The sequence below is a fragment of the Urocitellus parryii genome, chromosome X, assembly GCF_045843805.1.
Source record: "Urocitellus parryii isolate mUroPar1 chromosome X, mUroPar1.hap1, whole genome shotgun sequence".
Lineage (NCBI taxonomy): Eukaryota > Metazoa > Chordata > Mammalia > Rodentia > Sciuridae > Urocitellus > Urocitellus parryii.
In genome coordinates this window covers 85,806,807-85,878,895 of record NC_135547.1, presented here as the reverse complement: position 1 = coordinate 85,878,895, position 72,089 = coordinate 85,806,807, and the positions used below count along the sequence as shown (strand labels likewise).

The 72,089-nt window shown below is 37.4% G+C and overlaps 3 pseudogenes across 1 annotated transcript; all 3 read left to right on the top strand.

Moving 5' to 3' along the window:
- The first annotated feature begins 21,736 nt into the window (after nucleotides 1-21,736).
- Nucleotides 21,737-22,937, top strand: LOC144250796 (vasculin pseudogene; annotated as a pseudogene). The gene is made up of 2 exons (XR_013342568.1): nucleotides 21,737-21,820; nucleotides 21,882-22,937. The product of XR_013342568.1 is annotated as a vasculin pseudogene (transcript).
- A 21,695-nt stretch (nucleotides 22,938-44,632) lies between these two features.
- Nucleotides 44,633-52,988, top strand: LOC113177276 (ubiquitin carboxyl-terminal hydrolase 27-like; annotated as a pseudogene).
- A 298-nt stretch (nucleotides 52,989-53,286) lies between these two features.
- On the top strand, nucleotides 53,287-53,756 carry LOC144250693 (ubiquitin carboxyl-terminal hydrolase 27-like; annotated as a pseudogene).
- The last annotated feature ends 18,333 nt before the right edge of the window (nucleotides 53,757-72,089 follow it).

Here is a 72,089-nt window from a genome sequence, read left to right as displayed (position 1 = left end):
TGTGCCTTTTAGGTGGGTTTTATAAAGTGATTAAATTTGCCTTGTTATGGTTAGAATTCAAATCTAAAGATTAAATAGTCTAACATCATGAAAAAGAAATTATTTCTTCCAGATATAACATTTTGAGGCAAAACCTTTACACATTTCAGGTCATGGTTATTTTAGGAATTCACTGGTTTTATGAATTTTAGGAATTCACCGGTTTTCTAGAATACCACTGACCTCAATGCCCACTAATTTATTTTCATCTCACTTTCCTTGGTCTATGAGACATTAATTTTATTTATCATACTATGTGTTTGTACACAAGATTTCTTTTTTTAAAGAGAGAGAGAGAGAGAGAGAGAGAGAGAGAGAGAGAGAGAGAGAGAGAGATCTTTTTTTTTTGTAGATGGACACAACACAATGCCTTTTTAAATTTTTTTTTTAAATGTGGTGCTGAGAATCGAACCTGGGTCCCGCCCGTGCTAGGTGAGCGCTTTACCGTTGAGCCACAATCCCAGCCCACAATATTTCTTTTCCTCTTGTTGCTGCCAGGATTTTTTCCATATTTTTATTGGTGCATTATAATTATACATAATAGTGGGATTTGTTGTAACATATCCATACATGCACACAAGATAACATAATTCAGTCTATATCAATCCTCCCCTTTCCCTCCCTTCTTACCTCTTCTGGATCCCCTTCCTCTATTCTGCTGATCTCCCTTCTATTTTCGTGATATCTCTTGCCTATTTTTCCTTTTTTCTATCTAGAATCCATATATAAGAGAAAACATATAACCCTTAACTTTGTTAGTTTGGCTTATTTCACTTAACATAATGCTCTCAATATTCCACCATTTTCCCAGCAGATGACATAATTTTATTCTTCTTCATGGCTGAATAAAATTCCATCCTGTATATATATATATATATATATATATATATATATATATATATATATTCCATCCTGTATATATATAAATTGTGATATATATATATATCACAATTTCTTTATTCACTCAACTGTTAATGGATGCCTAGGCTGGTTCCACAATTGGGCCATTGTGAATTGTGATGTTATAAACGTGGGTAAACATGTATCTCTAAAGTATGTTGACTCTAAATCTTTAGGACAAATATCGAGTAATATATTTGGGTCATATGGTGGTTCCATTCATAGTCTTTTGAGAAACCTTCATATTGACTTCCATAGTGATTGCACTAAGTTGCAATCCCACCAACAATGCATGAGTGTACTTTTCCCCCATACCCTCACCAGCACTTATTGTTATTCATATTCTTGATGAGTGTCACCCTAACTATAGTTATTTTCATTTCATAAATATAATATTTTAATAACCATAATAATATTTTCATAGTTTTGTGTTTAACCCTTTTACTAGAGTCATAATTGATTTACACATCACTATTTGAATTTGGCCATATATTTATTATTACCAGAGAGTTTTACCCTTCCATATATTTTTATGTTATTAATTATTTTCCTTTTATTTAAGGTTGAATAATTCCCTTTAGTATTTCTTGTAGGTTAGGTCTACTGGTAACGACCTCCTTCAGCTTTTGATTATCTAAAATAGTCTTTCTTTCTACCACATTTATGAATTAAGATTTTCTGGGTAAAGTATTCTTGGTTGATAGGGGTTTTTTTCTTTCTGTACTTTAAATATATTATCCCCCTGTCTCCTAGTCTGCAAGATTTCTTCTTAGAAATCAAATAGTAGCCTTATTGGTGTTCCATTTTCTGTAATATATTTCATTTCTCTTGTTGCTTTAAAAATTCTCTTTGTCTTTGATTTTTACATTCTTTTTTCTCTCCTCTTATTTGATGATTGTAAAATGGTCTGTCTTTGAATTCACTTATTCTTCCTTCTGTGTACTATAGTGTGCTGTTGAAACTCTTATTTCATTCCTTATTTGTCACTGTATTCTTCAGTCTTTCAGTCCTTCACTCCTACCAACAAGTGTACCTTTCCCCCCTCATTCTCACCAGTTTATTTTGTTTGTAGAGATGTTTTCTTGGGGTTGACTGAGTAGAGTTCTTTAAGATTCATATATCTGAATGTTCATATCTTTCTCATGACTTGGGGAGTTCTCATCCATCATTTCTTTAAATAAGTTTTTTTTGTTTTTTTTTCCTCTCTTTTAGTTTATTCACCTATAAATTAAATGTTAGTTCTTTTTATGGTGTTCTAAAAGAGCTGTAGTTTTTCTTTATTCCTTTACATTTTTTTTCTTTTTTACATTCTTTGATCTGTCTTTGAATTCACTTATTCTTCTTTCTGTTTGAAGAAAAAATATTCTTTCTTACAGAATGATACTGAAACTCTATTTCATTCTTTAGTTGTCACTCTATTCTTCAACTCCAAAATCTCTGTTTGTTTGTTTTGTATTTTCTATTTCTTTATTGAGCATCTAATTTTGTTTCTGTATAATTTTCCTGGTTTTCTAACATTGCATGCTTGTGTTTTCTTGTAGCTCGCTGAACTTCTTTAAGACAATTTTTTCCTCTTATTTAGTGCATTATAGTTATGCATAATATTGGGGTTCATTTTAACATAATTATACAAGTGTGGAATACAATTTGCTTCAGTTCATTCCCCAGTACTTCCCCTTTCCCTCTCTTCCTCTCTCCTGCATTCCCTTTCCTATACTCTACAGGTCTTCCTTCTATTTATTTGTAGCTTTTTTTAGTTAATGCTTTATAGATACACATAAAGGTGAAGTTCACTGTGGCATATTCATATATGTACGTAGAATAGTTTGGTCAATTTCATTCCACCATTCCTTTCTTTTTCCATTCCTTCTGTCTTCCACTCCACTAGTCCACTGGTCTCTCTTCTATTTTCACGGAATTCTCCTCTGCTCTTTTTTTCCTATTTTGGTCTAGCTTCTGCATATGAGAGAAAATATTTGACCCTCGACATTCTGAGTCTGGCTTATTTCATTTGGTATGATGTTCTCCAGTTCCATCTATTTACCAGTAAATGCCATAACTTCACTCTTCTTTATGGTTAAAACCCCATTACACCCCATTACACACACACACACACACACACACACACACACACACACACATATATATATATATATATATATATATATATATATATATATATATATAACATTTTCTTTTGGCTGGTGTTTGAGTTGGTTCCATAACTTGGCTATTCTGAATTACTGCCATAAACATTGATATGACTGTGTCACTATAGTATGCTGATTTTAGGTCTTTTCGATAAATACTAAGGAATGGAATAGTTGGATCATATAGTGGTTCCATTCCTTCTTTTTTGAGGAACTCCATACTGCTTTGCAGAGTGAATATACTAATTTTCAGTCCTACCAACAAATGTACATTTCTCCCCTCATTCTCACCAGCATTTATTGTTATTATTTGTATTATTGATAATTGTCATTATGACTGGAGTGAGATGAAATTTCAATGTAGTTTTGATTAGCATTTCCTTGATTGCTAGAAATGTTGAAAATTTTTGTATGTTTGATGGCCATTTATATTTCTTCTGTTAAAAAGTGTCTATTTAATTCTTTTGCCCATTTTAAGTGGAGTTATTTGATTTTTTCTTGTAAGTTTTTTTTTTAGTTCTATATATATTCTGGTTTTAATCCCCTGTGTGAGAATCAGGTGGCAAAAATCTACCATTTTAAAGGCTCTCTCTTCACACTCTTGTTTCCTGTGCTATGCAGAAGCATTTTAATTTGAAGTCATTCTACTCATTGATTCTTGGTGTTATTTTTGTGCTTTAGGAGTATTGTTAAAGAAGTCAGTGTGTATGGTAATATGTTAGAGTGTTGAGCCAACATTTTCTTCTAGAAGTTTCAGTTTTCAATTTAATTCATCAATTTTTGATCCACTTTGATTTGACTTTTCTGCAGGGTGAGAGGTAGGAACCTAGATTCATTCTTCTGCATAGGAATATTCAGTTTTCTCAGCATTATTTGTTTAAAAGTATATCTTTTGTCCAATGTATGTTTTTGGTGCCATTGTTGAGTATCAATTGACTATCTATATGGATTTTTCTCTGTGCCTTTTATTCTGTTCCATTGGTCTTCATGTCTGTTTTGGTGCCAATTCAATGCTGTTTTTATTACTATATATAGCTCTGAACTATAATTTGAGGTTTGGTATTGTAATACCTTCATCATTGCTGTTCTTGCTCAGGATTTTGTTGGCTATTCTGGGTATCTTATTCTTCCAAATGAATTTTAAAAGGCTTTTTTCTAGTTGCGTGAAGAATGTCACTGGTATTTTGATAGGGATTGCAGTATGTATAATGCTTTTGGTAGTATCGCCTTTTGAATGACATTAAATCTGCCTATCCAAGGACATAGGATTTCTTTCCATATTCTAACATCTTCTTCAATTTTTTTCTTCAGTGTGGTATAGATTTTATTATAGAGGCTTTTTACCTCTTCGGTTAGATTTATTTCCAAGTACTTCTTGAGGACATAGTAAATGGAATAAGTTTTCCTGATATTTTTTCCAGTAGATTCATTATTGTAGTGTAGGAAATGATTTATGTATGTTGATCTTGTATCCTGATACATTGAAGAAATTTTTCATCAGCTCTAGAAGTCTTCTGGTGAAGTTTTTGGGTCTTTTAAATATATGATTATGTCATCAACAAATAAAAACTATTCATGTTTTTTTTTCTTTTCCTATTTGTCTCTCTTTAATTTCCTTCTCTTTCTTGTTTGCTATGAATAAGTTTCAAGGACTATGTTGAATAGGAGTGGGAAAAGTGGACATCCTTTTCTTGTTTCTGATTTAAGAGGAAATGCTTTCAATTTTTTTTTCCTGTACAGTGTGATACTGGCCTTGGTTTGCCATATACAGTCTTTACTATGATGAGGTAACTTCCTTCTATCCCTAGTTTCTCTAGCGTTTTAAACATGAATAAGTGCTGGACTTTGTCAAATGATTTTCTGCATCTAGTGATAAAATATGTTATTTTCATCCTTAATTATATTTATCTGGTGAATTACATTTATTGATTTGTGTATGTTTAACCAACCTTCATCCCTGGAATGAAACCCACTTGATCATGGTGTACTATCTTCTTAATGGAAGTTTTCCCTTTTTTAAATTTGTTCCTCTTAATTGTACATGGTGGTAAAGTCTATTTTGGCACATTTATATAATCATGGAGTATATCTCATTCTAATTAGGATCCCACTACTGTGGATGTACACAATGCTGAGATTCACTCTGATGTACTCATATATGTACATAGGAAAGTTAGGTCAGATTCATTTCAGGGTCTTTCCTCTTCCTATCTCCCCTCCCTTCACTTCATTCCTCTTTGGATGATTGGAATTTTAGTGTCTCCTGCCATGTAACTCATACTGTAGCTCTCATGATTTTTTTCTTTTTCTATTGTTTACAAATATTTTCTCTCAGTCTGTGGCTTGTCTGCTCATTTTCTTGAAGTTATAAATTTTAATTAAATCTAGCTTATCAATTATTCCTTTCTTGAATCATAACTTTGGTGTTGTGCCTATAAACTCAATATCAAGCCCAAGATCATGTAGATTTTCTCCTATGCTATTTGTTTGGAGTTTCATAATTTGCAGTTTTACATTTAGGTCTATGATCCATTTTAAATTAACTTTTTAAAAATGTGTAAAATAACCCACGATAAGGAATGAAGGGAAGAATAGAAATTAAGTAGATTAGCCAAAGGGGAATGAAGAGAATGAGGAGGGACAGGAATAGGAAAGGCAATGGAGTGAATCTGACATAAATTTCCTATGTACATATATGAACAAACCACAGTGAATTCCACCATCATGTACATCCGTAAGAATGGAGTCCTAATTAGAATAAGATATATTCCTTGCTTGTATAATTATATCAAAATGGATTCTACTGTGATGTATACCTAAAAAGAACCAATAAAAATATGTAAGATCTTTCTCTCTTCTGTTCTTGTCTCTTTCCCTCTCTTTCTCTCATCTGTTCCCATGATGTTCTGCTTTGCCTCAAGCCCAAAGCAATAGAACCAGTCAGCCATAGACTGATACTCTAAAAGCAAAAATAAACTTTTCCTCTTTTTCAAATGATTCTTTCAGATATTTTGTCACAGCAGCGAAAAACTAACACAATATTCTTTGCCAGGCTGAGGAAGTTCATCTCTACTACTAGTTAGCTGAAAGGTTCTCATTAAACAATTTTTCTGAATGTATTGATGTTATCAAGTGATTTTCTTCTTGAGGTTGTTGATGTAGTAGATTACATTAACTGATTTTCAAATGTTGAACTGGCCTTGTATGTCTGGGAAATTAAATTTTAATCTATGTATTAGCTATTTTGATACCTTCTTTTTTGAAGTGTCTTATTTACTGTTTAACAACTTTTAAATTTATTGCTCTGTTAATTTGGTCAACCAGTTGCTTTTGTCTTTGTTGTTTATTTTATAATTCAATTTCTATTCACTATGCCATTTATTTGTTGGGTTAAGATCTCCTCCCATTCTGTGGTTCAGACTTTCACTGTCTGTATAATATCCTTTAGTGGGTAGAAATTCTTCTTTTTAATATGTTCTAATTAGTTATTACTTTTCTTCCTGATTAGTGCATTTCACACTTTGTTTAAGAAGTATTTCCTTACCTGGGAGATTTGAATACAATCTTTTATATTGTCTTCTTAATTTTAGGAGGTACCATTGAAGAATATAGTTCTTCATTTCACACTCAAGTCCAAAAGCCTATTTTAATTGATTTTAGTGTTTTGTGGGAGGTAAAGATTCAGTTTCGTTTCTTTTGTTTTGTTTTTAATAGAGCTTTATGGTTATACATAGTAGTTGGGTTCATCTTGACATACTTACACATGCATAGAAATCTATTTCATTCATGATCCCCACTTTCCCCTTCCATTCTCTCTTCCTCCCTCTGCTTATCCTTCCTCTAGTATACTAGAATTCCTTTCAAATAATCAATTTCTTATTCTTTTATATGAGCAACACATTTTCCTAGCATTTTTATTATAAAACAGTCCTTTGTCCACTGGATTCAGTTACCATCTTTATCACAAATCAAGTGTCCACATATTGTGAATCTTTTTTTTTTCTGACAAATCTGTGGAAACCAATGATTTTTTTTTCATTTTTCTACTAATGTTACACTGTCTTAATTATTTTAGCTTTATGATGATCTTACTATCTGGCAGAACAAGTTCCTCTCAATTTATTTTTTTTTAATTTTGGCTACATGTAGCTGAATTTCCATATAAATGTCAATATCAGTTTGTCAATTTCCAGGAAAAAGTTTGAATTTTTATTGGGATTATATTGAATCTACATATAATTTTGAGGAGAACTGACATAACATCAAATCTTCTAATTCACTAAGAAAATTTTAAAATTTATCATCCTCATAGTTTGAACTCATGCTTCATAAATCTACCTATATACTTTTGATCTTTGTTAATTATGCCTTCTTTTTTTTCTGTCTTACTAGAGGTTTATCTACTTTATTGGCCTTATAAAACAATCAATTTCGGATTTTGGAGGTGTACCGAGGATTGAACTCAGGAGCACTCGACCCCTGAGCCATATCTCCAGCCCTAGTTTGTATTTTATTTAGAGACTGGGTCTCACTGAGTTGCTTAGTGCCTCTCTTTTGCTGAGGCTGGCTTTGAACTCATGATCTTCCTGCTTAACCTCCCAAGCTGCTGGGATTACAGGTGTGCACCACCACACCCAGTTCAATTTTGAATTTTAAAAATTAGTTTTTCTGATGTTGACTTTAAAATTTCATCAACATATGCTTTTAACTTTAAAAGTTTCATTCATTCTACTAATCCTTGGCTTTATGTTCTTTTTCTAATTTTATTAATGAATGCTTAACTCACTTTTACAGCCTTTCTTCTGCAGTATTTGCATTTTAACAATATCATGTTTTCTTCTAACTGTATTTCATAAGTCTTGTAATAAAATATTTTTATCTTGTCCTAAAAATGCATTATAGTTTTTATTTGATTCTTTGGTTAATTCAGATATTTGCTTCCTAATTTCCTACATGTTGATATTTGACATAATGTCTTTGAGGCCAAAAAAATTCTCTATGATATCCAACTTTTGAAAATTTTTGTACATGTCCCATTTGTGCCATGAAAGAATGTTTGTCTGTAATTATTATATGCAGCATTCTATATGTGTCCTTTAGGTCAATTTGTTAATGCTATTTTAAATTCTTCTATGACATTAAATTTGTATCTTTTTTATTGAAAACTGAGATTTTTAATACCTTTATTTAATTAATTTATTTATATATTTCTAAGTCATGCTGAGGATTGAACCCAGTCCCTCACATGGGCCAGGCAAGAGCTCTACCACTGAGCTACAACCTCAGCTCCTGAATACTGAGATATTTAAAAAAGCTTCAAATACAATTATTAATTTGTTTATTGCTTATATTTGTTGATTTTTGCTTCATATTATCCAAGGAAAGATTATAAGGTGTGTGAAAATTTATTTTATCTTGTTGGAAAAGTGAGGCTCAGACTATTATGAAATTATTTTCTTTATCTCTACTAATTCTTTTTGCTATAATCTCTTTCATTTTACATCAATATAGATATGCAACCTTCTTTTGAATGATCTTTTCATTATAGCTTTCCACCTCTTACTTTCAAACCTAGATGTGTTTTGAGTCAGATTTTTTGAATACTGTTTGATGATCTTTGACTTAATTAGAACACTCATTGAATTTTATTCTAATTTAATTACTGATAAATTTGAGTATACATCTACCATATAAATTTGTGGGTTTTGCTTTGTTTTACCAGGTGTAAGAAAGTAATTGCAATTCAGCAGAGGTTACATTCCTTGAGTATTCTCTGTAACTATTAAATACATTCAAAAGAGGGAGATTCAGATTACACAAGTCTAGCAGCTTTCTCTTTCTTGGCCTCTCTTTTGTCTCTTTCCCCTAATTCTTTGGTCCACAATGGAGGCCTTTTCTCTGTTAATATCTTTCCCTCTTTCTTTTTAATATCATGGCTAAGCTTTAATGGCAGACAGGGTGTTTTCTCTATGTAACTGGAGAAATTCTATAATTCAGCCTGTCAAAGCTGGTTTTCAAGCCTATTGTTTTATTAAACCCTTCTTATTCTAGAGTAATAAGCTTCACTGTTTAGTTTTAGAAGTGGAAAGCTACAAAAGAAACATGATGCCATACAGGAAATTAAAACACCATTTCTAATACTTTAAAATATTTTCTGGGTCACTGATCTTTCAATTTTGACTTGTTGATAATTTCTGAAGTTTTATGTGGCATTGTAAAATCTGTGCTTGGTATATTAAGCCTCTTTGTATTCTTTTTAGAATCTTTAAACTTTTTTCATTTTTGCTGCTATTGTTTTAAGTTTCAATACATTTGAATTAAATTGTTCTTTCCTATTTTGTCAATGCTTTACATTGAAATTCTAATTTTTAAATTGATCTAAAATGAATGTCTCCAAAAATCTGTTATTTCTTCACAACATGTGTTGAATTTGCAACGCTATCCATTAAAGGGCCATGTGCTGGGAAATCCCTACTTACCCTATTTATTACTGTTGCCATCATTTTTTTTTTACATGAAATCTTGCCCAGGCTGTCCTCAAACTCAAGCAATCCTCCTGCTTCAACCTTCCTTCACAGTAGCTGGGACTACATGCCAGTACAACTGCACTGGCTTTTTCACTTTTAAAAAAAAATTATTTACAGTTTTTATGTAACATTTTCTCAGTCCATGACATTATATGCACCTATAATCTTACTTCATATGTTCAGGGAAAAGTCGAGGGTCATGATCTAAAGGAATGCTGGGTTATCCATTGAAGATTAGGAGTAAAATTGCCTTAGTGTTGGTTGAAACTCTCTCCTGCTATGAGGAATAGAGATCTGAGTCTTTTTAGGCAGGAAATTAATTAGTAGAGTTAAATCAGTAGCTGGAAATTACATCTTGTTTCAGGCTAGTTATCCCTGCTTGTTTAGCAATGTTTTACTGAATATTTAATTTAATAGGTTGTTTCTGGTTGAATATTGTGAATCATCAATTTATTTTTTGCATCTTTTGTATGATTTCTATCAGTTATATCTTGCTGCATATCTATTTTCCCCAAAATTCAGCCACTTAAAACATAAATGTTCATTTTTTCACCCAGATTTAAAGGTCAAAAATCTAGGAGCACTTTATCTGGATGGTTTTGAGATAGAATTTTTCATGATGTTGCAGTCAGGTCTTAGCTAGAACTGCAATCATCAGTCCAACAGTCATCTGAAGACATCGTTGGGGCTGGAGGATTTACTACCAAGATAATTACTCACATGGCTACTGGCAGAATTCTTCAGTTCCTTTCCACTTGGGTCACTTCATAGGGCTTCTCACACCTAGGGCTCAGAAAGAAACAGAGACTCCCTAGATAGAAGCTGCAGTGTCTTATAATTTAGTTTTAGTAGTAGTAACATACCCTCACTTATGCTGTATTTTGTTGGTTCCTCAGACCAATAAAATAATACGAGAGGGGACTATGCAAAGGTATGAATATCAGATGGTAGGGATCGTTAGAGACAAGTTTAAATTTCATATACTACCAAACAATTTATGTAGAATTTTGTCTACCTTTAGTCTCACAGATTGGTCAATCTTGAAAGGCAACCCTTCTAGGAAGTGATTGAGTATTGGGTATATGACCAGACAAGAAGTTTGCAAAGTGAACACATGGAACACACACACATCACTTTTTAAAAAATAAGCTAGGGGCTGGGAATGTGGCTCAAGTGGTAGCGAGCTCACCTGGCATGCATGAGGCACTGGGTTTGATCCTAAGCACCACATGAAAATAAAATAAAGATATTGTGTCCACCTAAAACAAAAAAAAAAATAAATATTAAAAATAATCTAATGATATAACCTGTCATTGGTGACACAACAGATGGAACTGGAGGACATTATGTTAAGTAAAATAAGCCAGACACAGAAAGATAAATACTGTATATTCTCTCTCATATATAGAATCTCAAAAAGTTGACCTCTAAGTACCACTTTTTATGCTTATCTCTCAAAAGGTAAGAGACCAAGTTCTATTGTTCCAATTGTTGATGACTTAATTAGGGATTACTCATCCCAATTATCTGTTTGTCAACTTTTTGTTTCTCAAATAATTATTCTACACACATAAAGTTTTTTGGTCATATTTGATTATGGCTAGGTTTACTGTTATCATGCCAAGGTTTAAAATTTCATTTTATATAGTTTAATTCATCAATTTTTATTGGTGCTTTATAATTATATAAATTAGTGGAATTCATTGTAATATGTTCACATATTCATATAACATAATTTGGTCCATTTAATTGTCCAGTTTTTCCCCTTTACCTCTTCTCTCTACCCCTGATTCCTTTCCTCTAACTCTACTGGTCTTCTTTCCATTTTTATGAAAACCTCCCTCCGCCATTTCTTTCTCTAGCTTCCATATATAAGTGAAAACACTTGACCCTTGATTTGCTGTCTGGATCCTTTCTTTTTTAAATTTTTCTTAGTTGTTGATAGACCTTTATTTATTTATAAGTGGTGCTGAGACTCAAACCCAGTGCCTCACACATGCCAGGCAAGTGCACTACTGCTCAGCCCCAGCCCCAGCCCATGTCTGGCTTATTTCATTTAACACTATGTTCTCCAATTCCATCCATTTTCCTGAAAAAGACATAATTCCATTCTTTTTTATGGCAGAGTAAAACCCCATTGTGTGTGTGTGTGTGTGTGTGTGTGTGTGTGTGTGTATCAATCACATTTCATTATCTGTTCATCCACTTTCATGCACCCAACCTGGTTCCATAACTTGGTTAAATTGTGCTGTTGTAAACATGGGTATGCATGTATCACTATAGCATGCTAACTTTAATTCTTTAGGATAAATAACAAGCGACACATCAAGATCCTATGGTGTGTTTCCATTCCTAGTCTTTTGAGGAAACCAGATTGATTTCCATAGTGGTTGCACTAATTTACAATCCCACCAATAGTATGTAAATGTTCCATTTCCCCTGCATCCTTGCCAGAATTTATTATAATTTGTATTCTTGATAACTGCCATTCTTACTGGAGTGAGATGAAATCGCAGTATAGTTTTGATTTGCTAAGAATGTTGAAAGTTTTTTAGAATGTTTGTTGGCCATTTGTATTTCTTCTTTTGATAAATATCTGTTTAGTTCATTTGTCCATTTATTAAATGAATTATTTGTTGTTTTGGTGTTTAGTTTTTTTTAGGTCTTTATATATTCTGTATATTAGCCCTATCAGAAGAGTAAATGACAAATATTTTCTCCTATTCTGTAAGCTCTCTCTTAATACTCTTGCTTCCTTTGTTGTGTTGAGGCTTTTTAATTTGATCTCATCTATTTATTAATTTTGCATTACTTCCTGAACTTTAGCACTCTTATTGAGGAATAAGTTTTAACAATTAATTAAAAGAACTGAAGTAGCAACTTCCTAAAATATATTAAAATTAAATGTGGAAGTAATAAATTTTCAAATAAAAATTAAAATCTGTAAGGTTATCCTTATAGAGAACAAAAACCTGGCATACCTTGATTCTCATAATTGCACAAGTTGGAGGGAAAAAGTGATTTAAAAATATACATTGCTATAGTAAAAACAAGTGACCAAATGGCAAAAAGAAATGAAAGGAATAAACCTGTGGTTTGGGAGAAAAAGTAAGCAAAACTATTCAATAATGCTGAAAATTAATTTTAAAAAGGTAAAAAAGAAATGTATATAAATGATTTCTGGCCATATTGTTTTTTGTTTTTCCATTCCAGGGATTGAACTCAGGGGCACTTGACTACTGACCTACATCCCCAGCCCTATTTTGGATTTTATTTTGAGACAGGGTCTCACTGAATTGCTTAGCACTTCGTCATTGCTGAGGCTGGCTTTGAACTCTCATCCTTGTGCCTCAGCCTCCTGAGCTGCTGAGATTACAGACAGGTGCCACTGCACCAAGCTGGCCATATTATTTTGATTTTGATATTTTGTTGTCAGGAAAATTGTCTAGATCTTCCAGTCTGGGAAGTATCCAGTTGTCTCCTACATAGATCTCAAGATTTGCCCCTGCAGGAGCCTGAGTGACAGCAGATACCCTAATACCACTTCTACTCAGTTATCTCTGTTGATACAGGAATCCTCAGCATTCCTTTAGGAGGGCAATTATTAGAGCAAACCCAGGAGCCCAGAGCCTCTTACTAGCTGTGTTTTAATCATGTGGTGACTCAGGGGACAACATTAGACCTCACATATGGACCTCAAATAGAGACTGTGGGTAAATATCTTCCATCATTGGAGGACGGTAAATATCTTCCATCATTGGTCTTTTTACGTGAGCATGCTTCTTCATTTACACAAGGGTGGTTTGTGCCAATTAAATTGCATGTTTGCTACTAGGCATGCAGACCCTTGTTTTTTCCCAGGCCCAAACCTCAAACAGGAATCAGGGCATTTTAAGACTTTCTATAAAGAATCTATTCATACCAAATCAGTGAAAGGAGATTTCACTAATCAGATGAAGTTTATTCCTGATCGTCTCACTGGAAAAATCAGCTACATCTCCTCTCCTACACTTTCCAGTCTTTAGTCAGAACAATTCCCTTCTACTTTATTTCTTTGTTCTATTTTCACGCAGCCTCTAAATTTTCCTGGATCTTGTCCTACTTAGTTACCAGCCCCTACTGCAACCTTACCACAGTAGAACAATTGTAAACAAGGTATGTGCATCTTCTAGGTTCTAAAGCTAAATCTGACCACCTACCCATTACTGAATGCTGTAACAGGTCTTCAAATATCTTTATACTAAAGACAGCACTTAGGAAAAAACAAATTTTAAGGACTCACCCTCCTTAAAAGGAAGTAGGGTGTTTTAAATAACCTTGCTTTTTGTTTGTTCAGGCAGTTTTGTTGTCATTTATTTCTGTTTTTATTATTTTGCCCTATGGATGCCTATATAATACAAACAAGCACATGCATTGTTCTTGTTATAGGTAGGATGGAGATATTGAATAATGTTATTTCATTAGCAAAACTCACTCAAATAATCACTAGCAGATATCTAGTAGGTACAAATAAAAACTGTAACAAATAAAAAATACAGCATAATGTCACTCCTCTAGGGATTAAGGACACAGACCCATGAAATTGTTTTTTGACCAATGAGATGTATTGATCAGTGTTTCACCGATGGCAAATTGCATTATATCTTTATAACAGCTATCAAAACTAGGTAATCCAGGGGCTGGGTGGTGGCTCAGTGGTAGAGCACTTGCCTAGCATGTGTGAGGTACTGGGTTCCATTCTCAGCACCACATATAAATAAATAAAATAAAGGTCTATTGACAACTAAAAAATATTTTTAATAGATAATTCAGATCTCATAATTCATGCAGCATTTAAAAATGTGACCAGCATAATAGAGCAGTTTGGTACAGAAAGAGATGTACATTAGGAAACATTAGGTAATGTTTTTCATAATGTAGATAAAAGATATTGGGCCTTTATTAAGTGCCAGGTGCAATTTAGTTGTGTTATCTGATTTAATCCTCACAATATCCTTCTGACATGATTATAATTATCATGTTTTGCAGATGAGAAATATGAGACACAAAGAGATTAAGTGATTGAGTAAAGGTCAAACAGCTAATAAATTGGAAAGCCCAGGATGTGAATACAGGTTTGCTTGATTCCATAGATTTTGTTTTTTTCCCAGTGGACTATAAAGCTCCCTGACATCTGGCATTCTGATATTTTTAAAGAAAATACAAGGAAAGAAAATAGCCCAAAGTGGGAAGATTAAATTTTGTTTGGAGACGAGTATTTTCCATCACCAAGAGGCTCAGCTACATTTTACTGGGGACATAATGTGAAGACAGCGTGAAGAGAAAATAGCTGTGTGAAGGGTGGGATTGCTAAGCAACCGTTTATGAAATCCAGGGAAACCATGGCAATGGAACACTGTGGTCCCAGACATGAACTTATTTAACACTCAAGAGTAAAGGCACAGCTAACAGGAACATCTGGCAAGACAAATCAGGAGTGTTACAGGCTTTGGGGGTACAAAGCATGATCGTTGTTGGTGTTATCATCACAACACATAAATAATAATTTGTTTGAATTTCAAACAAATAATTGCTCATACACTCTTCAAATTAAAAATGTCATTGTCTCACATGGAAAATGTAAACTAATATGTCTTTAGATTTTATTTTCATTGGCAAATTTTCTACTCTCTTCCTTTTATCAAACAGAGCTGGGCACTTTGATTAAAGAAGGAATTGATCACTTTGAATTTTAAAGCATTTTAGGATTTATGATGTGCTTTCTTACAACGCATTTCTGGCAATAAATGTTGAAGCAGGTATTATCATTCTTGTATCAAAAAAGAAAAACTGGGATGTCAGGGCATTTAAGCTTCTCATTCAAGGGACTTTGTTAGTCAGTAGCAAATCTTTTTCTAATATTTATTTTTTAGCTTTAAGTGAACACAATATCTTTATTTTATTTTTATATGGTGCTGAGGATCGAACCCAGTGCCTCACACATGCCAGGCGAGTGTGCTACTACTTGAGCCATATCCCCAGCCCCAGTAGCAAACCTTAAACTTCTACAGAGGTCTGCTTATAGATAAGAGCTTCTTCAATTCAAAGTACTCTTTATATACTTCCCTAAGTCATTTATCTCTCAGAGAATCCAACCAAGGCTATATTCTATCTTTTTGTCCTAACGTCTGTATCATCATCTTGAGCTTTGTTTGCATCCTAAAAGTATGATCACAAAAACAGACCTTTGATCTAATAGTAACTCAAACCCCTGGTTAACTTTCTACCTCACACTAAATTGCACCAATTCCCTTTTCTATGTTTAAACCAAAACTTTCAATGACAAAGAGGTAGGAGCTTTTGGAACACAGTTGGAATGTGGCCCAAAATTATGTCCTGTGCTATATAGAAAAGTCTCAATTGAACCTGTGCTAGCATAAAAATAAATTAAATAACTAATTCCACACCTATTGCCCTGATTTTAAATTCTTGGCTTAACCCAAATGATTATTCTCCGAAGTTTGAGTTGGGAAGAATGTTCTTGTATAGCATAAATAAATTTTTAAACACACTGCTCTTTCTTTTTGTCATTAGAATGCCCTTAAAAACCTTGGTACAGACAGGAATCTTTAAATATTCTACAATCATAAAATAATAGTAATGTGAAAGTAAGTCAGAATATAATCAAACAGAAAATGAATTCAGTAGTGGGTGTGGTGATGTTATGGGAATTTCATATACCTAATGGAGTGATACAGTTGAAAAGTCTACAAAAGAATTAGATATAACATTCAAATCAGGAAATGTGGGCTGTGAAACCAACCCCCTGAGTAAGAAATGGAATATTAAATAGGAGTCAACATGGCAATGGGTCATGAGATGAATCACCTGGGATTTCTGCAGCTCTATATCTTGCATCACAGCCCCAAATTCTAACTTTGATATTCAACCTCAAGAATCTAAAATGAAAATTCCAAATTATTGGTATATTTGGGCTGCTTTCTTTTTTAAAAAATATTTTTAGTTGTCAATGGACCTTTATTTTATTTATTTATATGCAATGCTAAGAATTAAACCCACTGCTTCACACATGGTAGGCAAGTGCTCTACCACTGAGCCACAACCCTAGCCCCTTGGACTGATTTCTTAATGGATAAGTTAATTTTAATTGCAAAAATATTAGAAATAATATAGATATGATGAACTAATTTGTATCCATGGTCTTAAAATTGTTCATTCAATTTTGGAATAGCCGCTATGTATTTGTAATTTAAAGATTTACAATAAGATTTGGCATCTTAGAGGATTAGGTAGATACCAATTTTAAATGTTAGTTTAGTAAATGACTAGACTTCGGAATTTTGCTAAACAGATAATATTAGAATATTTAGAACTTCAGAAATACTATATTAACAATAATATTTTGATGTGTAACCCAAGTTCATAGGAAAATTTGGTTTGTGAGAAAATTGAGGCATTAAAAAGAGAGTCAGTATATTAAATTTTTAAATTCAGTTTAAGATATGGAAATGTACTTAACAAATATCTCCTTGAAAGTGACTGGCTATATTAAGTTGATAAATAAGATATTTAATTTGAAATGACAAGCTTAACAAAAATAGTATTAATTTTTAGTTAATGAATTTCATAGATTGTATATATACATCAATATTAACCTAAGTTAACCTTTACTGTGCACAAACACTGCTTTTATGAATACCAAAAATATCACATTCATATTTTTAACTAGTTGTCCATAAAATCCCTGGTCTCTCACTAGAATTGTCTTCTCTATAAGGAGATACAGTGTATTGTCTTGAGCCTCCTTAAGGTCCCTCTAGAGTGTGGGCCTCCAGGTATAGAACAGTGTGGACCTGTATGGTCTAATATGGTAGCTTCTAGCTATATGTGGCTAGTAAGAATGAGATATGTTGTACATTTTTAGCAATCAGGGAAATGCAAATCAAAACTACAGTGAAATTCCACCTCACACCTGGTAGAATGGCAATCATCAAGAATACAAATAATAATAAATGCTGGTGAGGCTGTGGGGTAAAAGGAACTCAAGTGCTATCAATGGGATTGTAAATTAGTGCAGCCACTATGAAAACCAGTTTGTAGGATCCTCAAAAGACTAGGAATGAAACCATGTTATACTATTAGGACTCAGCTACACCACTTCATGATATTTATCTGAAAGGTTATACCATGCTATAGTGATACATGCATATGCATGTTTATATCAATATAATTCATAATAGCTGAGATATAGAACCAGCCTATGTGTTCATCAACAGATGAATGGCAAAAGAAAATGTGGTGTTTCTACACAATGGATTTTACCCAGATATAAAAAAGAATAAAATTATATAATTTGCAGGAAAACAGATGGAACTGGACAGCATTATGTTAAATGAAACAAGCTAGACTCAGAAAGTTGAGGACCATATGTTTTCCTCTCAAATGTGGAAGTGAGAGAAATGAAAGGGAAAAAAGGAGTCTGGTGAAAATAGAAGGGGAACTAGAAGGGCAGAAAGAGGAGGAAGGAGGGGAGGACGAGTGAAAATACTAAGGAACAAAACTGAATAAATTATATTGTGTTCATGTACAAATATGTCATGATGGAATCCCACTATTATGCATAATTAATTTGTATTAATAATTTTTTAAAAGGAAAATGTAAAGGTGAAGTGTACACTGGAATTTGAAGACAATATGAGAAAATAATGTAAAGGAGCTGAGGTTGTGACTCAATGATAGAGTTCTCGCCTAGCGTGAGTGAGGCACTGGGTTTGATCCTCAGCACCACATAAATAAATCAATAAAGGGACTGTGTCCACCTACAACTAAAATACATAAATAAATAATGTAAAATACCTCACTGGTAATTTTAACAGCTTTGTTGGCATATAATAAGCTATAAAAATTGAAAGTTTACAATAATGAAAATATCTAGCTCATTATCCTGGTTTTCATTATTATAATGAAATTGCGAATAAAAATCACACCTGATAATACTGTATGATTCCTCTTACATGATAGTGGATTCAGTTTGCTAGTATTTTCTTGGTGACTTTTTCACTGTATTCATAAATGGTTGTTGGTGTCTAGTTTGCTTGCATAGTATCTTTTTAATTTTGATCTCAAAGTAAAACTGACAATAGAATTAATTGAGATATGTTCCCTGCTCTTCCGTTTTCTAGAAGAGTTTGTGAAAAACTTGCATTTATTCTTCTTTAAATAAGAATTCACAAGTGAAACCATTTGAATATGAGCTATTTTTCAGGACATGTGAAAAGCACTAATCCAATTTTTATTCAAATTTTCTTTTTGAGTTAGTTTTAGCAATTTGTGTTTAAGAATATATCCATTTGGTTTAGGTGATTTAACTTGTTGGCAGACAGTTGTTCATAATAATCGATTATAGTCCTTTTTGTTTCTGTAAGGTTGATTGTGATCCCACCCCTTTCATTGCAGATTTTTATAATTTGAATCTTCCTTCTTTTTGTCCTTGGTCAGTCTACCTAAGTTTGTCAGTTTTATTAATATTTTCACAAAACTAAATATCTTTTGGCTTTATTGCTATTTTCTATAGATTTTTTATGCTTCTTTTCATTTATTTCCACATTAACATGTTTTATTTTCATCTCCTTCTTACTTTGGATTTACTTTTATTTTCTTTCCCAGTTTTTTTTTTAATTTTTATTAGTGCAGTTGTGCATAATATTGGGGTGCATTTTGACACAATTATATAAGCATGGAATATAATCTGTTTCAATTGAGTTCCATTTCCCTCCTCTCCTCCCCCTCCCTGTTCCTATTCCTGTATTCTATGGGTCTTTCTTCTATTTATAGTTTTTTTTAAAAAAAAAAGTGCATTGTAGATATACATAAAAGTGAAATCCACTGTGCTATGTTCATATATGTACATAGGATAGTCTGGTAAATTTCATTCCACTATTTCTCCCTTTTCCCATCCCTGTTCCTTCCCCCTCAATTCCCTTTCTTTACTCCATTGATCTGTTTTCTGTTTTCATGGGATTCTCCCTCCCCTTTTGGTCTAGCTTCTGCATATGAGAGAAAACATCTGATCCTTGACTCTGGTTCTGGCTTATTTCTGTTAGCATGAGGTCCTCCAGTTCTATCCATTTACCAGAAAATGCCATAATTTCATTCTTTATTATGGCTGAGTAAAACTGAAATGGTGGGGCTGGGGTTGTTGACTCAGTGGTAGAGCACTTGCCTGGCATGTGTGAGGCACTGGGTTCAATCCTCAGCACCACATAAAAATAAACAAACAAAATAAAGGCATTGTGTCCATCTACAACTCAAAAAAATATTTAATAAAACTGCATTGTGTACATATATACATTTTCTTTCTTTCCCAGCTTTTTAAGGTGGAAGGTTAAGTTAATGATTTGTGATTTTATTTGTTTTGAAATGCTGACCTTTACAACTTGAATTTCCTTCTAAGCACTGCCCTAGCAGCATTCCACAAGTTTTGGTACTTAGTGTTTTCCTTTTAATTTATATAAAAATAATTTCTAATTTCTTTTGTTACTTATGTTCAAAATAAGTAATTTTAGTTTTTGCTGTATCTTTTGCATATATTTGTGAATTCCTCAGATTTTCTTGTTATTGACTTCTAACTTAATTGGTTGGAGAAGACTCTATGATTTCAGTCTTTTAATTTATTGAGGCTTTTTATGACCTGAAATAAACTCTATCCAGATAATTTCCATTAATAGTTAAAAAGAGGGACTGAGACTGGTTTTGGGGGAGGGAAAAGCGGCAAAAGGGGATTATTCAAAGTACCGAAAACCTCCTCCCAGCATGGAGCGCAGCAGCACCCCCAGGCCAGGGACACCTCTGGTGGGGCAGAAGGTGATTGAATTATTGAGATATGAAGATCATCTTCTAGGTTTTGTGTAAAAGGCCCGGATATTTCAAGTGGCCATTTTGGAATTATAATGTTTTTGGATAATTTTGCCCCTGAAGTTTATTAAAATTGGCAAGAATCATCTCTGAAGTGAATTGATAGTAGTGAACAGATTCTACAAACTACTTAAAAAGAGACCCAGGCATTTCTTCAGTATTTTGGTTCAAACAAATTATATAACTGGTTAAAAGTATTTCAGCTGGTGATATTTTTGCCCCCCTACCCCCATCCTGTTGTTGTTCTTCAGCCAAACTGTAAGATGTTTGATTTGTGTAGTGAGTAGTTTCAGCAGCTTCAAATTACTGCTTTGAGTATTGCTAAAGTTTCATGGCAGTTTATTTTTACCTTTATTAAAACTTTTAGGAATTTTTGACCTCAGCCCTTTTCATGTCACAATGGGACAGCTTTTCTAAATGAAGACATTGAAAGAATACATAATTTTTTTCTTTTTAAGAAAAAGAAATTTAAGATGTTGCAGTTTTCCACCAGCATGGTAGTATTGAGATAGCTATTTGTGTCTTTTTATGTGCTGATGTTTAGGAATACTCTTCAGATGTGAAATTTTCTGTTAGTTTCTGCTTTTTGGCTCATAAGTTGGATATTTCATCTGGAGTGGATAAGTACAACAGTTACAGTACATGGAATAATAAAGAAGACTTTGATCTTAAATCCGAGGAACTTGGCTAATTCTGGAGATAGCCATATGAAAACTTTAAAACAGAAGTATGGGTAGCTGACTTGAAATAACTCTATGTCAAATAGTCATAGGTTAAGCATCTTCAAAGAACTTGGATATTTCAGAGGATACAAAATAAAAAAAAACAAACAAACTGGAAAACATAAAGATTACAGAGAAAGAACCAACACCTTCGTGGGCAGTCCTGTTGGAATTTTCATCATTGAATTTTGAGAAGCATTCTGAAAATTTTTCATGGACGGAAAATCGTTATGATGTGAATCGTCGAAGACACAATTCTTCAGATGGCTTTGATTCTGGTAATTTGGGAAGGAAAGAAAAAATGGATGGCGTACGCATGGCAGAAATGGTACTGAAAACATAAATCATCGAGGAGGATACCATGGTGGAAATTCCCGTTCTCGTAGCAGTATTTTCCATTCTGGAAAAAGCCAAGATCTACATGAAAACAACATACCTGACAATGAAACTGGAAGGAAAGAAGATAAAAGAGAACGCAAACAGTTTGAGGCTGAGGATTTTCCATCTTTAAATCCTGAATACGAGAGAGAACCAAATCAGAATAAATCATTAGCTGCAGGTGTATGGGGCCTACACGCCCAGACACACACATACCCAACCAAAAAAAATCTCCCAAGCTCCTCTCTTAGAATATCCTCCGAATCCTAAATCTAGAGCTCCAAGGATGCTGGTCATTAAGAAAGGTAATACAAAAGACTTACAGCTATCTGGATTCCCTGTAGTAGGAAATCTTCAGTCACAGCCAGTTAAGAATGGAACTGGTCCGAGTGTTTATAAAGGCTTAGTCCCTAAACCTGCTGCTCCACCTACAAAACCTACACAGTGGAAAAGCCAAACTAAAGAAAATAAGGTTGGGACTTCTTTCCCTCATGAATCTTCATATGGTGATGGCAACTTTAATGCTTTTAAATCAACTGCCAAGAATTTTAGTCCATCACTAAATTCAGTGAAAGAGTGTAATCGTTCAAATTCCTCTTCACCTGTTGACAAACTTAATCAGCAGCCTCGTCTAACCAAACTGACACGAATGCGCACTGATAAGAAGAGTGAATTTTTGAAAGCATTGAAAAGGGACAGAGTAGAAGAAGAACATGAAGATGAAAGCCATGTTGGCTCAGAGAAGGATGAAGACTCATTTAATTTGCATAACAGCAATAGTACTCACCAAGAAAGGGATATAAACAGAAACTTTGATGAAAATGAAATTCCACAAGAGAATGGCAATGCCTCAGTGATTTCCCAACAGATCATTTGGTCTTCAACCTTTCCACAAACTGATGTTCTTTCCAGTTCACTTGAGGCAGAACACAGATTGTTAAAGGAAATGGGCTGGCAGGAAGACAGTGAAAATGATGAAACATGTGCTCCCTTAACTGAGGATGAAATGAGAGAATTCCAAGTTATTAGTGAACAGTTGCAGAAGAATGGTCTGAGAAAAAAATGGTATTTTGAAAAATGGCCTGATCTGTGACTTCAAGTTTGAACCCTGGGAAAACAGCACTTTCAAACCCACAATTGAGAATGATGACACAGAGACAAGTAGCAGTGACACATCAGATGATGATGATGTGTGAAGGATTTCCTAACAGCTTTAGAATTTTTAGTGTGATACATCTCTCATACAGTTTGGGGTGAATTGTAAAAATGAAGAACTATAATTTATGTAGTGAAATACCCCATTAGAAGATGATTTTTGGGGGGGACTTCAATATGAAGAAAACCAAGAATGTTTTTTTGAGCTGGGTTGAACATTATTTCTTTGTAAATGAATGTTGTAGAAATGAGGACTTTGGTTGATCCAACATTGACTTTCTTCATCACTGCAGCATTTCTCTGACTAGCAATGTGACGATGTAACAAATGAGATTCTCTCATTTAATAATACAAAATTGTGTAATGTTTTGCAAAAAAAAATAGTTAAAATGATATTTATTTCTCAGTGCTTTGTGGATTGTTCAGTAGATGCATACTATATTTACTTTATTTACAGTATTTTTCAAGTCTTCTGGTTCCATGTAGATTTTATGCCTGGTATTTCTTTAGTGTCAGTAGCCCTTCTCTTCTTTTTTTTTTTGGGGGGGGGTGTACTAGAGATTGAACCTGAGGGTGCTTAAGCACTGAGCCACATCCTCAACCCTCTTTATTTTGAGACAGGGTCTCACTAAATTGCTTAGGACCTTGCTTCGTTGCTAAAACTGGCTTTGAACTTGTGATTCTCCTATGTCAATCCTCTATTCTGCTGGGATTACAGGCATGAGCCACCATGCCCAGCTCTGTTACATTTTGCTTTCTTCCAATTTGGGCAACACCGCTACATTGTAACCTTCAGTGGATAGCTTTTCTTGAAGAATAGATGGCTTGTGGAGAATGTTTTCATTCACTTCCATCAACCATCTTCTAACAGAGTTAAGTATGGTATATTTGTCTCCATCTGAACAGTAAATATTACACAGAAGTGAATGTTCTGTTAAAAATTGTGCTCAGGCTGGGGTTCTGTTTCAGTGACAGCACTTTCCAAGCATGTGTGAGGTACTGGGTTTGATCCCAGCACCACATTTAAAAAAATAAACAAAATAAAGGTATTATGTCCATCTATAACTAAAAACAAAACAAAACAAAACAAAACACCTGAGCCCACAGCTTTAATTTCCCAGAGTCCTTGTCCTAAATTCTGGGACAGTTGGTACCAATCTGATAAGATATACTTTTAATTGTTCTTCCGCTTTGAAGAACTGGATGAGATTCTGCCAATGTGATGACAAATATTCGGTTAGAGTGCCTTAGTATCCATGATCCTCACAGGGTTTTGATTTGAAACAGCTTTGTACCAGTGAGGCGGCACTGCGGGGTTCCGCATCAATAGCTTGGTAGCCATGGTGACATCTTGTGCTGCTACTCCAGTCCTTCATGTGACTGCCTTTTAAATTAGGAGGAAAACATTAAAAACAAAGTGCATTGGTAGTGTCTTTTATGTTTATGTGTGTGTGTGTGTGTGTGTGATTTTCCTTATTCAATATTTATTCATGTGAATCAATAAATGCCAAGTTATTTAATTTCATTTTAGCATGAAGGACTACCTTTTGTATTTATTTTATTATTTGATCTTTATTTTATTTTATTTTTAAAAAACAAGGTCTCTTGCAGTGTAACCCAAGGTGACCTCAAACCTACAATCCTCATGTCTCAGCCTCCTGAATAGCTGAATTACAGGTGTGTGCCACTCTGTTCAGCTCTTTTATGTTTCTTTAAAAAAATTTTCTTTTAGTTGCAGATGGACACAATATCTTTATTTATTTATTTTTATGTGGTGCTGAGGATTGAATCTAGTGCCTCACACATGTGGGGCAAGTGCTCTACCACTCAGCTATAGCCCTAGCCCCCCTTTCATATTCCTTACAGAGAAGATGTGTTAGTGACATATTATCTCAATTTATGTTTATCAGATAATGTACTAATTATTCTTTCATTTTTGAAGGACAGTTTTCTCAGATGTTATTTCTTTGTTCATAGCCCTTTTCTTTCATTATTTTGAATATGTCATTTCAATGCCATCTGGTTTCCATAGTTTCTGATAAGTCAGCTATTATCTTATCAAGAACACTTTGTATATGATGAGTCACTTCTCTTTTGCTGCTTCCAAAATTCTTCTTTGCCTTTGTTCTTTTTATTTTTGAACATGTATTCACTTTACATGTGAATGAGGTTCACTGTTGTATTTCCAGACATATATACAGTGTGAACTGATTAAATACAACCTTCCTTTATACATGCTCCTCCACATGCCCTTCCCAGCCTTTGCTTTTTGACAGTTTGACTATGATTTGCCCAGCTGTGAATCTGTTTTTATCCTAATTGGATATTGTTGAGCTACTTAGGGTGTGTAGGTTAATGTTTTTAAACAAGTTTCAGAATTTTTGCTATTTTTACAGTTCTTTTTAGTTGTACATTACTTTGGGATTCATTTTCATTATAAAAGCATAGAATATAATTTGCTCCAACTCAGTCCCCAGTACTTCCTCTATCCCTCCCTGCCTCCCTCCCCTATTTCTTACCCCCTATTCTACTGATTTTTCTGCTATTTATTTTATAGTATTTTTAAGTTAGTGCCTTGCAGATATACATATAGGTGAAATGCTCTATAGTATATTCATATTTGTATATAGGAAAATTAGGTAAGTTTCATTCCACTGTTCTTTCCTTATCTCATCCCTCCTTCCTCCCGCTGTTTCCTCAAATATTCTTTCTGCTTCCCTTCTGTCTTCTCCTAAATTCCTATTATGTATATGTTGGTACTCTTGCATTGTCTGATAGGCCATGTTACTCTATTTATTTTAATTTATTTTTTTCTGTTCCTCATATTGTATAATATCAATTAAGCTATCTGTACCTTACTAGTTCTTTTTTTTCCCTGCTAATTCAAATCTGCTATTGAGTCCCTTTGTGGAATATGTATATCTTTATTGATATTCTGTATTTGGAAAGGCATAATTCTTATACTCCTCTTTAGTTCTTTAGAAGTCAATTCCTTTAGTTCTTTGAGTTTATTTCAAATAGCTGATTTAAATTCTTCTTCCTTTTATATTTTTGGTGTTGGGGGTTTCAATCCAGAGGTGCTTTATCTCTCTTAGGGAATCAGATTTTCACCACAACAAGTATGGTAGGAAGGAAGTAACTGCTACTCAAAGATGTCTATGTTTTAATACTCAGAACTCTTGATTATACCAGATTATATCATAGAGGAAAGGGAAGACTATACATGCAATTAATTTCTTATATTCTGACCTTACAATAGGGAGGTTATCAAGGATTAACTGAGGTCCAATGTAATTACAAAGGTATATTAGAATGGAAGAGGAAATAAGAAGAGATAACCTGAGAGATGGCAGTGTGAGAAAAGATTCAGTATGATGTTGCAGGATTTGAAGATGAAGGAATAAGGCCATAAGCCAAAGAATACAGGTGAACTGTGGAAATTGGAAAGTGTGAGACAAATGATTCCATCCTAGAACATCCAAGAAGAACATGTTCCTGCCAAAAACTTGATTTTAGCCAAATGAGATACATTTCTGACTTCCATTACTATAGAAAAATTTCTGTTATTTTAAGTCACTAAGCATGTGATAATTTCCTTCAATACCATTATGTGATTAATTTTAATATGCAAAAATTAATTATATTTATATGTATCAGCATAATCTAGAAATGAAAATATCATTTACAACAACATCACAAAACCAGAAATACTTTGGGATAAGTTTGACAAAATATGTGCCTTGAGAACTAAACAAGTTTCATAAGAGGAATTAAAGATGACCTAAATTGGTTTGAGAGACATGTAGTTTTCTTGATAGGAATACACAGTATTATTGAACTACCTATTCCTCTTCAAGTTAACCTACAGATGCAATGCAACCCTAAGTAAAGAAATTGGTTTTATAAAATAGAAATTGGAAAGCAGAGTGTTCTAAATTTTTTGTGCTGAAACAGCATTGATGAGATAAATAAATGAAAAGGTAAATAAAAATTAAACCACATTCACTGGTATTCTGTTAGCTATCATTTATTCCCAAATTTATCTAAAGAGTCAATACAACCCAAGTGAAAGTATTAGCAGGTTTTTATGTAGAAATTGTATGAATCTATAATTGACAGAACAATTTAGAGAAAGAACCAACTTAGAAGCCCTAAACTAACAGATTTCATCATTTATTATACAGTTAATACAATGTTTTGTTCATGTGCAGAAAGTTATAGTTAAGACAGTGTTTTATTCATGTACAGAAAGACATAAAGAACAGAAGACTAGATCCACACATATGTATCAATTGATATTAAATAAAGATCTAAAGGCAATGAAATAGGTGGTAGAATGGAAAATCAAACAATTAGTGTCAGAAAAATAGAATAGACAAATAAACATAAAATAAGATCCTCAACTATAACTTTATACCAGAAATGAAAATTAGCTCAAAATTGTTTATAGATGTAAATGAAAGAGCCTGAACCATACATGGTTACTAACATGAAAAGACAAGAAACAAATTGGGGCAAAAAGTTCAAAATATATATATATATCTAAAAGGACTTGTACTTAAAATATATAAAGCAAACTTACATCCCAATAATAAGGAGACCCAATTTTTAAATGGACAAAGTATTTGGACACTTCCTATAAAAAATTCCATATCTGCCAAATAAATACATGAAAACATGTGTGATATTCTTATTCATTAGGGAAACCCAAATCAAAACCACAATGTGGAAATAAAACACATAGAGATATCATTTCATAGCCATTAGAATGACTGTTATCAAAAAGATGGCAAAATGTGTTGGAAAGGGTGTGGAAAAATTATAGTGCTCACATATTGTTTTTAGAAGTATAAAATGGTCCAACTACTCTGGGAAAGTATGGTAGTTACTAAAAAAAAATAAACATAGAATTTCCATATGACCCAGAAATTCTACTCCTGGGTATCTACCAAAAGAAATGCAAACCTATTTCCACAAAAACAATCATGCATGAGTGTTATAAACATATTGCATTGTTTGTAATAGTCAAAAAGCTAAAACAATACAAATATCCATCCACTGATGAATGGATGAACAAAATGTAGTATATTCAAGGCAATGGAATGTTGCTGAGCAAATGAAAGTAATGAAGCACTGATACATGCTACAATTTAAACGAACCTCAAAAACATTATGTCATGTGAAAGAAGCAAACCACAAAAATTTTAATTTATATGAATTATATGGTTTAATTTATATAAATTTCCAAAATAGTAAAGCCTTTACAGAAAAAAAATTAGATTAGTTATTTCCTAGAATTAGGGAAAGGATAGGAAGTGATTGCTAATTGACATAAGTTTTATTGGCCGGGGCAGGGGGGAGGTACCAGGGATTGAACTCAGGGGCACTGGAAAAAGTGAGTGAGCCACATCCCCAGCCTTATTTTATATTTTATTTAGAGACAAGGTCTCACTGAGTTGCTTAGTGCCTCACTTTTGCTGAGGCTGGCTTTCAACTCGTAATCCTCCTGCCTCAGCCTCCTGAGCTTCTGGGATTACAGGCATGCACACTGCACCTAGCAAGATTTATTTTTAGAATAACGAAAATATCCTAAAATTAGAACTTTGGCTGAATAACTATCTAAACCTAATAAAACCACTGATTGTACTCTTTAAATAGCTAAACTTCATTGTATATAAATTCCATCTCAACAAAACCATTTCATTTTATTAGTGCATATTAATTGTATGGAATAATGAGTTTCACTTTGTCATATTTATATATGCATATAGCTTATTTTGATCATTTCCATTCACATTACCTATCCTGTCTCTCCCTTCTCTGCTCCCCCCATTCCTTTCCTTTTCACTAATAATCTCCATTCTACATTCAGCTCATTGCTTTTTACACTTCACATATGAGAGAAAGCACACCATACTGGTCTTTCTGAGCTTATTTCACTTTATGATGATGATCTCTAGTTTCATCTATTTTCCTAAAAATGACAGTTTTTAGGATAGACAATAGTATCATTAAAATGAGGGGTTGGTGTGTGTGTGTGTGTGAGATATATATATATATATATATATATATATATATATATATATATATATATCACATTTTCTTTATTCATCCATCTGTTGTGCATTTAGGCTGATTCCATAACTTTATCATTGATAATTGTGCCACAATAAACATGGGTATGCAAGTATCTCTATAGTATGCTGACTTTAATTTCTTCAGGTATATCCTAGCAAGCAGCAGTGTTGGATCATACAGTAGTTCTATTTTTAGCCTTTTTAGGAAACTCAAAACTGATTTTTATATTAGCTATACTAATTTACATTCCCACCAACAGTATTTAAGTGTTCCTTTTTCTCTGCATCCTTGCTAGCATTTATTGTTATTTGTATTTTTGGTGATTGTCATTCTGACTGGGGTGAGATAGAATCTCAGTCTAGTTTTGATTTGCATTTCCCTGATGGCCAAAAGCATTGAACATTTTTCATATGATTGGCCATTTGTACTTCTTTTGAGAAGTGTCATTCATTTAAAGCTTTTTTTTACAAAGAAGTTTTTAGCATAAATTAGTTCAAATTGTTTTCTTTTTCCTATCTCCTAAAAACTACATGCCTTCCTTACCTGAAGCCCTAAGGTTATAAATTTGTGAGGGTTAACTTATGAAATGTTATTTACATTTGATTTGGAAAATGTGTCTTCTTTTCCAAAACAGCTTTACAAAGTGACTATTACAATAACTCATTAATTAAAGTCAACCCATATATTAACTAACCACCTATTCTCCAAGTACTTGATATAATATGACACATTAAGTCTTCAGTTCTTCTGTCCATTTGAATATTAGAATTGAAATACACCATCTATATTCATAAGATAAGAAACAATTAAACATATAATAATTCACAGATTGTTGTATATAACTTACAAACATTTCTTCATAGAATGCATGATAATATTTCCATTAAAGCTATTAAGGCAAAATGTTTATATTAAGTAAGTTAAAATAAGTGATTGAAAAATAGTGCTTACCCATCATAATCTTTCCTCTTATCTAGCCTGGATCAATAATATTAATATTTTATATGCATTTGTCAAATTCATATTTTGTTTGTCAATTTAATAAGTATAAATTCATATTTATGTTTATAGTTTATTAAATTTATTTTTATTACTTTAAACAAGACTACCACTATCTTAAACTTTCCAAACTTAAGACTACAAAATGTGAATGTTTGTACTTGACAGTATCCTGATAATTGGGGTTTCAGTTGGGTTACTTGGGTTATATTAATTGCATCTGATTTGCCACAACTGCATGATTTTACTACACATAGAAATGGAAAAGACAGACAGTAGTATCATTAAAATGAGGGTTGTTGTTCACCAGCTATACAGTGTCAGTTTTATAAGATCTAGTGTATAATATCAGGTCTATAGTTAACAATACTCTATTGTGCACTTAAAAATATGTCAAGTTAAATGTTTTTAAAACAGATACACACATGCACACACACACACACACACACACACACACACATGCATGCACACACACACACACACACCTGAAACAGGAAAAAACAACAGCATCTATAACTCCAAGGGTGATCCTCCAAAATAAATAACACTTCATTTAAAAAAGAAATTGTTTTGCATGACTTTTTAAAATATTTTTTTTTTAGTTGTAGATGGACACAATACCTTTATTTTGTTTTATTTTTATGTGGTGCTGGGGATCAAACCCAGTATATCATGCATGCTAGGCAAGCACTCTACCAGTAAGCAACAACTCCGGCCCTGATTTTTTAATAACTATACTTAATGATTGATAATTTATGACCTGGATATTTAGAAAAATTCCAAAAGTCTGCATTCTTTCCCCATACACACACTGAGTGGAAAATCAGCTGCAAATTTCATTAGTTTGTCTCTTACATTCAGAAATTGCACTAAAATGCTTGGCAGATCATATGTCCTAACTTTAGATTTTAGTATATGCTCAGTACAATTAGCATTGGAGAGCAAGTTAATTCCTCACAAAGATATCTTCGATCTCTCACTCTCAATGGTAGAAACTGACTTCCTACTCAGGTTGCCAGATTAAATGCATGATGCTTGGTTAAACTGAATTTCAAATAAATAGTAAATTTTTAGCATAATTATGTCCTAGTTACCACAAGGAGCATATTTATATTAAAAAAGTAGCATATGTCTGCATAAGTTGGAATTGAAGACTTGAGGAGGGTTAAAAAGAGTGACTGTCATGATTGAGTACGTTCTTCTTACCATTCTCTACTAACACATTTAGGCTGTGATACAATTGTGACCATATCTTCAATGAGATGAAGTAAACAGGAAAATTATTTGAATAAACTACCATGAATGAAATTCAGAGAAATTAAGAAATTGAAAGTATTATTGAGAAATGTAAAGATAATGGAGAATAGGGTAAGCAGATTGAACACACATTTCGTTGTAGCATAAGATATAGATAAGACAAAGAATAAGGAAGAAGAAATATTAAAGATACAATGGCTGAGAATATTTCAGAATTTGGGGGAGAAATAAACTCTCACATTCAGCAATTCTATTGAATTCCCCATAGAATGCATATAATTAAATTTTCTGGCTGGGCATGTAGCTCAGTGTAGAGCTTGCATACCCTGGTATGCTAGGCCCCAATGCTATCCCCAGTACCATAGGAGAAAAAAGAATAAAAAATAATAATAATAAATTCACACCTCAATACATAATGGTAAAACTGTATAACTTCAAAAACAAAGATATGCTATAAGCAACAAGAGAACATGAGATATTAAATATGAAAGAATTGCAGTTAACCTCTTGGGTGATATCTTGAAGACAGTATGCTATCTTCTAAGTTATACAAGAAAATACTGCCAACATCAGAAGACAGTATGATATCTTCTAAGTTATACAAGAAAATACTGCCAACCTAGTTCTTAGCAAAACTTCACTTAAAAAGAGTAAAATATTCATTTCAGATAAAAAAATTGAAGAGTCAAGATAACCTCAGTGAAGGCATATCTGAAGGATGTAGTTCAGAAAGAAAGAAAAGAATCTCAAATTCAGTTCTGATATGAAACAAAGAGTGATAGACAAAGAAAATGGGTATGGCAAAACAAGCTTTGTAAATAGAAGCACAAACAGTGAAAGAAACTGTCTATTTTGTAAGGCTAGACACATAAAGATAAAATATTAGACAACATTATCATATGCCAGGAGAAACATTTAAATATATTTATATTATGTAAAGATATTAAATTTATGAAGTACATGTTACGATTTTAAGAGTAACCATTAAAAGAATAGGAATGTATTGTAAAACATTGAACTAATAGAAGAAAAGACAAAATGGTCAAGAAAGTGAAGAGAGAGTCTACAGGATGGGAGAAAATCTTTGCCACCTGCACCTCAGATAGAGCATCAATCTCCATGATATACAAAGAACTCAAAAAAACACACACCCCCAAAAAAACCAGACAACCCAATCAATAAATGCGCAAAGGAACTGAACAGGCACTTCACAGAAGAAGAAATATGATCAGTCAAAAAATATTTATTAAAATGTTCAACATCTCTAGCAATTAGAGAAATGCAAATTAAAACTACCCTAAGTTTTCATCTCACTCTAGTCAGAATGGCAATTATCAAGAATACAAACAACAATAAGTGTTGGTGAAGGTGTGTGTGTGGGGGGGAAGGCATACTCATACATTGCTGGTGGGACTGCAAATTAGTGCAACCACTCTGGAAAGCAATATGGAGATTCCTCAGAAAGCTTGGAATAGAACCACTAATTGACCCACTCCTTGGCACATACCCAAAGGCCTTAAAATCAGCATACTATAGTGATGCTGCCACACCAATGTTTATAGCTGCTCAATTCACAATAGCTAAGTTATGAAACCAACCTAGCTACCCTTCAAAAGATGAACAGATAAAGAAAATGTGGTATATATACATAGTGGAATATTACTCAGGCCTTGAAGAAGAATGAAATTATGGAATTTCCCAGTAAATGGATGGAACTAGAGACTATCATACTAAGTGAAATAAGCCAATCGCAAAAAGCAGAGGCTGAATTTCTGTCTGATATGCACATGCTAACACATAACAAAGGTGGGGGATAGAATTATTATTCATTTAATTAGACAAAGGGGAATGAAGGGAAGGAAGTGAGGATGGGAATAGGAAAGACAGTAGAATGAATAGGCCATAAATTTCCTATCCTTATATATACATGACAAGTAGAACTCCACATCATGTCCAACCATAAGAATGGAAAGTAAGTAGGGCATGGTGGCACACACCTGTAATCTCAGTGTTTTGGGAGATTGAGGCAGGAGGATTGCAAGTTCAAATGCAGCCTCAGCAAAAGTGAGGCACTAAGCAACTCATTGAGACCCTGTCTTTAAATAAAATACAAAATAGGGCTGGGGATGTAGCTCAGTGGTCAAGTACCCCTAAGTTCAACCCCTGGTACAAAAAAGAAAATGGAAAACTATACTCCATGCAGGCATAATATGTCAAAATACATTCTATTTGTCATGTATATCTAATAGTAGAGAATGGGATAGACAGCTGAATACATCAGACACTAGAATGGCAATATGTAAATCAATGGAAGTGTAACTGATGTGATACAGCAATCTGTATACGGGGTAAAAATGGGAGTTCATAACCCACTTGAATCAAACTGTGAAATATGATATATTAAGAACGGTGTAATGTTTTGAACTACCAACAATTTAAAAAAATAAAAAATAAAAACAAATAAAATATGTTTTCAGTAAAAAAGGAAAGTTAAAATGGGAAAGAAAACTAAATTTTAAATGTAAAAGGCTAAAATGGAGAAGAAATGGAAGGAGTGAGGACACATAGCACACAATAAAAATGGGAGAAATAAATCTCAATATGGGTGATCAATGAAAATAAGTGAAATGAATTCTATTTAAGTGATACCACCAGTTTGGATTTATAAAAAGGAACAATTCATCTTTATCTATTTGTGAAGGACAAATATAAAATTTTAGGATGCATAAAATTCAAGGCTGGAAAAAAAGGAATAGAGGGTAAAATTGACTCCAAAATCGCTTCCTCTATTAATATAATACAAAATAAATTTAAAAAAATAAATATTTCTATAAATAAAGGAGAATATTATGTAATGATAAAATTTCTATTCATGAGTAGTATTCTAAAATTATATGTGCATAATAAAATATTTTAAAGCAAAAATGATAGACTCAGCAAAACAAAGACAAGCTTATGTCACAGAAGTAAAAATAAATATAGATTATCAAAAATTTGAACATCATAAAAAATGACTTGGCCTAAATATGCATATATAAAGCCTAAACCCAACAATTTGGAAGTAAACATTCTTTTTAAGCACAGATGGAGCAGTTGAGAAAACTTGCTCCAGACTAGGCTATAAGCATTTTAACAAATATTTTAAAAATTAATTTCAGAAAGACCACAATTCTGGCCACAGTGAGAATTTAGAAATAAATCAATTGCACAGATATAAATTAAAATCCATATTTGGAAATACAACATAAAAATAATAAAAAACATTTCAAATAAGGTAAAAGGAACAGAATAAAGTACAAAAATAGGTAGCCTAGAATATGATTTTGCAATTATAAAAGATAAAAAAGCCAAAACTGATTCATTGAAAAGGTCATATTGAAAAATCTCTGACAAGAATGGCCCAAACAAAAATAAATGTTGTTATAAGTCTATATATAACCAAGAATGAGAAAATCTATTAAGCTATTATGGAGACTCTATTCCAATAAATTTGGGTCAAAAGTATATGTTTCTATGAAAATTACACTTCATCAAAACTGAAGAGAGAGAAAAGGTGAATAACCCTATAACCTTAAAAGAAAATGAATGCATATTCAAAAGTATTCCTATGAAGCCTTGGTACTTTTACAGTGAGGTATAAAACTCACTCAAGGAATATATATTTCCAATATTTAACTAAAATCTTTCAGAGATTTTTTTACATAAGAAAATTTTCTAGTTTATTATAATAAGTTAGTATAGTTTTGTGTATTAATTTTCTGTAGCTTCTGTGACTGTACCACAATCAATTTTTTAAAAAAATTCAAAATACTATTCTCTTATAGATCTGAAAGACAGAAATCCTAAAATCAATTTTACTCTAAAAGTGATTCAAAGTGTCTATAGGGGACCTGCTGCCTACAAAGATTCAAGCAAAGAACCTGTCTCCTCGTCTATTCCAGTTTCTAGAAAGGTATTCCCTGCATTCCATGACTTGTGACCCTTTTTTCCATCTTCAAAGCTAACATTGCAGCATTTTTCCCCAGTTATTACAATGTCTCCTTCTGTACTCAAATATTGCTTTGCCTTTCATTAAAAATAACCCTAATAATTACATTCAGAGCCCAATGGGATTTTTTTAATTCCATGTATTTACATTTATCCTTCATTTAATCACATCTCTATATCTTATACTTCTCCTTCATTTAATCACATCTATAAAGTCATTTTTACCATATGAGATAACATTCACAGGTTCCAGGGATTAGAAGCAGGATATTTGGGGGACCATTAACCTACTTTAGTCCACTTTCTGGCCTCCAAAGATTCATACCTGTCCTCATGCAAACACATTAAGCCCATAATAACATACCCCAAAAATCTCATCCTATTACAGTATCAAGTCTAACATCTCACTAAATATCATTGGTCCAAAGTCCCATGTATCATCATTTATATCATATAAGCATGAGACTCTGGATATTATTCATCTTCAGGCAAAATTTCTATCTCTGGGCCTGTGCATTTTAACAAATATTACATATACCCAAAATACAATAGCAAGACAGACATACACTAGTAAGGAGACATAGAAAAATAAATATAAACGTTTGAATTCCAAAAGCAATAAAATGGAATGAAGAAAAAAGTCAATAGCCTCAAGCAAATTCAAAACCTAAAGGTAATCCTTTGTGTCTCTTGGACCCACCCTCTGAGTTCAAGTCTCCACTTTGAGAATCACCCTTTTTCCTAGTAGTTTAACAATTTTCCAACCTGTAGAATTTAAGAAGTACAATAACCTTTTTTGTTTCCTCTCATTTTTCTTTTTCAGAGAACTTGCAGTGTTTCTATCCGTCTAACTTTTAACACCATTTACAACTTAATGGATATCCCATTCATGTCTTGGGTTTCCACCACACTAAACAAGAGGTTCTTCTACAGATATTTCCTGGATAATCTAATTTCTATTCTTCTGTTTTAAATGGATGAGATTAACAAGTCACATGTCTAATATCTTCAAATACTGCATATGAACAATTTGAGGTTTTGATTTTTCAGAAGCACTAGCAAAAGACTATCCTCAATTAAATTTACAAGTTTATTGCCTGTGATTTTTGCTTTCTACATAACTGTAGGACACAAAAGGAAATGGGAAAAGAAGCAAAGCTGTCATTATAAAAAAAATGAACCAAAAAGACAGCAAAATATCTACAAGCATACAGAAAATAATTAACCAATGGCAATAGTAAATCCTTTCCTACCAGTAATCACTTTAAGTGTAAAAGAATTTACCTTCCCAATCAAAAGAATGGAGTGAATGAATGTATTAAAAATGAGATGCAGGAGCCGGGGTTGCAGCTTAGTGGTGGAGCACTTGCCTAGCGTGTGTGAGACACTGGGTTCCATTTTCAGCACCACATATTAATTAATTAATTGATTAATTAATTGTCCATTGACAACTTTAATTTTTTAAAAAATAAGATGCAGCTATATTCTCTGTACAAGCAACTCATTTTAGATATGAAAGCACATATAAGCTGAAAGTGAAAGTATGAAGATAATATTCTATGCAAATGATAACAAAAAGAGAAAAATGGTGACCATATTTATATACAATAAACCAGGTCAGAAGCCAAGACAAACAACAACAGACCAAGAAAAAGGAGAGAAAGTAGAAAATTATATAATAAAAGGGTCAGGTCAACAGAAAAATATATAGTAGTTATACATGCACCTAACAGCAGATATGAAGCAAATGTTGACAGAACTGATAGAAGAAATCAATAATAACACAGAGATAAAAGGAAATTTCAAGGCATTAGATATCTAAAACAACCTTCATAAAGAAAAACTGACCTGAAGACCTCACAGATCTTGATTTCAAAACCTGTTACAAAGCTACAGAAATCAAAATAGTATAGTACTGGCATCAAAGGAAACATATAGACCAATGGGATTAAATACAAAATCTAGAAGTAAACTCTCATGTACATGATCAAATGATCTTTGACAACTGTGTCAAGGCTGCATAAACAGGGAAAAGATAGACTCTCAAATAAATAGTGATGGTAAAACTAGATGTCCATTTGAAAAATAATGAAGCTGGAATCTTGTCTTACACCATATGCAAAAATTAACTCAAAATTAAAGATCTAAATATAAGATCTGGCTTTATAAAATCATAATGAAAAATCATATGGAAACATCATCATGAAATTGTATTTAGTATTTTTTTGCATAGATACTGAAAGCACAAGAAATAAAAGCACAGGTAAATAAATGAAATACATTGAACTTAAAGCTTCTTTTCATCACAGGATAGGATCAACAGAATGAAAAGGCAAACTATGAAAAAAAGAGAAAAAACATTTGGAAATATCTGATAAGGAGTTAATACCCACATATAAAAAGAATTGCACCTGAATAACAACAAAAAGCAACAAATAACCTTACTTAAAAATGGACAAAGGGGGCTGTGATTGTGGCTCAGTGGCAGAGCACTTGCCTCACATGTATGAGGCACTGGGTTTGATCCTCAGCACCATGTAAAAATAAATAAAATAAAGTAAAGATATTGTGTCCATCTACAAATAAAAAATTTATTTTTTTAAAAAGTGGGTAAATGATGTACAAATGGCTAATAAGCACATTGAAAACAATGCTCAATGTCACTAATTATCAGGAAAACACTAATGTCTTAGTCCATTAAGGTTGCTATAACCAAAAATCAAAAGGGATTGGCTTGTAAACAGTGAAATTTATTTATCACAATCCTGGAGGCAAGGAAGGTCAAGATGAAGAAACCAGTAAATTTTGTTTCTAATGAGAACCTACTTCCTCAAGTCATCTTTTTGCTGTACTCTCACAAGTTTTCTGGAAGGGGTGAGAGATCTTTTTCTGGGGCCTTTTTTATAAGGTCACTGTGGCAGTGCCCTGCTCATAGTTACTCCATAACATATATTTTTTTTTTTTTTTTGAGAGAGAGAGAGAGAGAGAGAGAGAGAGAGGGAATTTTTTAAATATTTATTTTTTAGTTTTCGGTAGACACAACATCTTTATTTTATTTTTATGTGGTGCTGAGGATCAAACCCAGTGCCCCACACATGCCAGGCAAGAGCGCTACCGCTTGAGCCACATCCCCAGCCCCTCCATAACACATTGAACAATAGTTCTCAGACTGTGCCTAAGCCTGCGTTACTCCATTTAATGAAGCAATAGTTTGCCATAAGCTATTTTCTTCCGAGTTTAAGTGCTGAGGTGGAATGACTTTACATCTTGTTCATACAAGGAAACAACCACTATCTGCCTAACATAACCATAAGGCACAAACTGACAAATAAATAATGATGATAAAAATGACCACCTGTGAATTTATCAAATTGATCAGGAGCACATGGATGCATGGGCATATCAAATTCCTGTTGGAAAACCAGGCCCTTGAGTATATCAAACACACTAGACCACAGAATGAAGCAACCTCCTCATTTGAAGCCCATGAAAAAGAGAAGCACCCTGAGACTGGACACAATGGCACCCTGGCCCAATTGCCTGTTCATTTGTCATAAGCTTTGTCCAGAAAAAATTACTATAGCAATGAACCTATGAATCTTTTTCTTAGGTTTCAGCATAGCACCATTCCTCCTGCCTGTGATGACCATGCCCAGCCACTATAAGCTGACACTCCAAGTTAATATTCTAAAACTGTCATCAGGCCAGAACCAGGCCTAGAATAATTTCCTGCACTTTGACAACTCTGTGACCTGACTCTACATTCCTCCATATTCTCTGCCTTTGTTCTCAGTTCATCCTCCTGAATTCTTATGGCTGTCTTTTTTAGCCTTTCTTTTTAAATACCTTTGAGGTCCTTTTTCAATTCTTGTGTTTATATACTTAGGAGTAGGGTTTCTGGATCGTATTGTAGTTCTACTTTTAATTTTTTGAGGAAGCTACTTCCTGTGTTCCATAGCAGCTGCAACATTTTACATTCTGCCCAACAGTGCATAAAGGCTTTCAGTATCTTCATATCTGCTCCAAACTCTATTTTCTCTTTCTGTTTTTATCCAACACTGATTTTCTGTTTACATTTTAAAATATTTTTATAATAGATGGATACAATACCTTTATTTTATTTTTATGTGGTGCTGAGGATAGAACCCAGTGCCTCATACGTGCTAGGCAAGCTCTCTACCAACTGAGCTATATCCCCAGCCCTCTGTTTACTTTTTATATCATACATATGTGAGGTGATATTGCAGTTTTGAATTGGTGAAATGGACTGAGATTTTATGTCTTTTCAAAATTGGTATGCTGAGATTCTAAGCCCCAAAGTAATGGTGTTAAGAGGTGAGATCTTTGGTAGATGATTTAGTATGAAGGCAGAGCTCTCATGAATGGGATTACTGACTATCATAAGTGAGCTATGCCATTAATATAAACCAAATACTTTTGTGTCTTTCCACAGTATCAGATTTTATTGAACAACAACAAATTCACAGGCTTCCCCTCTTTCAGTGGTAGCAGTTTGCCAAATATTCACAAGTCATCTGATAGTCATAAAGTGGACAAATATGAATTCTTTTATTCTAATCTTAACTTCTAATATCTATAACACTTGAGTCATACATCACACTTTACACAAATGTATAACCATTTCACAATGTATATATTTATCAAACCACCATTTGTTCACAATAATTATATACAATTATAATCAATTTAAAATATAAATAAGTTAGAATTTGTTGGACCCCAGTTCCAGAAATTTTGCTTCAGCAAGTTTAGGTAGGACCTGAGAATCTGCATTTATAAGAAGCTCCCACATGACTCTGATGTAGCTGATCCAGAAACCACATTTTGAAAATCACTGTGCTAGATTTCAGAGTCTCAAAGCTGGTTTTGTATCAGAAGCCACTTGGAAGCTTTTTAGAAAATACTGATTCCAAGGCACTGTTCTTAAAAGATTTTTTCCTAAAATTCTAAAATGGCACCAGAAATGAACTCTAATGAACTCCAATGTCACAGTTAGGCACTTTTTCTACAGTGACCCAGCAGCACTTTGTATTTACCTCCACTGTAGCACCTGTGATACAATTGGAATGTAACTGTCCCTTCATTTGTTGGGCTCTACCTGCCCAAATGCTACAATATACACAGGGCTTCATGGATTCTGTTGGTTTCTTTGTTGGTTTTCTATATTTCCACCACCTAACTTTCTGCCATACATTGTGAGCTCAAAATGTCTTCCGTGGATTTACTGATTGCCTTATTGATAGATATAGAGATTGCTTTGAGAAGTTAAATGATCATCAATATTTGGAGATGTTGATGGTCAAATGCAGTTTAGTGAACTCTTTCCAGGCATGATATTGGATCCTCTTCTCTACTGACTCTACCCTCTCTTGATAAATGAACATACTTGTCTCATGATTTTAAACATCAAATATGCACTGATAATTCTCATATACATGTGTTTAACCCTGATTAACTAATGATTTCGCTGATTTGTAATAGCCTCCTAATTGGCTGCTCACCATTTTCACATAACAACTGACAGACTTTGTCTATTGAGCATGCCCAAAATATAACCCTAGACTTTTCTCTCCAAATTTGTTTCTTTCTGCATCTTAATAAATGGCACCATTATGTAGTCAATTGCTCAGTCTAAAACCCTCTTACCTATCCTTTATTCGTCTATCCAATTCAGCAGCAAGTTTAGTAGGTCTAATTGCTAAATATGTCACAAAATTTTTCTTTACCTTTTCTGGACCACCTTTGTCATCGCTAGGCATCTTCATTTCTTATCTATAATAGTCTCATACACTTTTATTTCTTCCACTACTGACCCTTTGTAGTCTATTCCTTATTCAATTGCAAAGGTGAAGCATTTTAAACATTGCCATGCCATTCAAATGCTAAAAACTTTCAAGGGGCCTTTCACTACATCTGTAATAACAGCCAAATTCATTACCTTGACTACAAGGCACATGATGATCTGGCCACTACTAGTCATTTATTTTGATCTGAAAATCACTCACACACAAACACCTCATTCCTATTGAATTTCTTGTCCCAAGAGATCACACATACTGCCCACTATAACTGAAGTCATATAGAGACATCTAAAACACTGCTATCACTGGGAACTGTCTCAAATCTATCCAAATATAAATAAGACTTTGTTCAGATGTCTGCATATATGAAAGGCAGTACAAATTCTGCTCAGTCTACAAGCTTCTTTAAAAAGAAAATGAAAATATCTTACTTGCCAAATGTGAATACCTTATACACAACACTGATAAACTGTGATTTGCTTATTTGTGATATCAAAGCCTTTATAATGAAGGGCCGTGATCACATTTCAATTTTCACAAAACATGCAAACATGCTTAATGAGTTTTGTTTGTTTGTTATTTGTTTGTTTCGGGTACTGGGATTGGACCCAGGGGTGCTTAACCACTGGACCACATCCTCAGCCCTTTTTTACATTTTATTTAGAGACAGGGTCTCGCTGAATTGCTTAGGGCCTTGCTAAGTGGCTGAGGCTGGCTTTGAACCTGCAGTTCCTCTGCCTCAGCGTCTTGAGCCACTGGGATTACAGACATGTACCACTGTGCTTAGTGCTTAATGAGAGTTTTGAATGTATAGAAATGGAATATCCTCCTTAAACATATGCCTAGAAGATGGCTATAATTTTCCAAATCATAGAAAAGATGCCAAAACGTTGGCCAGCCATGCAATTGTTTTCAAAGTGTGAGAGAAGAATAATGTTCGCCTATTTAAAATATACTGAAGAAAAGAAAAGAGAAAATGATTCTAATAAAACAGAATTTCTTATGTTTTTTCTCCAAAACTGAAGCTCTTTGAAGAGGCTATAAGGAACCTTTCAAAGATAAACATACCCTAGTTAAATTAGGACAGACCCTAATCATTAATATTATTGCAATAGGTAAGAGGGTCCAGCATGAACTGAATACAACTTTATTTGTATAGAGGTGACTAAACATTTTATAATGAAGGAATGAGGAGAGGGAACAAGAGGCACTTGAGCAGAGTCAAAGAAGTAAAAAATTACAACAGCAGGAATGGGCAGTTGGTTCATGTTAAATTCATCGGGGTTACTAACTGACACTTATTTAAGTTTAGGCTCCTATCCTCTCACAGAGACTGAGATTCAGGGACTTAATCTTAAAGTACTGGCTGGAAGAAAAAAGTATGTTCTTTTTGGCACACCTGAGGTTTCTCAACATGTCACTTTAAGGGTGTGGGGAGAGGGCTGTGGCTGTGGCTCAGTGGCAGAGTTCTTGCCTTAGCACATGTGAGGCACTGAGTTCGATCTTAGCACCACATAAAAATAAACAAATAAAATAAAGGCATTCTACCCATCTACAATTACAAAAATTTTTTTTTAAAAAGAGTGTGAGGAGGAGTTAGAGTCATTCCAGAAATGCAAGAAAATAGGTTAGTGTTATTCAAGTCTTTATATAAGCCAAGGTTTAGGCCTAGTCATGAACATGCCTTAGAGGAGTCTGGCTAGAAGTTGGTCAAGGAGGGACTTTTTGTCAAAACTAAGAGAGAATCAATTGACTGTACCTGAGTTGTACAATGTTATATGTTGCAACAAAAACTCAAGGCAAAAAAAAACAAACTTTTATTTGGAGATAAGACTACTTTAAAAGTAAAGTTTAAATAATTTCTGAATTTTAAAATCACTTTCTCTAATAAAGAGAAATGTAACATATAATGGTGTCCAATGCACTTTAGAATGTTTAGAAATTACAGACATTTATATATGGAGAGCCTTTGCATTTATAGAACAAGATTGGCTGACAAAACAAATATATAGGGGGAATATGATGGATGGACATTTTTGGAAATCCACAAAGCAATTCTTATGAATCTAAAACCTATTACTAGTATGCAAAATATGTGCTCAATTGCTTATTTTGAGAGGATATTTAATTCTATGCCATAACTTAAGTCTGATGCCATGACTCAGTGCAAAGAGGGCTTGATAAGAGTAGAGCCGCAAGGCAAAGTGATTTTACATTTGATTGCATGCAGTTCTAAAACTACATTTTAAATAATGAATGTTCAAATGCTACAGAGAGTTTAGAAAAACTCATTTGGAAATTAAACACAGTGAACATATCCTACAATATTTTGGAACAGATTGAGAAATGTTGGTGTTGTTTTTAAAGATAGATAAAATCAGATTCAGTATTCTTGCTGAATTTGAGTTATTTTTAGTGTTACATTTGTGTATTAAGAATAAAAACCAGAGTTGTGAACAAGTAGGCTATTCAACTGCACAAGCAAAGAAATGTCAAAAAATAGTAAACAATATTGGAAAATGCAATAAATGTTTTAAAAATAATTATAATGCATGACATTTTTATCATTTGTCCCTTTATGGACACTTAAGGGTTTTTTTTTCTATTTTTTGGTGATTATTAGTAGTGCACCAATAAACATAGGAGTGCAGATGTATTTCCACATACTGATTTCATTTCCTTTGGAGATACACACACACATAATAGCAGGATTGCTGGATCACATATTAGCAATATTTTAATGTTTTGAGGAATATCTAAATTGTTTTTCATAATAGATGTACTACTTTATATTCATACAAACAGTATTCATGCATTCGCTCTTTTCCTTGGGCCACTTTGATCCTATTAGAGGAGACATAGAGTAAGCAGGTATGGTAAAGTGGGAAATAAAGTCAAGCAAAATTAATAGAGAGGGGAATAAATCTTAGAAATGGAAGAGACAGGGACAGAGTTTTGTTCCCTTAGAGGGTGGATCAGGGAAGGCCTCTCTTGGTGATGGTTGAACAGCAATCAGAAGAGAAGGGAAATTATACGGGACGACTGTTCCAGGTCTAGTAACGAATACAAAGCTCCAGGGACGAAAGCTAACTTGCATTTTCAGATGGAACATAGAACTTACATGCTTCTCACTTCACTGTGCTCCAATCTCTGTTCTAAGCACTTGATATTTCTTTACATATTGAATACTGTCCACAAAGAGTAGTGAACAGACCTAGGGGTTGTTGTTATGATCAGCCTCATTTTACACAGCAGTAATCCAAGACAGAGTGCATTTAGGTCACCTGTTGGAGCTCACAGAGCCAGGGGTGGGCATTCAGGATGCAAACCATTGTTTGGCCCACGTCCCACACCCTCATCCACCAACCTAACCTCTCACAACTTAGGTACCTTCCATGTCATTGATATAGGAAGAAAGGCCAGAAAGAGACTTGATTGGCCCAAATTCACACAGCAAGTCTGAAGACACAGTGGGAAAACAGTCCCAGGGCCCTGCCTGGCATTGCAGTCTCAGTGCCAGAACTGAAGGCCTATTTGCTCCTTCCCCCAGTGTTCACTGAGCATCCTGTCATGTCAAATCTGATGCCTGGTACTACACATGAGGTACAGTGGCCTCCAGTCAGAAATGAATCGATGGGCATTACTTCAATTTGTTGGGCAATGTTTCTCCCTGGAAGTACCCTTTCATTCCCCACTGGAGCCCCATGCGCTCCAGACTGAATCTGCTGGTGACCTGTCTGTGTGCCCTGCTGGTCTCTGAGCTTCTTGATGACAGGGAGCAGTCTGGGCTCATCACTTCCAGCCTGGCACACAGTAGACTCCAGGAATGCCTTTTGCACAGATTTCCAGGGGTTTGTCCCACCAATAGACACAAAACTATGGGACATAAAGTTGCACCAGTATATTTCCAGCAGCATGGGTTTTAGTGACAAAAGGTCATCACTCGCTTGGGATCCTGCCTGGGTGGAGCCTCATGTTCTGAGAGCCCCATCTGCTCCTATTGTGTGAGATCCCAGAAGGCTGGCCTGCAGGGTATATCACTGGATTTGGTGTCAATGAAGGGAAAGCAGGAGGGAGGCCAGGTCCTTGGAGGAGATTGGACATACAGTGTGAGTCCCCGAAGACTGAATGCCAGTTGACAGCCCTTCCCCCTGTGGCTCTAGTCATAGCCAGGCAGTGGCTGCAGTCTGCCTTTTGGGATGCTGGCCTCAGGAAAGTGAGGTCACTGAGGGGAAGAGGCCCAGGTGGGAAAAAGAAGCCTGAGTGGGGTTTCAGAGAGCCAATTTTAAAGGTCCCAGGGCCCCAAGAGCACAGAAGCACATTTTTTCCTGATCTTGCTCTTTCTATGCCACCCTTCACCACCAACATACCCCAGGACCTGCTGCACATGGAAATCTATGAGAGCAGCTGAGATGGAAGTCATTCTGGAATCAGCTCCATCAGAAATGGCCCCTGCTACTCAGGTCTGCTTACCTTGTCCTGTTTTGTTTATCTGTTTGTTTGGTGTTTTGTTTTGTTTTTCTTTTGCTTGTTTTATTTTACATGAACCCACATCAGAGATTCTGAAAGTGCAGTCCCCATTCCCAGAGCACAGGCGTCAGTTGTCAAAGTGTCAGCAAGGAATGAGAAACTCTGGACAGGGCACTTCCAATCTGTTTTACTGAGTCCACCATGAGATTCAGAAGCAGGCCAATTTGTGGAACTAGTGACATTCAGAAAGGCCTAAACCACCCAGACCCATTCATTCCGATTTTGGCAAAAATAATGCATCGTGCCAGTGTGACACATTTTCCCACGTCACCATTATTGGTGAAGAAGAAGTTTGTTTGGTAATGATAGGCTCTGGGATGACTGAAGGGGTGTGTCTGGTCACTACAACTGCTTTCACAAAACATTTGAAGCACATTTGCAATCCCACTTCACCTACATTAGGTTGAGGATTGCAAGTGCCCTTGTATGTTTGTTAGCTAATGTTCGTCTTCATGTCCTTTCCCTCAGTGAGGGACTCTGGCTTATTTTCTTTGTTCCTGGTTTTGCATTCCTAGTGCCTGTCACAGTAAGCAGTGCTCCTTATCCATGTCCTGCATAAATGAATTAGGAGAGGCTGGCTTTCTCATGGTTCTCACCTTACCCATGACCAAATGGAGGCTCAGAAGACCTAAGTCCTTGTAAACTGTGCACTGCCTGTCTGTATTAAAAGAAGTAAGGCAATCTCAGAGAAGCTAGGATCCAAGCCACGGGTTCAGCAGCCAGCCAAAAGCCAAGTCAACATTTCCTTGTAAGGTTGCTAACCCAGAAATAAGCAATACTTGTTTTTTCCCAGCTGTGGCTAAGCAAATGCTCTCACCTATGCGAAAAACAAAAACATTTTTCTTTATAATTCACTCCATAATTCCAGAGTACTTTTTCCTTATTCATGTGCTTCTACATGACTGTGATTTGGAGGTGTTTAGGGGCTGCTCTTCCACAGGACACATTCCTTCTTTGTTGGTGGCCTCTTCATGTAGGTCTCCCTCTGCTGTAAAGGGGCAAGATTAGGAAGGTTAAGGAAATTGGGATGGGCTCCAATCTGGGGGATGCACTTTCCCTTCCTCAATGTAAGGGCCCTGCTTGGGTATTGACTCTGTGTTCTGAGAGATGATCCCCTCCTTATGTGTGAATTATGAGAAGCCTGTCTGGAGAGTGTATCTCTGGGGCTAGCTGTGAAGGAGTGGAGAAGCTGGAGGAACACTGGATGCATGGAGGTTTTCCAACCAGGGCAGATTCTGGGGGTGACCTGGTGTCAATTTGCTCTCCTGTGGCCCTGCTTCTTCTCCATGTTTTAGTTCTCTCTGGGCTGTACTGTGAAAAAGTGGGTCAGAATTAGCAACGTTGTTCTGTGTGAAGCATCACCAGTCTTTCTGGTGATGACTGGGTAGTTTTCGATGGAGGTGGAATCCCTGAGACTCTCAGGGCCACTGTGCTCTCTTTTCTCCCTTTCAAATTTTGCCAGTAACACACACACACACACACACACACACACACACACACACACTACATAGAATAATTCCAAAGTTTGAAGGAGACCAGAAATTATGGTGCTAATTGAGACCAGTAAAGACCACATATTCCCCTTTGACATGCTTCCACCCACCAATAGGTAGGCAGGCCATTTCCTATCTGTAAACCTGTATACCTCATTGACCCCTGAGCACCTATTAGTGACTCCATTTCTGCCTGTTTTCACCTCACTGGAGTTTTGGTTATGTGTGATCTTCTACCTCCTGTTTATGTTGTTTAAACCCTAGTTCTAAGATATGCAGTGAGGTCCAATTTCCTAGATGTTGGAGTCTCATAATCAATATCTCCACCACCTCCCCCTCTCCTTTTCACTAAACCTCCTTGAAAACTTCAGAGGAAGGCAACATATGGAATAATCACCACATTTTGCAGAGATCATAACATGTCTTGAAGCTTCTTGTCATGGTGTTTTTTAAACAGAGTGTGTATGTTGAGAGAAGTTTAAAAAAATCTAGCCTGAAAATTGTAAGCCTTCTATTCACACTGTATGAGGTGATGTCACTTAGAACCATCAGAATTGCAGTGATCTTTCCAGCACCTACAGCAACACCAGCTGAGTTGGGAGCTGCTATGGTCTGAATGTGTCCCCCACAATTAATAGTCTCCAACTTAATCTCTAGTGCAACAATATTAAGAGGTATAGCTTTTGAAAAATGATAATGGCATGGAAGCTCAGCTCTTGAGCTTGGATTATTGCCCTAATAAGTTGATGAAAGGACCTAGCCAGGTCTCCTTTTGATTTTCTGTCCTTTTCATGTAAAGATACAGCATTCTGCTGGGCACAGTGATGCACTGCTGTAATCCTAGTAACTCAGGAGGCTGAGGCAGGAGGATCATGAGTTCAAAGCCAGTCTCAGCATATTAGCAAGGCACTTCGCAACTCAGTACAAAAAAGGGCTTGGGATGTTTTTCAGTAGTCAAGCACCCTGGTTTCAATCCCTGGTACCAAAAAAAAAAAAAAAAGATACAGTATTCCCCCATCTGGAAGAAGCAGCCTCTGAAGCACCATCGTGGAAACAGCAGCCCTTACCAGACACCAAACCTGGCGGCACTTTGTTCTTGGACCTCCCAACCTCTGAAAATGTGAGAAGGAAATTTCTTTTCCTTATCAATTGCCTCATCTGTGGTACTTTTTGTAGCAGTTGTCATGATTTGGGTATGAGGTGCCCCACAATGATCCTGTGTTAACGCAGGAATGCTCTGAGGTGAAATGATTGGGTTGTAAGAGCTATAACCTAATCATTCCATCATAGTTTGAATAGACTTAACTGGTTGGTAACTATAAGCAGATGGGGGATGGCCGGAGGTGTCAAGTCACTGGAGTTATTTCCTGGAAGGGTTCATCTTCCCTGTGCTTCTCACCCCACTCTGCTTCCTGGCCACCATGAGAGGAGCAGTGCTTCTATGCCATGATGTTCTGATTCACTGTGGGCCCAGAGCAATGGTGTTGGCTGAAACTCTGAAACTGTGAGATAAAGTAAACTTTTCTTCTTTTAAGTTGTTCTTGTCAGGTGTTTTGTTCACAGTAATGAAAAGCTGACTAATATAGCACAAACAGACTAAGGACAGAATCTAAGTATCTCCAAGTTGGAAACTATATTTTGCTAAATTTCTGTGAGTTTATGGTAACAACTGCTAGCAGGTCAAATCAGCTCTTATTAGAGCATTCAACCTCAAAGATGATGTGTAGGTTGTATACATCACCACTGATAATAATGGAAAAGTATAAGCACACTTCTCTCTTGTCTCTCAGACAAATGTTCCTAATAACAAATTCCTCTGAAAGAAGACTGGCTCTTATTTCAACCTCTAAAACTATACTCAGTGTGAGGGAGTTAAATAGTTATGATTATTCTCTCCAAGAGAACATTAGACTGTGCTCACTCAGAAAATTCAAATACATGAATGAATCTGTTGAACTTTCTAAAACCACTGATATCCATTGTGAGGAGGCATCTATTAGATCCTACTTCTAAGCCTAGGGGAGTAGAATCCTAATTCTGAGATTTAGAGGGAAGGTGCATGACTGTCCAAGGGAGATTAATATAACATCAAATGTTTTCACTAATAAATAGTAATAATCTTGTGATTGGTCATGGGCCCTGGAGATTGCAGCTTTCCTGGGGATTGTGGCCTTGGATTCTGTTTTTGTCAAAATGAAGGAAAATCATCCTGGGCTATAACCTTTCTGAGGACACATTGTTGTTCTCTGTGTTTCTCATACCACAGAGTACCTAGCACAGTAGTACATTTAAAAGTATTGATCTTTATTTACTGAGTGCATGTTCCTGTACATGAAGTGCCTACAATCAATCATCAGATGAACTGGGTCACAACTTTGAGATAGCTTTGAAGGAAAATGTTTTCTTTTCCTGTGTTCTGTGTATCAGACATTGTGCTATCTACTGGTTTAAAGGTGGGGATTACGAAAGAGGGGTATGAAAGTTGAAGCTTGCCATAAAGATTTTTTGCTATAAAGATTTTTTTCATCAACTTACTGGGTTTAAGCTACAATAAACCTATTATAGTGTGAAAAAATTGTAATTTGAAAGCATGCTCAATATATTTTGTCTACTGACCATCACAGCTTAACAACACAGTACACCATTATGTATTGTCTGTTTGTGATTTAATGGCTGACTGTGAGCTGAGATTTGCTGCTGCTGCTGCTGCTGCTGCTGCTGCCACCGCCCAGCCTCTCAAGGAAATATTGTATTATATATTTCTAGCCCAGAAAAAGATCAAAATTCAAAATTTAAAGTATGATTTCTACTGAATGAGTATTGCTTTTACACCAATCAGTTGAAAACTGATATACAATTGAAATCATTGTAACAGATTACATAATTAAGACTCAGAGAGCATAGGTGTTTTATCTGAGCTCACACAGCTACTAAGTTCCTTGGCTCAAGTCTGAGCCTGATGCCCTTGGTTATGTTTCCTCTCTCCTACACTCCAAGATAATATCCCTATCTCCAATTTACTCCCTGAAATTAGACTCTTATTGGTCCCTTAGGAATTCATACCAAAAAGTTGCCATTCCTCTAAACCTTTAACCCACTGGGCACCAGTGAATATTTTTGTTGTTGTTGTTGTTTGGTTGTTTTTTTTTTTTTTTTTTTTTGCTATGGAAACTAGGCCAGGAGTATCTCCCTTGTGACTATACCTAATGGATAGGTAAGAAGAGATAGCTGGCTAAGGAATAATTGGAGACCAAGTTAACCTAGACCTTTAAGTAAATAAAGGATCCAGGGATATTGTTGGGTCGTGGAGTGAGGGTGTTGGGGCTTCAAGATTTGTTTAGTGCTGGAATTAGGGTGTAGGAGGATGGGAACATAGTAGCAAAGAAGTACCAGAAATAGCTTAGTGATTTGATTTACAGAGGCTTCAAGGACTGAGTAAAGCAGAAAACTCTCTTGCCCTGGGCTTCCCTCCTCTATACAAGTGCCAGGGAGTAATTCTGCCTTGTCTAGAAGCTTTAGCACCTGAAGTAGGGCAGAGGGTGTCCTGACTTCCACAAAGGAGTCAGACCTGAGGAGACCCAGGGGAATCCTCTAAGCCTTTATAGCTGTAGTGTACGTTTGCTAGAGTTTCTTGCCAAGGTCATTCCATTCACCATTAATATCAATTCTGAGCAACTTTCCTCTAGGACATGGTGGGATATACTGGTTGATTGGATCCAATTTTGCCACATTCAAACCATCAGAATAAGGAGGCATAAAAGATAGCTGCATTGTTAAAGGCTAGATTGGTCTTCGGAATTATAATCCTGAGTCTAGAGTTAGTGGATTTCCTCCCTTTACACTGCACTTCTGTTAGCAGCACCCTGTCCTTTTTTGTTCAGTTCCCCTGTTCAGGTTATGTACAAGATCCCTGACAGGTTTTGCATACTGGCAAGGCCTATAGACAGATTCTTTTTTTTTTTTTAAAGAGAGAGAGAGAGAGAGAGAGAGAGAGAGAGAGAGAGAGAGAGGGAGGAGAGAGAGAGAGAGAATTTTTTAATATTTATTTTTTAGTTTTCGGCGGACACAACATCTTTGTTTGTATGTGGTGCTGAGGATCGAACCCGGGCCGCACGCATGCCAGGCGAGCGCGCTACCGCTTGAGCCACATCCCCAGCCCTAGACAGATTCTTACATGTAGAGTTTGCTATGGGTCCTCTGGGCTATTCCCACATGAACAGTTTATAACTAGAGGTAGGAATTATGCTTTATATGAAGCAGAAACTCAAGAAAGCAGAAAAAGCAAGACAAAGTTGGGCATCTGTCATGGGTGTTACAGTATATGAACAGAGTCTACTCTTGCTTTTCATGTGTCTTTTTTGCCTGCTGCTTTGGTTTAGATTATGAGAGCTGTAACCTAATAAGGGATTAATCCACTCATATGGATTAACTGGGTGGTAACTGTAGGCAGGTAGTGTGTGGATGGAGGAAGTAGTTCACTGGGGGGTTTGCCTTTAGAAAATCTATTTTGTCCCTGGTAAGCAGAGCTCTGTCTGTGCTTCCTGCTTGCTATGTTCTGAGCTACTTTTTTCTGCTAACCATGATATTCTGCCTCACCTCAGCCCAGAGCTATGGAGTCTGCCAACCATGCACTGAACCTCTGAAATCATGAGCAGATATACTTTTCCTCTTAAGTTGTTCTTATCAGGTCTTTTAGTCACAGCAACAAAAAAAGCTGACTAAAACACCTGATTTACAGAGAAATATGTTAATGAATATGTTGAAACAGTACCACTTAGCTGTGGACTTCTACAATAAAGTTACTTTAGGTTTTATGTTTCATGATTATATACATGATAAAAATTACTTGATAAACACAAATGGACAATAGTTAAAACAGTGAAAACAGATTTTATTCATTAAATACTGACAGTACAGAAATAGCTAAGCTTCATTCCGAATTACATAGAAGTAATTTGGGAGTTCTAAAGGTAGAATGAGGAAAGAGGGAGAGCAGGGGCTCAGTAGACTTAATAGAAGTGAAAAAGTACAGGGGGCTCACCAGCATATATGTCATAAGACCAGCTGAGATTGCTAGCTGGGTTCTATTCTTCCATAGACACTGGGACAGGAGGCCCTATCCTTCCTGATTATTGCATTTCAAGGGAATGGCTCTCAGGTCCTTGAGAAAGACATTTCTGAGTAGTAAGATACACATATTCAAAAATATAAGCCTCTTTTGGTATATGCACTAAGAAAAGTAGGTCAGGGGCCTTATTACCTGGTGTTGGCTAGAAAAAAATAGTATATTCTAGCAGCCTTAAGCTTTTTTAGGCAGGCATTTTAATGGGGAGCTGGTGTCATGTTAGGGACAAGACATTATGCTGCTAGAAGCTGTTCTGTAATTTAACAAGTCTTTTACTGCAAGAGTTTGATGGAGCTCTGCAATTCTCAAGACATTTGAGCATATTGTAAGAAAAGAGAAAATGGAAAACTTAGAAATTCCAAACCTCAACACCAGTGGGGATTTCTCACCAAAAATGTACAGCTTCAAACCTTGGCAAGAAGATTCCTCCTGGTAACCAACTAGACAGGAACTAGAATTGCTAAGGCATAACCCAAACAGGAAAAAACTCCCCTCAAATTCCATTATAGGCTTAAAAGGACCAATAAATCTTGGCAACACATGCTTTCTGAAGTGCATTGTTCAGATCTTACCTACACTCCAATACTGAGAGATATTCTTCCCTCTCAGAGGCACATATATGAAATGTTAAAATCAGAGTTGAGTTTGGTCTGTGAGATGTCTTCAGTTTTTTGGGAGTTGTATTTTGGAAACCCATTTCCTCACATTCCCTATAAGTTACTGCACCTGATATGGATACATGTTCATCATTTAGCAGAGAAGAGGCAACAGACTGCCTACAATTCCTTATTTTGACTGCACAGGCATTGAAAATGTAATTATGTTGAGAAGGCAACTAATAATTTCAACCACTTTAACTGCATTATAAACCAAATATTCACAGTTGGCCTGCAGTCTGATGTCACCCTTTAAACCTATCAAAATGTTTCCATCACATTCTGGGACATCAGATCGTGCTTATCTGGGTTTTTTAAAAAATGTTTTTAGTTATAGATGGTCACAAAACATTTTTTAATTTATTTTTATGTGGTGCTGAGGATTGGACCCAGTGCCTCACAATGGGCTAGGCAAGTGATCTACCACTGAGCTACAACCCTGGCCCATGTGCTTATCTAGCTTTTCCTCCCTGATCCTGATCTGGCTGATCCTGCTCAGGATCCCTGGAAAGAAGAGCATCTCAAACAAGGAAAGACATATACCAATCAGAACTATGTTCACAGATTACCTGTGAAGATTCACAAAGCCTGAGTACCTCAGAAGCATGACCAAAATCAAATGCATATTCCTCACAATGAATAAATTACCCACCGTGGCCTGTTTTGATCTCATTTGAACACCTGATCAAACAGAGGCACAAAACCACTACCTACAACTCCTTTCTTCTGGAACTGGATATGATACCATATATGGCCTTAAGTAAAAAAGAGTAAGATGAACAGATAGTTGCAGCTGTAGACTAATATATAAAACAACAATAATAAGTATTCCTTGTTTGTAATGACTAATTACCAAGGAACTAATTACCTTGTGCAATGGCCACTATACCAGCTTCATCTGGCACCATAAAGACCAGTAGTTCAAGAGTAATGATACCATTATCACCAAGACCAATATTAAGGACACGCTAGACAACGAGGGCATTTATAGTTCTATCACAAACAAGTCCTTAAATATGAGTAAATTTTACCCAGCTGATCATCAAAAAACTGTGAAAGAAAAAAAAATACACAGCCTTCTGAAGCTCTAAAAGACTTTCCTAAATGAAAGATGATGGCATTTATACTACAACAGCAAGTATCAAAATATGAATAACCTACTTATCATAGGCAGAGGAAGTCACAGTAAGAAATGAACAGTGATAAGTGTCTACATGCTCTCAACTGGAAAAGAGACAAGAGGAGGAATAAGTTCTCAGCAGCCAAATCAAGAAGGAAGATTAAAAGAACTATCCTGATAGAGACAGCAGGAGGAAGAGAATTCTGACACTAGTATTATGGTCCATGAGATATAATTAATTGTGAGTATGGTAGGGATGACTTCATCACCATAAATAATTCCCATTGGTGCCTCAACTCCAGATAATAGATCATGTAATTGTTACCTATTTTATAGAAGAAAGGAAGAAAATCTAGGATAAATCAAGCCTGCCTTGTTTTGATGGAGGATACATGGATAAAACAACAGCAGAGTAATTTTCTACTATACTTTTTATTCATTTCATGTGTTAAATTCAGCATAAAGACTTATATAAGTAGGATCTAATTTTAGTTTTGATATAGCTAGGCATTGGTCACATGGGAATATATATTAATCTTTTTCCTTGTCTGTATGTTTGAGATTAATTCACAATAAAAATATTCCACCCTAAAAACAAACAAACTGCAAGTGTAATCCTTTTTGCTTCATAATCATAGGAATGCACACACTATAAACTTCCTTGCAAGCCCCCAAATTGTGGAAATTATAAAAAAAAGTCAATACCTGCACTGCAAACAATTCATAGGAATCATCAATGGATTAGAAATGTGAGAAGTCCCCAAACTAGGTACAATAGATGGGGCTAGACTCACTTTTTCCAGTAATCTAAGTAAACTCACAATGAGTGCAAAGGTTGTGGTAAATGGGGAGCTGATGCAAGAGTGCTCTATGCCGTGAAGAAGTACTTGCTTCACTGCTACAAACTGGTACGCTTACCCAAAAGGAGGTCTTATAGGTTCTGGTTACAAAGAAAAATTCAGTTAGAGAATGAGCTTATAACACTGAATTCCCATAAAATCCTACCAGAGTTGAGAAGAAATTTTAAAGAATTATTATTATTCATTACAATAATATACATTATTATCCTCTGTGTATATATGATTATATGACCAGTGTGATTCTATATCATGGACAACCAGAAGCATGAGAAGTTATATTCCGTTTATGTATGATGTGTCAAAATGCATTCTACTGTCACATACAACTAACTAGAACCAAAAAAAGATAATTTTCAGTACTCTAGGCACATATAACTTCAAACTTCAAAAAAAAATGGAGAGGAGAACCAGAGTGGTTGGTGTGTGCTATTTGACTTCTATGCCCATCATATTCTGATCTCACTCATTATAAAAGACAAAGTTCTGTGGCTGGGGATGTGGCTCAAGCGGTAGCGCGCTCGCCTGGCATGCGTGCGGCCCGGGTTCGATCCTCAGCACCACAAACAAACAAAGGTGTTGTGTCCGCCAAGAGCTAAAAATAAATAAATATAAAAAAAAAAAAAAAAAAAAAAAAAAAAAAAAAAAAAAAAAAAAAAAAAAAAAAAGACAAAGTTCAGCCTGAATCAAGTGGAGCCTGTAGTATGCCACTGTCTGGGTATTTGAGTACAAACAGTATATGCTGTTTATCAATCATTTGTTGACCACACGCCTCCATGCCAGTTTCCTGAGTGGACATGGCCATTTCCCCTTATGTCAGGCTAGGATCTTATCCTTCCTCTTTATAGGACTTCTTCCAACACATGGAAAAATCTCTTATCAACAACCTTTCCAGATATGAAAATGATAAATTAGGAGAGAACACAAGGAAACAAAAGAGTAGGGCTCAAATGACACCATGTTCTGCCTCATCCATATAATTATTGAATGAAAATACAGAATTATTTCCCCACAACCCACTGGGTTTTTCACCTGGGAAGTTGCAGACATGAGGGACTAAATACTGAGAGTTTTTTACTCACTCAATTACTGTTCAAACTGAAGTAGAAGACTTATAATGTCCTCCAGAATCTCTGTCTCCTCTTCAATTGAGGCCTCCCATAGCCTTGTTGTTAACATAGGCCAATATAGATCAGAGAGTCAGTGAGTACCCCTTAGCTGATTGTCATTAACCCTTAATCCAAAAGGCACTGTAGAATGCAGTGGAATCAAGAGCCCTACTAGAGGTGTGGAGGATACATGGACATGTAAAAAAAATCAGGCCCTCTCAGGTTTGGGGCTTGGCTATATTGTTCAGTTCGTCTATGAAGCAGGGATCCAAGTCAATGGGAAGAAATGACTGCCAGGTTTAGGAAGATCCCAAGTATTTAACACTGATCCTTCCCCACACGGCCTTCCTTGCCCCTCATTCCCCATCCTAACCACACTGAGTCACTAGCCTTAGCTGGAAGGCCATTTCTTTATTCAATCTGTTCTTTCCTGAAAATTTATTGAATTAGAACAGCACCAGCCCATTGCAAAACACTTGTAAGAGATCATAATATTAAATTCATTGTTGGAGTTTGTCTTCTGATTTACCCTACATGAACCTATAACATTTTGCCTGTTTCTCAAGATGAGAATCCCTTCCACCTATAGATCATGACTGCAAGACACTTCATTTAAAGTATCTCCAGAGAGAAATTAAAAAAAAAAAAAAAGGGAAGACAAGGCTAGAGAGATCAGACTTTTCTGTTTCTACAGAGAAAAATCAAAGGAAGGGATATTAGTGAACTTATCAAGGTTAAAGTACATGTAAGTGATTTAGAATGGGTCAAAACTCATGTTCCTAGGTCTGAATTCAATGCCTGTTTCTCCACAGGAGGCACCCACTTTCTACACAAGTGCAGATGTCTGGACTTCACTGGGTACAATTTGGCTGCCAATTCTGCTTTTCCAGTGATACACATTGCCCTACCATAGAATTCATTCACCAGATGCAGCCATATTCTATTTCACAAACTCCAATAAAGGCCAAGAAATATCAAAGACTATATATAGGCTAGACAGGGCCTTTCCCCAAGGGGGACTACAAACTGAGCCTCTGTTGAACAAGCATTTAATCCCTTCCAGCCAAACAGGTAAAAACCATTCACTTGCCTTTTAAGAGTTCAGTTAAGAACACATGTAAGAACTTTTCCATCATGTATTCCTTCAACATGCATTTATTAAATGCCACATTCTCAACACTGCTTCAACACCTTGAGAGGCCTGCTATGTCTGTGCCTGCTACATGAAAAAGGCTTTTCATTTACTATCTCATTTCATTCATACAATCCTATGAAGCCAGTACTTTACCTCCATCTTTCAGGTGAGAAAACAGCCTCAGAGAAGTAAAGTGACTTGAGCAAGCTAATACTTGCAATGACATGAGAAAAAAAAAATCAAAATGCCAGCTCTAGGGCCTGCCTCAGGGCAGCAAAAACTGGCTCAATGCCCTTTTGGACCAACCAAGATAAGCTTCAGGGAGAAAGATGCCTCTGAGCAGGCAGATGGAATTCAGATAGTTGGAGAAGAAAGAGAAGGTGATTTAGGCAGAGAAAATAAGTGAGCAAAGTTCAGAGTGTGCTCTGAAAGAAGCAAAATAAATGAGGTACTCAGGGAGACTGGAGCCTGGAAACCTTGGAGCCAACCTGCACTCCCCTGCCTCCACCCAATTCTCCATTTCCTTCCAGCCTCCTAAGCCTTTCAGTGGTCACCCTCAAAATGCCTGTCTCCATCCCCATAGCAACAGCCTCAAGGCTCACTTTCATGCCTCTTGCTTCTTATTTTAATTGCTTCCTATGTGGTCTGCCAGGAGATAGGTGCCCCTCCTTGAGGCTGCACAAATGGAGGTCTGATCCTCTTACTGCCCTGCTTAGTAACCCCTGAGAATGCAGAACATTGCAAAGGCTCTGCACCTTTTTCACACTACTGGCTTTGCACTCCCATCTCCTCTCATCGCCCAGCACTTTGGCCATAACATTATTATCCAGGTCCTAGATGAGCCTAAGAATTAATTAGATATGTATAGTATAAATGCTTTCTGAAAACAGGGAGAATGAGTGAATGCGTTGCGTAGGACAGAACAGGAAAGGAGGGCTGAGGTCAACGGATTCCTTCCAAGAATACACCCCCACCTCTGTCCCGCGCGCCTTTCATTCCCCGCCCCCCACCTCCTGCCGGCCTCCGTTGGGCATAGAGACTCACTCTTTCCCAAGACCCCAGTGGTAATAATTATAGAATACAAAGAATGATCTTCATTCCTTTCCCCCTTGCTCCTCCTCCCCCTCCCCAATTGCTTTTCCCCACCCCCACTCCCACTCTCAGATGCCCGCCTCCCATTCACTCCGCCAGCCCACGGAAACTGGCAATGCAGACCACCTCACTTCCGGTGCAGGAGTCAGCGGACGTGCTGGAAGTGGGGCGGGGCGAAGCCATCCAAGGGGAGCTCTCTGACTGGAGGATTCTGGGAAGGAAGTCCGGAGGGCCAGAGGCGGGCGCGGTTAGCCTGGAAGCTGCTGCGTGGGAGTTAACCACATAGCGGCTAACGGTGACATTTTTGTTGCCCGTGGCAGGAACAGCATTGTCAGCAGCTGTAGAGGCGACAGCAGCGGCGACGGCCTCATCGGCGACGGCAGAGGTAGGGGAGGTAGGGGGCGGAGGTTGCTATAGAGAAAGTAGGTACCTTAATGATAGAAGCCGCGGTGACAGCAGTGGGAGCAGTATCAGCTGAAGCGATAAGTTTCTGAGGCTACTCAGAAACTATTCCCTCCTGTTTTCCAGTCTGGTGTGATCTGTATGCACAGATCTCTTGACTTGCCTGCGTGAATTCCATCCCCCATTCCCAACGGGGCTGGACACAAGCTGCAAGGACAAAATAGTGGGCCTCATCGAAACTCATACACTGTGGGAGAGAATTGAGGTGCCTACAGCCATATACAGGGCCTGATGTCTTCACAAGGCCCAGGGGCTTCCAGGACCTTCAGGGCCTCCCTTGGCCCAAGCACCTTGGGGATGTCAAACAACATGGAGACCCTTAGTCCCTATTCATTTTGCCCCAACAACTTGAGAGGCACAGGATGGAATCCTAACATGTTGTGGAGACTGAGTTCTTCACAAGGATTGAGCACCTCCTGGAGGGGCCCAACCGTCTGGAGGGGTCCCACAGCTTGGCAGAGACCAAATACTTGGGGGACCCCAGCCTCTTGGCTAGACCCAACCACCTGGCAGGACCCCAGCACCTGGCAAGATCCCAATGCCTCACTAGGTGTGAGCATTCGGCGAGGCCTGAGTACCTGGAGGGGCCCTAACCCATCAGAGATCCGGAGCCCTTGGAGAGGCCCCAGCACCTGGCAGGCCCCAAACAATTGGAGGGGCCCAAGTACCTGGAGAGGTGCAAGCACTTGGCGAGGCCCTAACGCTCCCAGAGGCCGTGGTAATCCACGGGTCCAGAGCCCATCTGAGACTCATAACACCATGTGGGTCCCAGGCACTTCCTGGGGCCCAAGTCCTTCAAGGGGTCGTGGCAACTTCCAAGGCTGCAGCAGCTCTCATGGCTGGAATAATTCTCATGACTGGAGCATTTCTCATGGCCAGAGTACTCCTAGGAGACCCAGTATCTCTGAGATTCCAAGTGTATCACAAGGGTTGGGTATGTCAGAGACTCCAGGTCCTTCCTGGGACCTGAGTACTTTGGAGACCTCAAACACCTCACAAGACCCAAGCAACTGGGAGGCCCCGAACAATTCCAGTGGTCCAAACACAGGCTTCAGCACTTCAAGGGACCAAAGTACTTCTAATCATCTAAATATATCAAGTGTCCCTAGTACCTCAGAGATTACAGGCATCTCTGAAATTCCAAGAGCCTTGAAAGTTGAGGTGGCTTCAAATGATCTCAACACCTTGAGGGCCCCAAGAGTTTCTAATGGCCTAAGGATCTGTGAGGATCCCAATACATCGACATCTATGAACAGGTATGAGGCCCCAAGAAACTTAAAGGCTTCCAACATCATGGAGACCTCCAGTACTTTAAAGGACCCCAGAATCTCTGAGGCTCAAAGCACCTCTAAGGCCCCCAGCACTTCTGAGGTCCCAAGTACCTTGAAGGCTCTGAGCACCTTGAGTGTTCCAAGCACCACAGAGACGGTGAGTGCCTCAAAGACCCTAGACATCTCAGAGGTCCCGGCTGCCACAAAGGCCCTTACCACCTTGAAACCTCCAAGCATGCATGAGACCTCCACCACTTTAAAGACCCTAAGTACCTCAGAGGCCTCTAGCATATTAAAGGCCTGGAGTACCTTGAAGGATCCAAGCACCTTCAGATCCCCCAGCACCTTAAATTCTCTGATTGCATCTGAGTCTCCCAGTACTCCAGAGGCCCCTGGAATCTCAGAGGAACCCAGCTCTTCAGAGATCCTTAGCTACTCAGAGGCCTCAAACATCTCTCAGAAACAAAGAATCTCAAAGGCTTGGGGTATGTTGAAGACCCAGAAAAACTCAAGATCCCCAAGCACTATCAAACGTGAGAAAAGCTTCAAAAAAGGTCTCCTAACTGTGATGTTAGGCATCATTTTCATGGTGGGCACCTGTGCTACAGAAAGCCTCATTTGGGAGGTTCTGCAAAAGTTAGGGGTGCAGCTGAAAAAGAAGTACAGAATATTTGGGAACCTAAAGAAGGTAATCACCCAAGAGTTTGTACAGCGTGGGTACCTGGAATATAAGCCAGTGAACAGTGGTAGTCCACTGGAGTATGCATTCTTCTGGGGACCTAAAGCCAACCGGGAAAACAGCAAAATGGAAATTTTACAATTTGTAGCCAAAGTTTATAACAGAGACCCCAGGGATTGGCCATCACAATATAGCGAAGCTGTGAAACAGGAGGAGGCCAGAGCCAGGATGAAAACCAAAGCACTGACTGATGTCCAAGCCCAAACCCGTGCCAGAGTTCAAATACCTGCAGGTGTTTGTGCAAGTTCCAATACCAATTTCGCTGGCACTTCCAGTGCTAATACCAGCAACAAGTCCTGCAGCTAGTAAAGGATAAGTCATAATGATCACTTGGTGATGAAGAGCAATCAGAAGTAAGAACTCCAGATCGATGGGTATTAACAATTTTGAAGAGAAAAGGAGAGAAGGAAAAAAAAACAGTGTATGGCATTAGTGTTTGGGATTGTGTGAGTAACTTTAGGATTTAGGTATTATTTGAATATTGCTAAGTTTTGCCTCTTGCTTGAAGTTCACAGTATATGTTTGTCAATTAGATTTTTTGTAATTTTTGTAATGGATCATAGTATTAAGTGTTCATAAGTTTTGAAGATTGGTTTTCCTGTTGTTGTAGAGATATGCCATAAGTGTTGTAACTGCTTTAAAAAATGAGAAATTTTCATCATATACTGATATGAATTAAATATATAGTACTTAAAATGACGGATCTATAAATATTTGAATGGATTTACAAGTAAAATAGATGTATCCTAAATAAGGAAAACAATGACAACAAAACAAACACATTTATGTATATCCTTCTGTATTCTTTGTGTTTATTGTAAGGTTGAAATTTTCCATGATTTAGTTTTCCATGTGTTAATTACCACAGATTACAGAGAAAAATAAAAGCCTATTAACCAGTAAACTATGTTAATTTACTTTCCACCTATCTGTTGTGTGAGGAATAAGTTCTGTGGATAACTCTTAGCACACGGGACCCAGATAATATGAGAGAAAAATATGTAAACTGGAAGTATGGTAAGTACTATCATAGAGACTCAGAATGAGGTGCCACAAAATATGGAACATTATGAGAACACTCCTTAGTAATAGGATGGAGAAGAGGACATTATAATATGCTTAAATTATATGAAAAGAGGGAAAAGAGTGAAGGGGTGGTTGCAGGGGAAAAAACAGACAACCATATGCTACAAAAATAAAAATGAAGGGACTGTAAGAAAATTCTTTATAAGATGACAATCTGATTAGTGAAAGTAATACTAGAGATGGGAGAGAGTAACTATACAGGAACTGAGGCAGCAGGGACATTGGAAGAATGACAAGGTTTACACTGAACTGTTAAGATTCTGTCAAGGGAAAACCAGAGAATAAGAAATGAGGCAAAGGAAGAGGGGAGAATGACCACAGCCTCAAAGGGTAGCTGTTATGGCTGAATTTAAACTAATGATAATAAAATGACTAACAAAAAGGATGAACCTGGAATAATGTGGAGAAAACCTCTAAAACAGCAGAGTTACTCGGATTTTAGAGGAAAACCTATAGCATTTAAGGTAAACTTAAATTTCTCTCAGGTACTACAGTTTAGTGTGGTGCCCACACTGTTTAGAATGTGTGTGTGTGCGCGCGCCCCCGCACTCAAGCACATCTCTCCAAGGGGTAAGGTAGCATTAGCATTTCCAAATGACACCCTGTCATGCTAGCCCATGGTGTACTAAGTCAAGAGGGATGGGGTTTCTTCACACCCCCAGGAGATTTTGAACTCTCACCTGGTGAGCTCAAGGAGCTCAGAGCTCTTATCCATTCCACCACAGGGGCTTCTGAATCCTCAGCATCACCCTACACCAAATCTGGGCTTGTGGGAATCACTTTGACCATTCTCGCCAGCGACAGGCAGAGAACACTCCAGGAAGTTCTGACCACCTCCAGAGCTTACAACTTTTATCACCAAGAACTACACAGTGTGTGAACTAAGTTCCCCAATGGGGAGCACAGGTGTCAGGTGCTTGTGGGTCTCAGCAAAGCAGTGGTCTTAAAACAGAGTAGCCAGGCAACCTCCAGTCTTGCCCTGCTTCCAGCTGAGTACCAACTCAAGTCACTGGGTGCAGGGTAAAGGCTCAGGGACCCAGAGTTATCAGCCTTTTGGAACCATGAGACTTCAAACAAAGGCAGTAGCTTTGAACCCTCAGCAGCTCCAAATTCATCCAGCAAGCAAGAAACTAGTGCGAGCCTTCTGTGCTTCAGCAGTGTGAGAGAAACTGGGCACAGAAAATGAAAAGGCATGTTTCCTGCTCTGAGAGAGCCAAGTTTGCCAATGCATCCCCCAGAGGTTCACAAGCTGGGAATCTGAGGTACAGGTTCCTACCTAGTGACACAGAGGCTGCAAACCTCAGATCCTAGACAAGACACCAAGTCTGTTCTCTGAAACTCCAGAGGGCTTTCCTCTAGGTCATCCTGCTTTCTGCTTCTGCCTGCCAGTGCACTTAAAAGGGGTCTGTCCTAAAATAAATAAAAAGCCCCCCCCCCAAAAAAAAATCCAGAATGAAAGAATAGGAAGTTTTGGGCTGCAGTCTCCAGTCCTTTGAGGGTGGGGAAGACTCAATTAAACTTCTCCTCATTTTACAGAAAGGGATGCACAGAGGTCACTTAGCTCCAGGAAAGTCAGCTAGGAAGTAGGAGAACCTGGAGAGCAGAGATGTGTTGAGCACCTCTTCTAGGCCAGAGGCATGCCATGTATTATTCCTAGCAGGTCAGTATGATCACCTCCCATTGTACAGAAACCACGAGCTAGCTCAGAGAAAGACATGATGTCCTCCCCAAACCTGTCTGAATCTGTGCATTTTTAGGCCCTGGTGGGAATAAATGTCCAATTGCCAAGTAAAGGTCATTAGCAAGTGTGGGCCAAAAAGGGGGGGGGGGGCTAGGGATGTAGCTCAGTGGTAAAGTGCCCCTGGGTTCAATCACCAAAAAAGTGAATGAATGAATAGGCAGATAAATAAATAACAAGTAAATAGATATTCAAAAGTTCTCAGGCAGGATGCTCCATAGGGGATTGGGAAACAAAGGATGAGTGATCTGCCCTAGCCCCAGGAGGGGGCCTTCAAAGCACCAGGCTCATTCCCCTGTTGCCAGTTGGTTCAGTCTTCCCAGCACACTGCATTAGCACTACAAAGAGTTAAAGAGCTTTTGATTAGGTAAACAGCAGAGGAGGGCGGGATTTCCTGTTGGCTGAGAAATGAATGACAGGTCTGAGGGAGGGGCAGGCAAAGGGGATTCTGGAAGGAGGTGAGCAAGAGAAGCCAAAGAGAATATTCATCCTGAGGTTGAATGAAATCCCTGGGTTTTGAGCTGTGTGCACATGGGGCACCAAGCTGTGTGTCTTTTGCTCTGGGAATCTGAAAACTAAACTGGCCTCAACCCAGCAGAGTTTCCCTGAAGTGAGTGGGAGAGCTGCAGTTTTAGTGGCAGGGATGACTGTGAAGCTGGTGGAGTTGCTGGGTCCTAGAACACTCCAGTTGTTCAGGGAAATCAGAGAGAGAGAAAGCACAAACCTTTCCAAGGCTAGGGACAGTAGCAGCTGGCATTTGCTGAGAGCCTCAGTGATGCCAGACACTTGCATGGCTGTCTACATGCAGCATCTCTAACTTGTTCACCAGCACAGCAAGATGCCTGTCACCAGGCACAGGAAACCAAGGCAGAAACTCTAGGCCAGATCTCTCAAGCAAAATGCTTGGATCACCAGGGTGGGTAGTGACAGACTAGCACCTGAACAGAGGGCCAGCCAAGTTGGAAGCCCACACTGCTGTGTTACAAGAACAGGCACCACCAGCAGGACACCTGTGGCTTCTTCACCCAGCCTTGGGAAAGTCTTATGCATTCAGACTCCACCAAATCCCAGGGTCATAGTGAAAATGATCATATCACGGAAGGGTCAGGAGGTGTGAGAAAACGAGGTGAATATACACTTTGGGAATTAGCAGTCAAAGCCCCTTTATTCTGACTTGTTGTTGGTGTATAGGCAGGCATCCTTGGAGAGGTGTACATGTGGAAAGAGTATTTCCTTCCAAGACAGGTGTGTCTTCCCTATTACAAAAACTTAACCACCCTGAACACCCCATCAGTCCTCAAATCCTAGGTCCTGGCTTTTCCCACAGTGGAACAAGCAAGGGACAATATTTCTGGCCCTGTAACCTCGCACCCTGGCACTGTATAAGGATCCAGAAGATACAATCGGTGGGCAGGACTTCGGCATCCCCTAAGCAGAGCAAATTGGATAAAACCCAAGTGGCAAACCGTGGGCAACGGCCTATGACTAAAGGACAGTTTCAGTGACATCCTCCTTGGGGCCAGTATTTGGCTTTGGCTTTGGCTTCAGCAACCAGGTGCAGAGCATATGGTGAAAGAGAAATATGAATTCTCCTTGGGCAAACACCGGCCTCTAGGAGGTAGGTAGTGGCCAGGAGCCCTCTAATCCTTCCTTTGGCATAAAGGTGCAAAACCACTTTTCTGAGGGAAAGGCTTTTGAAGTAGTGATGGAGATGCAGAAGGGCAATTAGGGTGAAGATGGACTGAGTCCTGCACACAGGCTCACACTCCATGGCTCATGGCTCACAAGCCACAATGGTTCAAAACATCAAAGAGCTTATGGAATTTCTTTGAAAATCTGTGTGAGGGCACGTGGACAAAAGAGGGTCTCTGCTCAATCAAGATTAATCCCTGTGGAGCCAACTGGAGCTGAGAGAACAGGCTTCTGTGGAAAAGTGGACAGTATGCTTGCAATGCTCGCCAACAACTGGAAAAGTGTTCACACAGGGGAAGGAGGGGACGGCTGAGCCCATGGACAGCTAGTGAAAAGCAGGCCCAGTCCTTGACTGGTCAGATCCTGCCCTCACTCACACAGCAACTGACAGCCTAGCAAAGGTGTCTCACCATATTCAAATGGGGAAAGTGGCAGAGATCCCTCCTGTGGCAGAGTGCTCTCCTGTGATTCTGGCCAAGGGTGCCCTGGAACCCTTCTCGGATTGTCACCTCTCAAGACTGACATGACTTGTGTCAGTTCCTGTGCTGTGATTACTTGTGGTGAAATATGAGAGAAAGGGCAAAAAAGAGGAGGAATACGATCTCCCACACCTTTAGAAAAGATCCCTTTGACTATTCCCTGGTGCTGAGAACACAAGTCAAGAGTCTGGCTGAGAGATGTATGCTTCAGGTACACACAGGGCACTTAAATGCCATGAGGATACCTGAGCTCTGCTTAGGGAGTGAGTGTACACAGAGAAGGGTAGAAATCGGGAAAAGAGCCCCACAGCATAACAGGACCCAGGAGAAGAGGGGACACCAGCTGAGGAGATGGAAACATTCTCACCAAGGAGGCATGGAAGAAAACTGAGAGTTTCCGGGGAACCATGGGAAGAAACAGGTATCCAGAGAGAGATGGCAGTCTACTCTGCTCAAAATGCTGATGTCAAGTGAGATATGAGGAGGGGTGAGAATAGGTCATTGCATTTATCAAGGTACATGTCCCTGGAGACATCAAGAGCAGCTTCTTGGCAGATTTGGGTGTCACCACCTGCTTTGAAGAGGATTAAGGGAGAATGGGAGGAGAGGGATCCATGAGAACAGACAAGTCTTAAAAGGAGTTTTACAGTGGCGAGGAGGAATGAAAATGGTGGCATGTTGTGGGGTGAAGAGCGAGCCGGGAGAAGGTTTAGTTCTGGAGGAAGTAAGACCATTGTACTCAAGTCAACCTGGTAGAGGTGTGAGATGGATAGCACAGGGGTGCCCGAGAGATCCCTGCAGCAGGAACTTTGAGCAGGCAGGAGGGAACAGGGGCCTGGTATAAAGAGGAGGACTGGAACATGCGCAAGCAGTTGCAAATGAGGGTGTTCTGGATTGGGCAGATGTCTGATGGGCATTATGTGTCCCCTGAACACAGCAACTTGAGGCCAGGCACCTGAATATTTGTTGAGCCTCCATGTCAATTGAGCATATATTATGTGCCAGGCACATCGTGGCACCTAACATTTGATACTTGAAATAATCCATTATGTGAGTGATCTCATGCGGCAATATGCCCACATTAAAACTGGCAGATCTGCTGCACTAGGAGGTGAGCTTGACTGGCCAAGGCCACAAAGAAAACACAGAGGCAGTGAAGCTCAAAGCCCCAACAGGTCGTCTGTCAAGGCCTTTTTATCTCCATGGATTCAGACCTGCTGGGATGTCAGAGTGTAGGCTTATTCTTGCAGCCCCTTAGCATAGTAAGCCCCTGCCCTGTGAACCTCAGCAGCTTGTAATGGTCACGAGGACGACAGTCCCTATGGCTGGGTACCCACCTCAGTCACCTGTAAGGCACTGCTACTTCCTTGCCTATGCTGTGTTCTGACTCTCAGTCTGGGTAGCAGCACCTCTCTGCAGTCTTGACCTGCTTGCAATAGACCCCCTCCTCTGAAGGCGGGCCTACCTCCAACTGGAATTTAGAAACACCACTGAACCACAGAAATGTCCTGCCACTGACTTTTTTGCACATCCTTACTACCTGAAGGCCTGTTGAAAGACCAAAGGAGTGAAGTAAGTGGCGTGGATATTGAAACCAACTTGGGCCATTACTACCAAGATTTGTGGACACACACACACACACACACACACACACACACACCCCATATACTCACACTCACAGGAAGACACAATGATCTCTTTGTTCTCCTAAGTTTTCTTGTGTGTGTGCCTCTGTGTGTCCTCTTCATTGTCTCATGTGCCTATTCCCTTCCAAAAATATCAGGGTTGGACCCCAGTTGCTATGATCCCAAAGAAGAAGCGTCATGGTGAGTTGGAGCCTCACTTGCAGTTAAGCCTGGAACCAGATGTGGATTTCACAGGACTGTGTCTCAGGGAGATACTGCAGGCTCAACTCAGGAAAGAATACCCATTCTGCTAATCGGAGCCAAGAAGAATGAGGCTGACTCGACGAGAAGAAATGAATGGTGAGAGGGGGCGCTGCCAATCAGAGACCCAGATTTAGAGGGGAGAATAGTTTATAGAGGAGCTCTCTGAGGCACACACTCACCTTGGACCTGTTGCACAGGCCTTGACCCAGAAGCAATACTCAAGGCCTTTGGGCACCCGCCTCCCTGAAGATGGCTATTACTACATTTTACCCTGTTTTATCTTAAACCGTGCTTGAGTTCACACACTTGAATGTATGCCCCACTTTCAGAGATTCTCCCTGGCCCTGCTGCAGAGAGTTCAGTAAAGGCTGCTTGAGCTTCTCTGAGAAATCACTGGCCCATTTGATGCTGGGAGCTGTACAGCAGCTGTCAGGATTGGGTCACAGGCACTTCTACAATCCCGAATCCTAGCAGGCGAAGTATCCTATGCAAGTTGAGTGGAAACGTGCTAGTCCCAAGCCCAGGGTGAGTTTGGGGACCCAAACTCCATGGGCAGTCTGGGGACTCAGTCAAAGTGTCTAACTCTTTCATCTTCACTGTACATCTCAAAGGTTATGAGCAATCACTCCTGCTCCATTTTAGACATGCTGTGGCAAGTGAAGCAGTGGGTTTTCAAAATAGTCCTAGACTGGGGCTTCTCTAGGTATATATGGTGAAGAAGGAAACTTTCTTTTTCCACCTCACTCTCTTGCAGATCAATGCATTTGTATAATCAGAGCAAAGTGAATTACTAGAATGAAATAACGTGGCAAAGGCATCGAAAACACAAAGCCATATGTGTGTGTGTGTGTGTTTGTGTGTGTGTATGTGTGTATATATATATATATATATATATATATATATATATATGCATTAAGGGCTCTCACTGAATGATTGAGTCCTTCCCAAACGTTCACTTTTACCTTCTGTACTTTACACAGATGTGTAACCACCTTTTGCAAAGCAGCAATGGTTACAGACTGAGCTCTGTTCACTATGCTCTGGCACAGTGTCCGGTCATCATAGACATTTACCAGTGGTTGCTATGGCTGAGAGCTACGGTAATATATGCTCTTTAACATGAAGGAGCTTACCTAACAAGAAACTGCAACTAGGGCTGGTGATGTGGCTCAAGCAGTAGCGCGCTTGCCTGGCATGCGCAGTGCAATGGGTTCGATCCTCAGCACCACATAAAAATAAAATAAAGATGTTGTGTCCACAGAAAACTAAAAAATAAATATTAAAAAATTCTCTCTCTCTCTCTCTCTCTCTCTCTCTCTCTCTCTCTCTCTCTCTCTTTAAAAAAAAAGAAAGAAAGAAACTGCAACTAAATGCAAGAAGAAATGCCAAAAGCTTCATTTGCTGATGGTCAAGAGAACTGTGTGCTCAAGATGCAGTGCAGGAATTCCAAAAACAGATAGCACAGCAATTGACACTTCTGCTGGCCCTGGATGGTAAGAAAGCATGGAGATTACTGTGTTGCTTTTTGCATTTTATCCTTGTAGGATAACTTCATGATCATTGCACAAATTTCTGCAAGCCTGGGAAAAGTAAAGAGATTCGAAAATAGTACGCATAATCCCACAAATCACAGGCTACCTGTGCTAACATTTGTGTCCAGAAATATGATAACAATGACATCAACAGTTATGACAACTCACTCACATATTAGGAAACATTGATGCCAGTTTTCTGTACATCGATTCATTACCTTGACTCAGAGATCCCGCCTACTAGCACTGCTGACCTCATCAGCCCACTTGGCAAAGATTTCCAGTGGTGTCTGGGAGTGACCAAAGGTGACACAAATCATTAACAAGGGCTATCTGTGTACCAAGTCTCCAGCTAGCAATCACAGGTACCCCTGACAGAGCTTTGCTGTAGCCTTCACCTGGGATGAAGAGATGAGTCTTATGATGTTGACGTTGTCTTATAACGTGGCCAGGATCCAGGTTCCAGAAGAAGCCGCATTTCATGCGGAGGTACATGGAATGCCACTGTCCCCATGTAAATACCAACTGGGTTCTGAGGCATTTCTGCCAAATCCACACTGCTCCTTGTAGGGAGGTCCCTCACCTTCTTCCCCTGCAATCAAGCCCACCAGCACAAAATCCTCAACCTCCAACAGAGGTCACAGGCAGCATTGCTGGGATACTCAGATGTAACTTAAAATATCACATCCATGCTGGGAAGCATGTAAAATCACCCCCATTTTAGTTTTTAAGTTTTTAATTAGTTCTTTTTAGTTATACATGATAGTAGAATGTATTTGGATATATGGTACACATACGGAGTACTATTCCACTTTCTGGTTGTATGTGATGTGGAATTACATTGGTGGCGTATTCACATATGAACATGAAAAAGTAATGTCCACTTCACTCCACTGTCTTTCCTATTCCCAAATTCCCTCTCTTCACTGCATTCCCCTTTGTCTATTCCAAATTACTTCTAATCTTCCGCATCCCCTACCCTTATTGTGATTGAGCATATACATATCAGAGAAAACATTCAGCCTTTGGGTTTTTGGGTTGGCTTATTTCACTGAGCATGATAGTCTCTAGTTCCACCCATGTACCTGTAAATGACATGATTTCATTCTTCTTTAGGGCTAATATTCCTTGTGCATATGTACATCGTTTTCTGTATTCATTCATCTGTTGAGGGGCACTTACGCTGGTTCCATATTTTAACTATTATGAATTGTGCTGCTATAAACATTGATGTGGCAGTGTCACTATAGTATGCTGATTTTAAGGCCTTTGGGTGTATGTATGTATATATATATATATATATATATATATATATATATATATATATATAGAGAGAGAGAGAGAGAGAGAGAGAGAGAGGGAGGAGTGGAATAAACTGGGTCAGGAGGTGGGTCCATTTCAAGTTTATAAGGAATCTCCATAGTGCTTTCCAGAGTGGATGCACCAATTTGGAGCACTAGTGGCACTGTATGAGTGCACCCATTTCCCCACATCCTAACCAACATGTATTGTTACTTGTATTCTTGATAGTTGACATTCCGACTGCAGCGAAATAACACCTCAGTGTATTTTCAATTTGCATCTCTCTGACTGCTAGAGATGCTGAACTTTTCTTTGTATGTTTTTTGGCCAATTGTATTTCTTCTTCTGTGACATACTGTTCAGGTCCTTTGCCTATTTATTGATTGGATTATTTGTGTTTTGGGGGGGGGTTAAGTCTTTTGAGTTCTTTGTATATTCTGGAGATGAATGGTTAATCTAAGGTGCAGATGGCAAAGATTTTCTCCCATTCTGTAGGCTCTCTCTTCACATTCTTGATTGTTTCCTTTGCTGTGATGAGCTTTTTAGTTTGATACCATCTCACTTGTTGATTGTTGATTTTATTTCTTGCGATTTAGCAGTCTTGTTAAGGAGGTCAGATCCTAAGCTGACATGGTGTAGATGTGAACTTATTTTCTATTAGGTGCAGGTTCTCTGATCTAATGCCTAGGTCCTTGATCACTTTGAGTTTTCTGCAGAGTGAGAGATAAGGGTTTAATTTGATTTTGCTACATATGGATTTTCAGTTTTGTGAGCTCATATGTCAAAGAGGTTATCGTTTTTCCAATGTATGTTTTTGGTGTCTTTGTCTAGTGTGAGATAACTGTATTTACGTGGCTGTGTCTCTGTGTCTTCTTTTCTGTATCCTTGGACTACATGCCTGTGTTGGTGCCAATTCCATGCCGCTGTTGTTACAATAGCTCTGTTGTATAATTTAAGGTCTGGTATTGTGGTGCCTCCTGCTTCACTCTTCTTGCTTTGGCTATTCTGGGCCTCTTATTTTTCCAAATGAATTTCCTCGCATCTTTTTCTATTTGTATGAAGAACGTCATTGCGATTATCAGAGGAATTGCATTAAATCAGTATACCACTTTTGGTAGTACAGCCATGTTGACAATATTAATTCTGCCTATCCAGAACATGTCAGCCCCATTTTAAATATAAGAAAAGTGAAGATGGAGGATGTTTTCAAAAACAGATGATGGAGAATAGACGGAAGCAGAAATGCTGGTCCAGGCAGTTAGAGGAGCACATATGCACACATACAGTTTCTCTCTCTCTCTCTCTCTCTCTCTCTCTCTCTCTCTCTCCCCCCCCCTAAACACAGACACAGGCACACACACACACATGCTTGTGCTCTCACACACCCAGGTTCACGTGTTGCTGAGAGAGACCTGCCTAGGTGGGGAGGGAATGGTTGTCACAGCTGCCCCTGCTGTGTCCACCTGGGACAAGTCAGATGTTCAGGCTGCTCAAAGACTTACCTCTCCATACACGCTATGAAGAGAATCACTACTCTCTTAAGCTCATACAGGACATGTTCATTATTTGCTTCAGCAGGCCATAATGAGGGGAAAGGAATACTCCCAACTGAGCAAAATAGGACCCCACGGACTTCACGATAAAACTGCTCTTAGTTGCAAGTCTGAGGACCAAAGTCAGCCCACAAATTGACCCTGGTTAGTGAATATCTCAGCCCCACACACCTCAGGGCTTGGCACAGGTCAACATAGTCTGTGTTGAACAATCGGGCTGAGGTAAGAGGGAGGTGGCACTGCAGTCCAGCACCTCAGGGTCTCCTTTCCCTCTGAAATGGTTTCCTTTCTGCTCTGTGGC